Below are 72,089 nucleotides of genomic sequence, written 5' to 3'. Positions count from 1 at the left end.
AGAAACCCAATAAAGAGCAGTTACCTTTCCTCCTTTAATGGTGGAAACAGGATATTCAGAGACAGCTTCTGACCTCTGCCAAACTTGGAGTTCATAACCAGTAGGCTCTTTAGGCATCCAGCATAATTTCTTGGGGAAGGGATGAAACATTCTTATTCCTGGGAATGCTCTGAGGTAAAATCTGAAAAGGATAAGGTCTTTCATCAGCCACATGGCTCTCCTCAGGAGCTGCCTAGCAGCTTTCTGATCTCATGTTTTTGTCATGCCCAAACTACTTACCTTTTCCTCCACATCCTGGTAAGAAACAGTCATGTGCTTCTGCTGCTGGCTGACAGAGATGTCAAGAATAGCAGATTTTCCTTTTGGGTACTTCTCTTTGAGCTCCTTCAAGTCTTGGGGTCATTGGCAGAAGGCTGGCCTGGCTCTGAGACTGGTGGTGCCAGCTAAGCAGAGCCTGAATACAACTCTGCCTTTATCCTTTCGGCAGAGAAAGAATTTTGTTACACCTAAAATCATATTTGAAAAAAAAAAAGAATAAAAAACTGCTATTACAAACACTTGGTAGGGTGAGCAGGGGGAGGGAAGACTGAAGGCAACATAAACAAGAGCACTTTGTAAAGTCAACAAATTCTACAGGGGCCTGGAGTGGGAGACTCTGGGGGGACCATCAAATGGGCAGTAGTTGAGTGGTTGAATGTCCTCATAATATCACAAGAGGTGCAAAACTGTGCACAAAATCCTCAGCTATAGTTTTAAGAGTGAGAAAGTTGCTATAAAAAACAGCCTCTCAGGTCATACTGTAATTTTCCAGGGGGAAAAGAAAGTGTACTGTTCCTCCCATGGGAGAAAGAGACACATTCACAGCCAAAGGAGAGGCAGGCTCTGAGCTCTGGGGTTACAAAAGCTGTAGCAGCCAAGATTTCAACCCAGTAAGAATTCTGCTTAAACAGAGAGGCAAAACTCAGGACCTCTGTTCTGCAAACTGAGTGACTTCTTCTACTAAACTAGCAGAGAGGAGCAAAACATCCAGATAGGGATTGGAAATATACATGGAGTGTGTGTGTGTGTGTGTGTGTGTAGCACTGGCCAAGAGAAAGTAAAAAAGTTTAAAAAATTAAAATAGTCACCTCTAAGATTCATGATCCTACACAGAGAAAAATATGAACACCTTGATGCACAGAATATTAGCATTTTGCACATGCAAGAATCTGAGCTTTAAAATAAAACACAGAGGGCCTCAGCAACTTGCCCAAGGTCAAAATCTAAAATGCATGTAAGGCTCTTTGATTGTGATTTGCTTTCTAATGTAGAGAAAACTCCCATGCTGAGGGATGTGCAGCATACAAGAGCTCCTTCTACCTAGTTTACTATTCATATAAAACTTAAAGAATCTGATCTCAGTGGATATTTGTTCACATCACAAAGCTACCATGTATTTTGAAGTAATCTGTTGGAGTCCAAAGACTCTGTAGAGGAAAGACCCAGAAACCCAGAACTGAAACAGAAGACATGTTACAAATCAGGATCAAAGGATATGCTGACAGATGCATTCAGGAACCTGAATTAATGTTTCCATGCTCTGTGAATAGTTTGAATCCAGGCAATGTCCTGTTAATATTCATATGTAAAGTATCTATCAAAAAGTTAATAATGGAATTATTACAGTAATAAACCTCTACTCTCTTGGGAAACTTTTACAATTGGTAAGGATTCTCTTTTTTTTGTTTCTGCCTTAGGAATCTTCTCCATTTCACCACATCTGCTTCTATTACCAAATTTCTTAAAACCTAGTAGTTTGATAGCTACTCAAACACATTATATTATTATATAATTATATTATATATATATTATCTATATATTATGTATATATATCTGTGTATATATTATACATGATATTATTATATTATTATATTGTATATATTATCTATTTTATCTGTTTTATATACAATATTAAATATTAATTATATAAGTATATATCATGTTAATAAAATAAATATTAATTATATATTATCTATTATCCATTATATCATGTATCTTAAGGTATATTAACTATATAATATAATGTATATTATATTAATAAATTACATATTAATACATACAATGTATAGAATGTGTATATATAATATATATAATATATTATATGTAAAATATATTATTATATATAATATGTAATATATATTATATATTATATAATATTATATGTTATATATTATATGTTATATGTTATATGCTATGTATTATATATTATATATTTATTGTATACAATCTACTGTGATGCACTCAGGCCAGCAAGGGCCTCACTGCTACAAAGCCTCCTGCAAATACCTGAGCCAAACCTGGAAAAGGCCTTAGACACTCTTATTTTTAGCTATATAGTTATATATAGCTAAATATATAAACTATAAAATAAAAATAAAATAAAATAATAAAAATATAAAATAAAAGCTATAAATATATAAACTATATTTTAGCTATATAGTTGATTCCAATTGTGCAGTCACTGGAACAAGATTCAAAATTACAAATATTGCGAAGTACTTCGCTGATGGTCAGCAACCTCACTGCTGAACCAGTGCCCCTCTGTAGGATGTGTCCTTAAACTTGCAGAGGGTTCATACATGTTACCTATTTCCTGAGAACACAAAACCACAGGATCTTGTCTCTGATTTGTCTGCCAGTGAAGCAAACCCTGCTTTCTGCTGCATATTTGCCACCCAAATTAACAAGCTGCCACTCAAGGTAAATAATGCTCTGGTGTGAGGAATACAAACATTTTTCCATGATACCTTAATGCTCAGCTGTCTGGTAATTGTGGTGTTCTGAGCAGTGCAGAAAGCCTTTATCTATACATACACACCTACCTACATATCCAAGTGTATTTTTATTTCCAGGAGAGAAGCATCACCCTAAATGAGCAAGCTGATCTATAACAGGCACTGATTCCACTGATTACCAATGCAAAGCCTCAGAACAAAGGATCTGTTTGGAAAGATTATGATTTGTAGACTTAAGATCTTAGCAGTGGTTTCAGTGTGTTGAAGAACCTTACAGAGTGAGAACAAAATGTCTTATGAAAGTTTAAATTATGTAAAATACTGAGATGTATTATATGAGGCATTTTAAATAAGGGCAGAATAAAGGCTAAATACTTCTGAACTGTCTCAGAAAAATTAATCCTTCTAAACTCATGCACCATTACCAGACTCCCATATTAAAATGCCTCCTGCCTTTAGGCTGATGTGGTTATAATTATTCACTTGTTTTAATTCATATTTTATGTACTGTATGTATTTTTATGCAGCACCAATTGTGGCGGCGTCCAACAATTAAAAGCAGGCATAAATTAATCTCTCATTTACAGGGGAAACATCTTCAATTAATGAACTAAAGGACCTTCTACAATTTTTAATTAAAGTTCTGAATAAGCCCATACGTATATAAATCTTAGGAAATGTGAACTTTTCAGGAGGATCTTTTTAACAATGCCTTGGAGGCCATTTCATCCCTGTTGTAAAAACAAGAGCCTAAGCTTTCTATCTCCTTAACTACTCCTGGGTGCCCCAGGACCAGGCAATATCCTCCCAGCCCCATTTCAGCAATACTGAGTGTATTGACTTCTAGCCTCAGAAGAGTTATGTGCCATTTTCAGCTCTCACTCCCTGACTGACCCTGGGAAAGAAAACTGTGTGGTTTCTTTGTGTCACAGAGGTGCCACCATGCTGAGCTGGGGAGTCAGGGGGAACTGACTGTGTGGAAACTGTAATGTTTTTTCTATAAATGTTATTACAATCACCAGGCAGCACTTTCCTTGGCAGCCCTCATTCTCTAACACAGTTCCCATCTTGGATCCAAAGCAGCTATTTTGGATACAGGTCCAAATAAAAAATGAGTATTTGGGGCAAAACCCCCAGGCTTCTTTCTGGGGTGGGATGACTATAAGAGCACCCTTCATTTTAATTAGGTTTTTGCAGTTCCTGAATAAGAAACAGGAATAGTGTGGTGACTATTGCCAAATAACCTAAAATGTCACTACACCCAGCAGCCCAGCAGGCTTTTTGTTGTAGCCACTAACACGATGGTAGCTGAAAGGAGACTCTAGAATATATAAATCTCCCAAGCAGTCCTGCTCCCAGAAGGCACTCAAACAAGAACATGTAATGAAAATGGTGAAGTTGAAACAACAGAATTCAGAGCTCATGGCAAACATGCCCCAAAGGAGAGAGAAAAAATTAGAAATAGAGATACATTTCTAATACATACATGTGACAGAAAACTCTTTCTTTTTTTTTAGACACTATCAGCCCCAAGGCATCCTTTTGATAAGAAAGCAAGAGATTGTGGCAAAGATCCAGCTCCCAAATAGTTGGGTACTAAATGGACAAGTGGTTGAAAATTAAAAATCCACATTGCTTTTAACTTGGTACTGACCACCACTTTTCTGCCATTTAGTAAGCACCTGCTGTACAGATAGAGACATCATCCTATGAATATTTGACTGGTGAATATCAGAATTATCAATATTTAATGTGAATACTGCTCCTGAGTACGTTGCACTGCATAGGCTGTATTACAGCCTAAAGTCCAATAATGTATCCATAACTTAGTTACAGTGGAAATCTGTGACCATAATAAAATAATATGTAATATTGTGTCTTAAGATTCAAATACACAGTAATAAAAGCATATGTATATAGTACTGATATTTTTGAAAAACATATTTTTAAATCTCCTTGTGGACTTTGGCAAAGCTGCCATGTTTCTTTAGATGCAGAATGGCATTTCTATTGTTATCTTTTGTAGGCTAGGAATATTCATGTTGAAATGATTGAGAGCACTACTCATCAATATTTGGATTTGAAAGACACATGAGAAGGCTATCTATACTAAACTCTTCCTCAAAGGATCTAAGACCACATTTAAAATTTTAGAAATAGAGCTAATGTTTGCAAACCTAAATATAGATTTAATCCTATACATCATGAAATATGTCCCTATTCTAAATCATGAGTAGGAAGTCTAATCAAAGATTAACCATCTTTCTTGGGATAGCCAATTAGAATATTTTGAATAATTAATTGGTACACTGCTCCTTGATTACTCCTGCACAAATGCATATATGTGTGTATTTCTATAAAGACAGTATTTGTACATAAAGGAGAAATGTATTCTTTTAATCATAACCATCCTAAAACTTAAGGGCAAAAATAAATTGCTCAGTAAAGATCCTTGTATGTCTCTCTCCAGTGAAATTCTGTGTCTCTGCTTCATCAAAAAGGAACCACTACATGTAGGCAGAAGACTCCTGGAAATTAAATTAATTGTGCCATGAAGAGGAAATAAAACCAAGCAGCTCCATAGCACGACAAAGTGAAATGATGATAAAGGCAGATTTTACAGTGCTTCCATCTGTCATGTACTTGTCATATGTCCATTGTCATATACTTGCCATCCTGAATTATATGACACCCTATAAATCTGATTTTTAGTTTAAAAGTTACACAGTGTTCTTCTAAAATTGTCTCAAACCAAGATAGGGACGTATGTGCAAGTATTTGTACAACCAGAGCTAAAGAGAAAGGTTATATTACAAACTTAAGCGCTGAGATACTGCCTAATGTCAGACATATTTCCATTTAGAATTCCTGACTATATAACAGTGTTTAATTCCATTTTCACTTTATTTTCTAGAACCTCTTAAAACCTTACTCCCTGTTATCTTTAGCCCGTTGTCCTGATAAGCTGAGTTCCCTAGGTCCCAGACCTGGTTTATCTGATCTAAGATACCCTGCCCAATTAACTCTCATCTGTTTTGCAGGAGGATTTATTAGCTGAAGCATAATGACACACTGAATGCAATGCCTGGCCAACTTAAAAATGAGGCACAAAAAACTTGTGTCTCACTCCAAAAGCTTGTATGGACACACACTTTTTTTTCCCCAAATCCTCACCACAATATTCTCTGCCTTGGGTTCCCACTCCCCAGCTCTTCCACACATTTGAAACTCCATTATCTTTCCTAGATTCTGTCTTAATTTCATGCATAATGAACTGAATAGAAGGCTGTGATTTAATTTCAGTGGACAAGCAATCAGAGCAGAGATATCAGTAAACTTCATTGTGAATTTCAATGGGAGGAAACTTCCACAGCCCCATGTTAGACATTGCTCTGGAAATTGGTTGGGGACAAAGCTGCTCACACAGCAATGTGGTAACATGGCAGGAAAAAATGGGATATTATCACTTAAAATAGGAACTTGGTATGTCCAGCAGCACAAGGAACAAGCAGCCCAAGGTAATGCTTCCATCTTGGTCTCCACTGTTGCTAACCTTATCAGGATTTCTAGATGGTTCTTTTTATTTTAACTTTAAATAAAATAGGCACAGATGCAGTGCTTAGTCTTGTACTTGGGACCTGATCTTGTGAAAAGCTGAAAATCCTGAACCAAAGCAGAGCCAAAGAGGTCAAAACCCATTGAAAGCTGTTACATAGCAGGCTTTTAATAACCCAAATAATTGTTTTTTCTTGTTTCTGTTCTACAGGAGTCACTGCATGAAAATTATGAAGGATGTTAAACAAAACTAGGTATTTTTTTAAGGTTTTTCATAGGGTGGTTTTCTTCACAGAAGTTACTAACTAGAGTTTGGCTGAATGTGTCAGGTTTATCAGATGTGTTGCTGTCTCCAGCAGGGAGGGTTAGATGCAAACCCTCATGAACAAGCCCTGTAGATACAGAGACAGGTTTCTCACCTCTGAAATGCTGCATACCCTGTGTTCATCGAGTCTTAAACCTTTTTTCATTCTTTCCTGAAAATCTCTGTAGACAGGTTCTAAATAAAGGAAACTACACTTCACTGGAGTGTGGGTCAGGTTCCTCCCTTCTGACTGATGACTGTTCTCATGCAAGGTAAACACTGTCTAGAGCCTAAAATTGCATACCTGGACTACAGATGAGAGGCACCTTTGAGTCTTAAAGAAGCCCTACGTGTTTTTGGAGGCATGATCTCTGTGGTGATCATGCACTATTGATACTTCCACTCATCTTTAAGCTTTCTGCCAGGAAAGGAAAACTTCAGATCACAGTTTGGACTCTGCAGTATGCCCAGGAATTTAGTATGAAAAACAGCAGCTGTTTTTTTCCTATTTTAGCTTCCCAGTTGGCAGATTTTTCAGTTTAGAGGCCCTACAACCTGGGCTTATGCCAACAGAAGTACAAACAGTTGATTACAGAATAAATTCCCCACCCTACAGATAACAAAAAAAGTCTATATTTCATCAGAAGGGATATTCACAGACAGAGGATGACAGAGACAGGTTCTCACACTGAGAACTCTTTTGGAGGAGCCCACGTGGCAAACTGTGTGTTGTCAACAGAGTCCCCAGCACCAGCATCACCCTGAGCAGTAATTCTCCTCAACTCTGGGGCTCCTGCCCCAGTTCCTGATGCTCTGGGCTCTCATCACCCCAAATCTGGTCCCTACATAAATCCTACATACTCAGGGCTGCTCTTTGGTGACAGATTTTGATTTCTGGGGACATTTTCAGTCATAAACCACATTTTTTCTAGCTGCTATAAGCTCTAACACTCATTAGAGACGAGAACCAACTCCCAAGATTCTTTCAGTCGCCTTCCTTGTGGTTCAGATCAGGACCCTGAAACACAAATATTTCTATTGTTATATTTCTTTTGCTGTTTTCAGTGAGAACCTGTTTTTTTCTATATAAAGTATTCATAAGAAAAATCTCAAACTGTATTTCTCAGTGACTCAATAAATAACTCATGTCATGTTCAGTGCTTTCGGGTGGTAATTAAAGATTAAAGACATTCAACAAAAATGCCATTGCTTAATTAAAACCAATAAAATTTATTCCACATTAAAATACTTGCCTGTTGCCTCTCAGACTTTATTCTAGGTATATGATAGGATTTTTTGCAGCTAATCTTACCTGAAGCAAGCAGGAAGCTCTTTTTCCCTGGATGAAAGCTTTAGAAAGAAACCATATTGTCTTCATCTTCACACTGTTAAGAATTTTATTGTGTATTTATTCTTCAAACATGTGGTCCCACATGCATTATTTAATTTCATTAGAGATAAAGGACAAATGGATACAGACTCTACTTTCATACTGCTTGCGCTTCTTTGTTGGAATTGTGGAGTTATAATCTGTTTATTATCCAATAGAGGAGAATAAACAGCATCAGCCTCTCCAAGTGGCTTTCAGGTCCCTCTATTGCAGTTTCTTGGTGTGTAAAACACAGGTGTACTCTTAATACCCTCAAAACAGAAAAAAAAATTACCTCCCTCCTCCATGTCATGACACAAAACAAAAGGCAAATTGTGCTTAAAAGCACCTACTCAAGTAAATATTTGTAAATCTTCCTTATTTTCTGAATGAACAGTACTTAGGCCTATACTGAGGTAAGAAGCAGCAAGGGAAAATGACAATTTTATAAAACAAAGCTTTATAAAATTACCTCGGTGGACCAAAATATTTTTACATAACAGATTGTACCTAATGTGGATTTTTTTCACCACTATGATTACATCATAAAATATTCTTCTAGCAGATCTCAAATGGATATAAATTCAATATAAATATATTAAATTCATATTAAATATATATTATATATTATATTATTTATTTAATTTATAAATTAAATAAATTATATTAAATAATACAATATATAAATATACTAAATTTATTTAAATATATTAAATAAAACAATAATACATACTATATTGATATTAAATAATTTAATTATAAATATTTAATTTATATTAAGTATATATTATATATTAAAATATATTCAAATATTATATAGAATATAAAATATTCAATATAAATTCTCCAGTAAAATGCTTAATTCCACTCTGAATCCAAGTCAGATCAGAGGCTTTCCCACTGTTTATCCTGTCCTTGTCTTCATTACTTTTATTTTCATAGTCAAGGAAGTTTAAGTAATTATAAGTTAGTCTTTTTATTCTGCATAACTATGATAGCAAATTCAATAATATCATAAATTTTCAGGTGTTATGTATATTTTAATTTCACCTAATGAAAGATGAAAGGATTATTAATACTAAATATTTTGGCTTACCATAGAACACTGTATTTAATTTTCCACTTTAAATGGTGGCATGTGCATTTACATTAACATGTCTTTGCTTCTTAGCATCTTAGTTTCCTCATAGACTTCACAATTTTGATACCTTTAAAAGCCTTTGATCTGCCTTGCACCTTAAAATATTTAAACTCTTTTTGATTTGATGTAATCATTCTTGTGGTGCTCTTTTAATGTCTTCATTGTATTCACTGCATTGCTATATCTATTTTTGCTTTCAAAGAGTCCTCTTTCAACAACAGATATTAATTTACCAATGCTATTTTTCTGGCATGACCATCTACAAAAATATGCATTCTTTATTTTTAATTTGAGTGGCTTTTAGATTATGCCAATTCCTAACACTTACCTTCATTCTATGACATCCACGATTGCTAAACACAATGAAAATGCATCCTCTGATATTTGGCACTTTTCAAGATTGCTCCAACATCAATAAAGGTTAAATAAAGGACAGCCTCATAGAGCAGTAGAGCAAAAATTTCTTGAGACATTAAGAAAATATTTTGCTGCTTTTTTACACTGTGGTGTTTTACACCATGTCTGGTTGACATGCAGATACTTGAGCCTTTTATGTTTTGCCAATTTTTTTCTGCCTCTTAAAAATCAACTGAGAACTTCGCAGTGCACTTCAGCTTCTTAATAATGTGAGTGAAAATAGTGCAGAGAACTGATGGCAGCAGGCTATCTGACCTCTATGTGTACTGCAAACTGCATGCTTAGACCTAAAAATTTCAGTGGCGTGATACTTTTCTACCAGACTGTTAATTATAGGTGGTTGTTGCAGTAAGGTAGAAAACTCATAAAGAAAATCTTGGTAAAATCAAGCCTGCTCTCCTGGAATCAGGGGCTGGCCTTGTCAAAGCCAGCATTTTGCAAGTTCCCATGTGAAAGCAATCCTGTTGTGAGCAATTCATTATCATAACAAGGTAATCCTGGGTAAAATAACAACTTGCACCTGGTTTTGCACCGTTAGATAGAAAAATGAAAATTATCTTTCACAAACAACTCCCTGAGAGTTTGAGTGACCAATCAGTACAGAATAACAACTTGTTACTAACCAATAAAAGTAATTGGCAAGAGACTACTAACCAATTGGAGTCACACAGGAGGTCTGTAAAACTGTATAAAAAGGAATTATGTGAAGAAAGGGGCTTTTTCCATTGTAAATGAAAATGGAGTCCTGTGTGATTTATTCCCATAGGTGGTGGTACATAGCCTTACAGGAACAGTATGATTCCCTGACTGCCTGATCCTCTGCAGCTTGTGACCATGTGGAATTTACTAGAGAACATTTCTAGGATGCTTGTTTCAAGCCTCCTGTGGGGTGATAAAAACTTCTTACCAGATGCTCAGGTGCTCAATTAGAGGAAGCATCCCCTGAGTGCCCAGAACTCTGCAATAATGAATATCTGCTTTCTACTACTCAAAACTGTCTTAGAAAGTTTCTATCTGACCAATTTTGGTATCAACATCCATCTGTGACACTGGGGTTTATCCAGAGGAAAGAAATCCCCAGCTTGTTCACTCATATAGAGTTACAGTCTATTGTTACGAGCAGATCAAAATGGATTTAGGACAACACAGAATCTGTTCTCATCCACTGGGTCATAATAGACCAGAACTATTTTCAGTCTCACTGAAAATGCTGTAACAGAAGCAGAACATATCTGTTCTAGGGATTTGATTATTAAGTACCTCCCTGTAGTTGATCAGAGTTCCTAGAAGCAAGTGACTGGATAAAAATTTCAGCTTTCATGTGAAAGAAATTGGAAGTTTTTCTCCACCATGACTATCAAAACCAGCAGGCAAATAAAACACCCTAAGCTCATAAATAGAGGCTCAAATAAGACATAACATGAATTAATCATTTTATAGGTGTCCATTTTCAAGAACTTTGCACTTTTGGGAGACGCTGAAGAAGTGATTTGTGGCAATAAAATCTTCCAGGACACCAAAACCCCTGCACTTTCACCTCCTTTTTGAAGTGATGATACAAGTCAAGATCAATGCATATTCCCCATGTTTTGCACTGTAGAAGTTCAGTTTCCAGTACCAGTCATTCATAATTCCCCAATGGACCACAGCACAACACAGAAACTTGGCTTTTCCCAGGCAAAGACATAATTTGCATGAGAGGGGTCACATTTAGATTTTTTTTCCCCCAAAAAGAGACGACATTTCTTTTGTGACTTTTTTTTTGTGACAATAAATAAATCAAATAAATGAAAATTGAGGGCTTTCTTGAGTAAACTATTTGTGCACCTTTCAGTCATGCAACCCTTCCCTCATATCTTTTTTAATATTAGTTTTATCATAAAAGAAATATTATGAAGGACATTAGAATCCTGTGCCTTGCTAAAAGTAAATGAAATTGGTAAAAATGCTTTGATAATATGTTTACATGCTCCCTTTCCATACAAAAAATAATCTTCACATTCTGTATGCCAGCCAACCAACACTCTTTTATAATTTCAAGGTCATTATTCCCATTTTGAAAGTACTCTCTGTGAAATAAAGAATATGGTGGAAGTTGTGCTGTACTTTTGCAGCACTGGGTAAAATGGATGTTTTCAAGGTTTAATTATTTGTGTGACTGTATCTCTGCGTTATCTGGTTAAATAATATTGAGAAAGGTTAACTACTGCATTAGTGCTGATTTTTAAATAAATGTCATTTTGGGAAGCTGAATAGAGGGGAGTAACGTCAAGATGAAATTACCAACAAAGAAATTGTCCTTTCACTGAAGTAAGCCCCACAGACATTGTAATGTAATTTCTTGTTAATGAAAGCATTAATAGAACTTTATCACAGAAGAACACTCTGAATTTTAAACTATCATAGATCGCTGTTCAAACAGGGTATGACAAAACCATTTTATATTGATTATATATTTCATTTGCACAGCTGGATGCACTAATGAAAGATTCTGAGTATATTTCCCAGTAACTCAGAAACAGTAATTAAAATAATTAAAATTCTTTCCACAGCATAAAAATTCGACAAGTATACATACTGTCATCTGCAGATCCATCATGAAAACCTCTGTGATGTAGTGGGGGTTTTACATGTACATGTCTGCTGAAATCAAAGGGCTGAGGCAGTGAAAATACATACAGTGAGAATATTCTTTGCCTCCCGTCTTGCTCATGCACCCAAGAGCTGAGCATGAAAGATGACCTAAAAGGCTTTTTACTAGACTTCCTGCATTATTATTAAGCAAAGAGCAGCCCAGGCTCACACTGCAAGGCAGCCCTAGCTCCATGCACTCATCCAAGAGGATTTCCTGTTGCAGTCCTGAAGTTTATACAGGTTCCTTGTGAGGAACCCAAGCACCACAACCAGCTTGCATAGAAACCTTAGACATTTTTTATAATTGCACATAAACACACTTGCATTTTTCCATATTTGCATGGACAGTAGTGTATGGTGACTCAAGTTCATTAGCAGCACCAGCCAGCAGCTCTGCTCCACTGTCCCCACCCCTCAGATCCAGGGAGAGGGCAGCTGGAGGCCACATCATATGGCTCAGCAGATCCCATCTGGCCCTTGGACTGCATATTACATGGCCCCAACTCCACTTTTTGATGTGCTGAACAATCTCTGGTTTCCTACTGGCGATGCAAACTGATAATGGGATTGCTTTGGTGCTCCCAATCTCAGCAGCCTTCTCACAAAGGCTATTTTCTGGCATTTGCAGTTGCCTGAAAGAGATGTAAACTCTGGAGGTGAAAACAGAATTGCTGTGTAAGTTACAAGACAAACAAAAGCTGCTGATTCAAGGGACAGTGTAAACTGGTCACAGTTGAACAGCAATTCTGTTCTCTTCTGATACATGTCATATCGAGTATTTATTTAAAATACTGTTCAGGTGGACAGGCTTAAAGAAAGTGGCATCATATTTTCACCTGAGACTTGAGAACAGCAGATAAACACTGCAAATGCCTTGCAAGCATTCAAACAGCACCCTGCACCATGTGACCTCTTTGTGTACACAGTGTGCCAAGAGATCTGCTTTACACCAGCCACAAAGCCAACGATCTGTTCAATGCACCATCAGGCAATGCAGCATCGCTTCTGCTTTCAGATGTTATGACAGTCCATACTTGCTTCTCTAATTCTCACCCAACACTTGAGCCATAGCATAATTTCTACTTGTCAGGCGTTGCGTAATTCTATTTTAAATTTTGCCAAAGTGTAGTCTTGAGAAAGTCCAAACAGCAGGGGCCAGATTTTAATGAGTGTCTCTGTTACCATCATTTCAGCAACACGATTCCCATTGCTGTAATCACAGGGGGCCTTTAACATGCCTTCAGGGATACACAGTTAAAGCCAAGAAAAATGTCACAATTATTAACTGATTACAAAGAAAGAAAAGTAAGGAAGCTGTTTTAGCATTGCTGGAAAAGTACTCTGCCAATTAGAGCATTAGAACACTGCTATATTTCTCTCTTCAGTACCAAGTGGTGGTGACATCTATATTTATAGAGGGGTTAAATGACAAGACACTGACCTTTGTTACAATTTGTAGCTGAGGATTCTCTTACAGTGTCCAAGGACTCCCAAGACTTTTTTCAGCTGTTGTGCATGCCCTGTCTTGTCTCCTTCCCCACATCAAACATGACATGTGGGGGGAATGTCACAGCCCCCTTCCTTAAGCTGTAGGTGCACCCCTATCCAGGGACATCCAGCAAGGCACCCCCAATTTTATCCTTTTCCTCCCTTCTGTCCTAAGCAGTTTACCATCTTTGCCAGCCATACCCAGCTGAGCTTGACCACCTAATTACACACACATGCAGCACTTGTCAGGCTTTGACTGGCAGTAACCAGGGGAATCTTTTTTTCCAGAAGCCCCTAATAAACACAATAGTAAGCCACAAACCAAAAACTTGGGAAAATTAAAATAAGCTACTTGTGAGCTCAGTGGGAGCTACATCACTAATTTAGTTTGTTGTAGGGTTTCTTTTGAGAGAGAGGCTGTCTTGTGTCCATATTTGGTGTCCCCTGATATTCCTTAGCAGGAGAACTCTCATTCCAAGCCCTGGTGGATACAAAAAACATGGAGCACTCAGGTCTGTCTCCAAGGGTTCCCAGTAAATCTCAGAAAGGAAACCAGTGTGAAATTCATGCTGAGAATGTGCAGCTTGGATGCAGGTTTAAGGGACATAACAACTAAAATAAAATCTAACCAACCCCATGCCTCTTAGTAAAGCAGATGGACGCACTGAGCAAATTCCCCTTTCCCCTATCCCTTACAGAATTATTAAATTACTCCAGAAAATTGTATTGAAGTGGGAGAACTAAGTAGAAATAGGAAGTTAAACACAGTAATAGATTCTTTCTCAATTTTGTTAATAGTTCCATAAAGAACAAAACTAATAGTCATGTCATGAAGTGGGGAACAGGATGTGGCTCAGGGAGGAGGAAAACAGTCACCTGAGTGAATCAACCAAATGTGCCTCAGGTTGAGTGGCTGCCCTAATCCAATGCAAGAGCACAGAGCCCTTTGGGGAGGAAGTACTGAAAAATGGAGCTCTCTGAGCACCCGTACAATTTAATTTTCAATGATCTCTGAGTGGTGTCTAAACCCAATACTTATTACTTTACTCCAGGAATTGAATTTGGTCCTGTTACTATTAACCAAATCAATCCATTTTTCCTAACACCAAGCATAATAATAGTTTAAAGTCTTTCACTGTTTCCCCAGTGAAACAACTGTTGAGAGCACTCAACTGACTTCCAAACTCTTGGAATATCAACCTGCAAATTTTGGTTATAAAACCACGGGGCTTTGCTGCAAGGCTACCCAACATTCTGGCCACTTTCCCTCTTTATTTATTTCCCCTTCTCTGCACGCACACTGCCAGTGTACTCCTTCCCTCTGAGCTGCCAGGAGGAGCCACTCCTTTCTTTTCTTCTTCCCATTGCACCTCAGGGTGCCACCATGTGCAGAAATGGCATTTGCACTGGAGGGTGGGCAAGGTTCAGAAAGCCAGAGAGACCTCAAGGGGGATCTAACAGTGGAAACCTGCAGCCTGGAAAATTTCCTGGGAGACATGACCTGTGGATTGCAGCAAATTGTTCCAAATCTTGCCCTCAGTAATTTGGACTTTATTTTCAGCATTCAAATAAAAAATGATGAATTTTTATGTATCTCTACCAATCATGATTCCAAAGGCCACTCACATATGAAAGGAAAATTTTAAAAAAATTAAGTTCACAGCTGTTATTTTTATGTAAATAAATATGGCATTTTACAGAAACACAAGCAATTTCCATACCTTCAACTCATTATTCCGTGTCAAAAGATTGTCTAGGACTTCTCTCTTAGCAATAGGTGTTAATTATTCTAAATTTTATGATTACGAAAACATTTCTGACTACCTCTAAATTTCAGTAAAAGTGTAGGAAAGTTTTATTTCAATTTGTAATGAAAATATCGCCATAATGAGCCTATGTCTTAAAAATATATGTCCACAGCAGTACAGAAATTTCTGACCTACAGGAATTTAGATAAGCATAAATAGTGGGAGGAGAGTAACCTCTTAAATCATTCGTCAGTTATCTGCCTCTAGTGTTGGTCAACCCTGCTTTGCAACTTTCAGGCAATAAAGTTCTTTGGAAGACTTTCCTAGATGAAACAGAATTAGAAAAACCAGGATTCAAAAGAAAAAAGAAATTTAAAAAATTCTTAATAGTAACAGGAAAACTACCTTAGGAGCAAATAGAAAGGAAATGGAGTCCGTGTGAATTTCCAGCAAGGAAGGACTCAGAGAACAGAAGTTACAGTAAGATACTGTAAAATCATAAACAGGAGTGAACTTTATGCACTCTAGGTCCTGAAGAAGAGTCGATATTGTACAATACAGTGCAAGAGAAAAGGAATTTCTGCACCATCTGGAAGGACAAGTTTTGCTCCCAGCCCCTGTGAGCACTGTGAGACTGATGTGTATTTTGGGCAACACACTTCCATCAGTCAGTCAGGGCCAGGAGATTTGGGGGAGAGAGAGGATTTTTCACCTATTTTGCACTATGTGTGAAAGAGAAGGACAATGACGTGGCATTAACTTCAGTTCCTCACATCACAGGTCATATACAAAAATATAATTCATCAATGTCGTTCTACAAAAGGCAGGACATTTTAGCAGAAAATGCTGCTCTATCTGATTACAGTGCTGGTTTAATTAATGTAAGATGTAGGCAGGACAGCATCAGGATAAGTAAACAAGCTGCTACACTTAACAAGAGTGTGTTTTGAAAGTGAAATATGCTTCTAGCGTGCAAATGATTTTTTGTTATTCTAAGAATAATGATGACACGTTCAAAAATAGTTTTCTGTGCGCAGTTTTGCTTTGCCTTCTTTATATAATTATCCTTACAAGTTCATCTAAGTTATTATTTAAGCAATTACATGGAGCACACCTTTCTGGAAGAGAGTAGCTTACAATCTAGGGCTGTGTAGATCAAATTAGATCTCAGCTGCATACATCATCCTGGAAATTTCAGCATTTGCACAACACATTTATTCAGGTGGAATTTAATTAAAGCGAGCAAATTAAAGCTGACTACTGACTCATTTCAGAGCATTGGAGCAGAGACACAGACAGTGACACTGGAAGAAATTTGCAACCATCTAGGACATTGTCATCTCTCAGTAGCCCTCAATTAGCAATTAATAATTTTGTGAAATTTAAATTTGATTTGCACTGCGCAAAAACCAATTTGAGAAGGGAGACCAGCTAAGCTATGCATTTCAACAAGGCTTGTCACTATCATATTTTCTGAAAAATCCTCTTTGCCCAGCATTTTCTCCTCAGCTTCTCCTGTGTTTGCTACTCTGGAATGTGATCTGGAGATTGTTTATCCAACATGTGAATTGTTTTAACTTAATGGCCAATCATGGTCCAGCTGTGTCAAGGCTCTGAGGAGTCACGAGTTTTTATTATTCATTCTTGTTAAGCCTTCTGTCTGTATCTTTTCTCTTTTTAAAGTATAGTTTTAGTATAGCATTCTTTAATATAATATAATCGATTCTTTAATATAATTATAATATCGTATCATGAAATAATAAATCAGCCTTCTGAGAACATGGAGTCAGATTCTCATCTCTCACCTCATCCTGGGGACCCCTGAAAATACCACAAAGGCTCTCAAAATGTGCAAGCACTTAAGTACACGCATTTCGAGCCCTACAAGCAAACTGTAAGCACACTGGATACAGTGATTAAATACATGTGCACCTAATCCAAACTCCCTTGATGCAATTTCAGACAATTTTGTCTTTGTATCCCCATGGAAAACAAAAATAATTAATTCCTTTAAATCTTAAAACAATTTATATATTTTGAAAACTGTCATTGTGCCTCTCTTTTATTTTCCTTTAGAAAAATCAACTCTACTTCCAGGAGTCTTCTCTCTCAGGTGGAGCACCTCCTTGTCTTCCCTCTGGAGCTGCTCAGCTCTGCCCCAGGTCTGGTTTTAGAAGCTGTGCAATTTCCACAGTGGCTCACAAATGCAAAACGATTGTCTTACAAGACTGAATGGCCAGAAGCCTTGCCATAAAAATGAAGGTTAAAAGAGCTTAGGCTCTGGCCCATGACAAGGTATCACCAAAATGCAGAAACTGCATTGATGCTGCAGTAACTGGAGAGAAGAAATAGCTTAAATATTCCACATCTTTCCTAGAGAAATAGATTATGCAAAATAACCTTGCTATGTTCCCATAGCTTTAAGCATTTAAACATTTTCAAAACAAAATCTGCCTCAAAAATACACATTTTGAAAGCAGAGGGAAACATAAATCACTATGATTGCTAAAACTAGTGAAAAATAATGGATGAAACTAAAAATAACTATCAAATAGCACAGAGAATTTCAACAGAGTAAAATGGTGCTCAGTAAATGTTCACAACATTTAAATAGCTGAGGATAATTTTTCCTTTACTGGAAAAAAAAAAAGCCCTCTATGGAAGCAGTTGCAGAAAGAAAAACTGGTAAGTAAATTTAAAACCAAAATCACGGCAGAAGGAAAGAATCAGAGTTGGCATCACCAAGAAAACGTGAAAAAAGAAATGTTCGGATTTGCTTTTGAAGATGAGGAGCACTTAACTAAGGCAGATAATAAACAGATAAGTCCCAACATGAATTTTTTGCTACATCCCAACAGATCCATCTTCGGTGTGGTTTTATCATCTCAAGTGCAAAACCACAGAGGCTGTTCATACAAACACAGAGCAAAAGCACAGACATCCTTTGTTTTACAGGGTGGAGGGCTGTGGATCTGCTCTGTGAGCTTGGGAAGCTGGGGTTCAGCCTGGAGAAGAGAAAGCTCTTCTATTAGGAGACTTGTTGCAGCCTTTCAATAATCAAAGGGAGCTTACCAGAAAGTTGGGGGAGACTTTTTAGCAAGGCCTGCTCCAAAAGGACAAGGAGAAACGATTTTAAGCTAAAAGCAGATGGATTCAGACTAGGTGTCAGAAGAAACTTTTCATTATGAGGGTGGTGAAACAGTGGCAACTCCTCATTCCCAGAGAGTTGGTGGATGCTGCATCCCTGGAAACATTTGAGGCCAGGTTGGATGGGGTTCTGAGCAACCTGGTCTGGTTGAAGATAACCCTGCTTGCTGCAGAAAGGCTGGACTAGATGGCCTTTGAAGGTCCCTTCCAGCCTAAACCATTCTGTGATTCTATTTCTATTCCTATACTTCACGAAGCCAAAATATACTCATTACATGAAGAAGAGCCTGGGGCTACCCAGACAAACTATAAACCAAATTCTTTCATTTCAGTTGTAATTTAATTGTGCAGAGACCAAATAAAGATAGAGTTGAAGAGGTGGGCAATATGCAAAATTTTCCATGTACCTTGCTGACTGGGAGGCAATAGAGCTATCACTTTCTTTTGCATGAATATTATTTGGTACCACCTTGGTCCTATTAGATTTATGAATTGCTCATAAGGAAGGTCTCATTTTCTTTAATGCATTTTCTATGTGTTAAGTTCTCCTACAACAGTTCAGAAAACTCATTTTCAGGCTATTTTTGGTGAAATGTTTGGTTTATGCGCTCTCGGATCTGATAGTGTGTCACAGACATCTTTTATGAAAAATCCTTTCTTTAGGATTTTTTCCTCCTGAGAAGCTGAGAGGCCTCAGGAACAAAATGTAAACATTGATTATCTGCTGCTGTGGAATGCAACAGGTGGATCTGTGATTGGCCCATCTTGGATATTTCTAATTAATGGCCAATCACAGCCCAGCTGGCTCAGACAGAGAGCTGAGCCACAAACCTTTGTTATCATTCCTGCCTATTCTATTCCTAGCCAGCCTTCTGATGAAATCCTTTCTTCTATTCTTTTAGTATAGTTTTAGTGTAATATATATGATAAAATAATAAATCAAGCCTTCTGAAACATGGAGTCAGATCCTCATCTCTTCCCTCATCCTATGACCCCTGTGAACACCGTCACAATAGTGGGTGCTTGCTGGACTGTTTCAATTATTATACTGGCTGACAATCCTTCTGCAAATAATAACAAATCCTCCTCCCATCACACCCCCTCACTGGCATGTCCTGGAGTAATACTTATATGCATAATTGCTCCATTTCAAACAATTGAAACATCTGAGACTTGTGAACATTTGTGCACTTCACCAGAAGATGTCAGGAGATTCATGGCATGTGATCAGCAGCTCACTATGGAGCACAACTATTTCAAATTTGACCCCTGCCCTCAGAAACCTACTTGTGCTTATGAATTTGATTTAAAAACCTTTTCCTCTTTTTGAACCAGCTATAGAAACTAGCTTGGAAACTATTTTTACTGCTGCATCAAAGTACAAAAAGCAGTCAGGGCAGATGCAGATGCTGTGGCCGTGATGTTTGGCTGGGATAAATCAACAGATTTCACACAAAGCTGGGCTCACTTTGACAACTGCAGAGATTTGGCCAGAGTTGTTGATCTGACAGATAACAGATCTGAAACTTAATTATTAGGCAGGGTCTCCGTCACTTTACTTTTAATATTAATGCCATAAGGGCATACAAAAAAAAGCTACAATTTTCTCAGATATCACTAAGCAGAAAAAGGGGCAGAATGGTGCCTGTGCTTAGCCATAAGAAGGAGAATGGAATGATATTTTGATTTGGCAACTGGATCAGAGTTAAGAGCACAAGAATACTTTGTAAATGAAACATACACATCAAATTATTTACTAAGAGATGAGTGCCTTAAGGCCATCAATAAATGTAGATTTAAGAGTTAAAACATTGGCAAATGGTCATCTCTAAAAACTGCATAGATTATGGAAACATAAGCCGTGCAAAAGCTACAAATCTAAACTACTGAACCCCTTCCTAGATTCTAGAAATGCCCCTTTTCAGCCATGTATTCTCCCCCACAAAAAAATATAATTTATTATATAGGTGAAAGTGGATTTATTTAATATTAAATAATGTGAAAATAATAGAATTCTAAATTTACAGGGCACTATGCAACTTTTTTACTTAAATGCTTAAAATTTAAAGTCCTAATTTTAGAAACATTTCACAGAGATTGTTACCAGGTACCTTACAGCACAGTTAACTGAGCTACAAGGAATAAATGATGCCTAATTGTAATTATTTGCAAAATTATCCCTAAAAGAGACAATGTGACAGGTTAGGAATTCAGTGTTAAACGTCACCTAATCAAACATTAAAAAAAATTTTGTAATTAATAATTCCAAGTAATGAAGGAGTTGATGATCTTTTTTCAAGATAAATTATATTCAACTTTCAAAAAAAAATATTAACTTTAGTTATGCAGCACAGTCCAAGTGACTGAGTGTCAAAATACCAATCAAGGCAAGCATTCAGGATTCAAACTCAGAAGAATTTAAATTAAAGGACATTGACATTATTTTGATAAAGGTTTTGTTATTTGGGCTGTTCAAGATATCTACCATTTTTCCCACTACTTGCTATGTCTATGCTGTTTTATTGAGTTTTTTTTTTTTTCCAATATCTACTCCAGTTATTATTTTTAGGGAAGGAGTACAGACACAGGTGTCTAACTGTCTAGACTTTCCATGGGTCAGATAAGGAATTTTTCCTTGTATCATACACATTAACATCCTTGAAAGATTAACAGATTTGTTAAAGAGTCCTCAAAAGGTGGTACAGTTTAATATTTAGTCAGTTATTCCCCAAAGTTTGCTCATTAGAAATGACATCATTAACACAGTGACTGGTAATCCTTTCATTTCTGTGGCCATTGACAAATTCAGATTTATCTACACATTTTTCAAAATCTACTACCATCCACATAGGATTTTTGGACGACAATACTTTTTTCAGTGGATTATCTTGGAAAAATTGAAAGTGATACAGCCAGACTATTATATTCCCTGTGTTTTGAGGTACAGCATGTAGAGATGCAGCAGGGAAACAATTTCTCCTTTCTTTGTTAAAAAGTCTACTTATTTTTTTCTATTGAAAAGCTGTGTGGTTATTTCCCTTCTTCTTCCCAGTCTAGTTCTGTCACTTTTGTGTTCTTCCCTGCAACAGTAGAAAGAAAATAGGAAAGTGTAACTGTAATTCCACAAAAACTGGCTGACAAGACCCTCTAGGAGGCCACATGCTTCTAAAATTTCTGAGAATGAGATTTCAAGTTCACGGTTTTCTCCTAATGCTTGTAAGAGATACAGCTTTGAGAGCCTGCAAAGCTCAAATCTTTTCTCATTACTTCTGTAGAACAAACTGTAGCTGCAGTACAAGACCTTCCAACTTTACAGACAAACACCTTATCCTTTTTCAAAGGATCAGTTCTATTGGAGTGAAGCAGCAGTAAATTGTGGCATTATCTCCTGGGATGGCCCTGCCAAGCTGCACTGCTAAGTGGCACTCTCCTGGCCAGCTGGAGAGACAGAATGCACACCTCAACATCTTCAGGAGCTGGAAAAATGGTTAAAGAACCCTGCAGAGATTATTTTACCTTGAAATACAACTGCCTTAGATCTTATTTCTCCAACTCTCTGAAGGCTCAATGGGGAAAAAAAGACACCCACTGAAAAGGAAAATTGATTACGTTGAATTTTCAACACTGAGCAGGTATTCCCAGCTGCTGAGAACTCCAGAAGTTGACATAGCTTGCATGCAAGAGAGAGGAATACTTTGGCAGCTCCTTATCAGGTGGCAGCAAATCTTCTGCCCTTTCACATCTGTATCTGGGAGGTAAGAGAGAGATTGATGTGGTCTACCAGAAAATATTAACTAGTAAATTATCAATGTGAGTCTGCTTTCTTTCTGCTGCTGCCAACAGCTTATGAGGAGTTCTTTTCTCCCCATAGAAATTTATGAAAATTTCTTTTCTCGAATATTTTTGATGGTTTAGATAGCAATAAACATAAATAATTTCATTGTTCAATATGATCAATACAACTTTTAAGTTGTTTTAGCACTGATTAAAAAAAAAAAAAGTTCTTTTATTTTTAGTTTCTAGTGAGGAGAAAAATCTCTATCGGTAGGTCCTGGGTCTTTAGCATAACATGGCTACCATTTTTATTAACAGCAAATCTAGAACAGGAAATTTGGCTGAACATTTCCATCACCAAGTATTGCATGATCTCAGGACGGTACCAGGTTAAAAGATGCAATAGCATTTACATTAAAAAGAAGCTGCTGTGCATTGATTTCATTGACATGTCAGTCATTGATTCTATTTTGTGACCCCAGACAATTAATTTACTCTGTTTTACTCATTGTCTCTGTTGTGAAATGAGTCATGAGTCCTTAATAACATTCAGGTGCTGGTTATTGTAAGACTCTGAAAAGGGGGACAGAAACTGATTTGTTTTCATCAAATAAATAAGAGAGGCTAATATTTTTATACATTTAAATGCATAGCTATTCTCAGGGCTCTGTACAAACAATCAAGGGGGGGGGGAAAAAGTCTTCTAATGTTCTGTCCTTCCAAAAGTATATTCAGCAGAGTCCATAGTATATTTAATTGAATAAATCACCAATCAGGAATATATTAAAAAAGCACATAATTGCACTAGAAATATTTCATTGTATGTTTTGCCATTTTTGCAGCAAACCTCTGAATTTATTCACCTTCTGTAATCATTGCTCCTCTGTTTATTCAGTCCATTACATTTTCAGACTTAGCAACTTTTTCACTCATTGTTAAAACTGTGATATCAGGTTTGTTTGCTTTAATTTCATGCCTCACAAAGCAAAATTTCACTGGCCTTGCTAACTAACATTTGGACAGAAAAGAAGAAAAAAAAAGAGGGAAACACAAGAATGTTTACTTGCAATTTGAAATTTGTAACCTCCAATCTTTGGCTATCTGATCTGAGCCCAAAGTCCACACTGTGGGGGGAGATCTGAAGTCCTGGTCAATAATCAAACACTCCTCGTTTATGTCTAAAGGAATGTACAGCATAAAATATGAAAAATAGTCTAAAACTTTACTTGGCATGGACACAGACAGGGCCTGCATTTATTGCTTGGAGATAGGTAGCTCAAAGACAGATATAGAATGATTTTCCTGCTCTCCGATCCAAAAGAATTTGGAATATAATAAATGTAACTTAATTAAATGTTCACAAGACCTGTGTCCTCTTGTCCCCTTGAAGGGTTTCTGGCCCTCTGACTTAGATCCTTGGGGATCCCAAACAATCTGTTCATTTTCAGGCAGCACAGTAATACCACTGTGGAAAAACATTCAAACAAGGGACAAGTGCACACTCTAAAGAGGAAAAGGTCTGTTAAGATTTTTTTCTGGATTCCTTTGCCCAGTGTGCCTACAAAGAAAGCCCTATAAAGTGCATTCCAAACCCAGCTCTTCCTCTGATGTTCATCTCTTTTGGCTATGTCAGTGCAGACACTTCAAGGGACACAACTGAGCAAGAGCAAGCCACGGTAAGGACACAAGGCAGGCCCAGCCTGTGGCTCCAGACACAGCTTCACAAAGATGCAGAAACACCACCAGGTTGTTTTCTGCAGCAGACTGCATCCTTGTCCCTGTAGATATGGCTAAAATTGGATAGGACAATTCCCAAACAGGAATATATCTCATAGATTGCAAGGAGTCATAAAGTGATGCTGCCATACACTGTATTGTCCAGAAGGCAGATTATAAAGCACAGGTTTCAGAAAGTACAGGTGCAGTGTGCTGTAAAAGCTGACAGTGACCCAGCTACACATAAGCAACATTAAAATCAACAGCAGTTTCAACACCATTTGGGATTACAGCTTTCAGTCAAACAGCTGAGGTCCCTCATATTGTGACAAACCTGTAGCTAAATTAAACTTCCAATTTATCCACAATAATTTGTAACATTACATATCTACAACATAACATATCCACCATCTACAACAAATGCTGATTTTACCTTATATTCACCATAGTCCTGCTTCCAGATTCACTGCCTTCCATACTTTCAGGTTCTTTGGAGTAAATGTATAGCAGGCTTAATTCTGCAGTTTCTCAATGAATATATTAATTTTGATCTCTTCCTTCTCTGGGAATCTATCAGTGAGGCACGGCAGTGTAAAAAAAAATGTAAATCCATTAATACCAAATTGTTGGTGAATACAACCTCAAAATGTTAAAAAAAGTAGTGGCTTGATCAACAAGCAAATGCCAGTTGAGAATTTTACAAGGAAAAATTCCAGTTCATTAACAAATAATATAGAGAAGTAACCAGCACCTTTTACTGAATGTAAAGGAGTGAATTCCAAATATCTGTTATTTATGTATTTATCTGGATTTTCACATTACCACATATAATGCAACATTATACCAGAACCCAGATATTTAAGGTCTATACAGACAAAAGATGGAGAACATAGGAACAACAAATGAACATTTTCCTTGCTTGTCCTGCCAGCCTTGGAGACACAAGTGGAGTCTAACACCCAGTGACTCCCAGGCTGCTGTTTAAGCCCAGAATATGGAATGATGGATCCAAATTTTCCTGTGGTAAGCCAGCAGGAGCCCACATCTTTTGTATATCACCAGCCTGCAGTCAAAATTACATTTCCTACTGGTCTGCAGAAGTGTGGATATTATTGCCATGTCTCTCAGAAATTGTGCAAACAATCCTTTGCACCCCACAGATGTGAGAGGGGTTCAACATTGCTTTGATTGTATCTTTGAAAAAAATTTTATGATTACCAAAAATGCAAACTGACAGCACAGGAAGCTTTGCATTCACACTGATTCTAGCACCCCTACACAAGAGCGTGCTCAAATAGTACAGCAAGAGCTTCCTTTGAGCAAATTCAATCTTTGCTGAACTCTCCTTCCTCTTCCTTTCAGAAGCCCGTAAAATTAACAATGAATGGAGACAACTAAACAAAATAAAAATATTATTTCAGTCTTATTAAAGGACAGGAAAACGCTCGCTCCACAAATACATCTCCTTATGGAGACAGACATATCCACCACAGACACCTACCTTCTGAAGCTGGCTCTGCATCTTTTGCCTTTTAGGTCTATGCAAAACTCATAATGCAGGGAAAGAAGTGGATGTCAGAGAGGAGTTTCATCTACATCTGTTCTTGCCCAGCACTGAGTCCAACAGAGACAATATGTCACCAATGTAGATTTGACAAGCTCTCTGGCTTTTCCGTTTCTGCCTGCAAGTGATTTGGACTATTATACAGGGTTAGAAAGCTGTAACTCAGTTTCCTCCAGCCACAGGATGCAAGGTTGCTTTGGATGGTGATTTACATTGAGATTAATCACAATCATGGCCATGGCAAATGGTTATCCTTCTGTGTTCCAGTAATTTAATTTTACTGCACTGAACAAATCGAAGACAACTGAGTTTGTACTCTTGGTGCACTTTGGAACTGTCCTTATTGCTGCTATTGCACATTGGCTGCTTGAGTCAAATGATTATTTGATTATTTTTTATGGTTTTGGGTTTTTTTGGTTAATTTTTTTAACATAGCTGGGTGCTAAGCCTTGTGTCATCATAATGAGTCAATTGTTCAAGTAAATTGTGAAATAAAAGCAGACAGTTTGGAGCAGGAGCCTGAACATCTGATGGGCCATGGGGTGCCTGGATCCAAAGCTGTGTTTTAACACGGGATGCACACGTGGGCAGCTGCACCATTTAGCTGTGGGTCCAGGTTCAGGCTGAACCACCCCAGGCTGGTTTGAATGCTTCCTTCCAAAGTCCAGTGGGTTTCAGCCTGCTGGTTTTCACTTGGGCCCATTTTTTAACAAAAGCAAATGCAAATGAGAAGCTACCCAGAAATAGCACTGCATAGCAATTTCCTATATAAATTTATAATGCAATGGAAACAGATGGTACATTCAGCACTGTCAGAGAAAGCCATTTGGGTTTTGGTGACTATTTCTTTTTTTTTTTAATTTTTGATGGTATATTTACTCTGTCTATTTTCATTGCTGAGTTGTTTCAACACCTGTATAAAGTAGAAATCCACCCTAAGTGAGAGCTGTGTAAACTAATCTTGGTAACAGATGCAGCTTTGTCAGTCCTGATGTGATTTTCTGACCAGTGGTGTAAATTGTACAGCACACCACTTTTTGAAGGCAATCAACAATGTCCACGTGGTTTCTACTTCCAGAAAGAGGGATTAATTTATGAGGGATCATTAGAAACCATTTCCAAAAGCATGAAAGCCTCCTTCAATTTTTATGAGGAAAGTTTTGTGTTAAAGATCAGGCAACAGATCGTTTATTTTGGTGCTGTATTTCACATGGTATTTGTATTCTACATTTTCTACAATATTTACAGGAAAGGCCAGTATGGTGATCTAAATTCAGGACACACAGCTCAGAGAAGATTAATTTAGACCAGGCTTGGGGCAACACATAGCTTATGCAATTTACTGTCACCATTTCCACTGAATCTTTGCTGATTAATTCAGCTGCAGAAAAATAAATAAATAAAATTGGCCACAGGTTTTTTTTAAGGGAGGAGCATGATGTTGTACAGCTCTCAAGTAACCCCCTCTAGTGTCTTCAGCCAGTAAGAAACTCTCCAGTTAAATGTTCTCATCAGAAATTGTTCATTCACGGAGAAACTCAACCACCAAAAGCCATCAAAAATCTCATGCCCAGAAGAAAATTTATGGCCATGATGGAAAAAAGCAATGCAAAAGCCCAGCTGTCTATTGTTGGCACACAAAGAAGCTGATTTCATTTTGAAGAATGAACCTCAGTTTTCCATTTTCCAGTGTCCCCCACTCACTGTTTTCTCTCACATTCTGCAAGTCTTAGTCTACCTTGCTAGAATAAGAGTTGCAGAATGTGGGAAGTGATTACCTCCCAGAACAAACTACTACTTGAATTCCAATCTCAGGAAAATAACAAAATTGCCAAGCTAGAAAGTATTTAATCTGCTTGGTCTTCTTTTCCCTACCCTCAAGTCCCACTGTATTGAATCTTTTGGAGAGAAAACTCACTCAGAATATTAGAACCATTTTCCTTCAAGCAGAGTTTCTCTTTGGACAAAATGGGTAAATAAATATGCATCTTCTCTGAGAGAGCACTGAACACCAGTTTTTACAGTATTTCTCAGTGTTCACTGTACTGCAAATATCTACACTGGATAGATGGATACCAGGTTTTTTATCATGAAACAGTTCCCCTGTATCTATCAAAGGTAAATTAAGACTAATGGGAAGTACTGAAACAGTTCTCACACCAGCTCAGACAAATAATAACTTTGGCAACTCAAAGAAAGGGTCATTGGCTTGTGAATGACATCCTGAAAGGCAAATACTGAAAACTAGGAGTGGTGGGGGAAAAAAAGAGGAAAAGAAGAGAAAGAGAACAAGAGCTCATGTTCTGTGCTCCTTAAAGATGAGAGGAAAATGACTGAGTTCAATGCAGGGCATGAAGGAGGGAAAATATCTGAATTAACAGTGTAGTTAAAAATCAACAAGTGTTCTTCTCTGGGATGTAAAACAAATTATTTAAATTTTATAGTACTCACATAAAATGAGAAGCAGACATTCTTGTTTTGTTTGATCTACTTGTAATGAGATGTCTCCACAGCAGGACCTGGGGGACCTGGCCCAGTCTGATCAGATCACAACTTCAGTCGTTCCATTCTAACAATAATTATCAATGAACTTTTTTTTCCCCTGTATTTATGATAGCACAGTCTTCTGGACTGCTGCTGTTAGTAATAACAGTGAAATTAAAAGCAATGCATTTCAGCTGGGTTGCTGTTGAGAGTCAGTATGGAGAGCTCCATAGCAGCCATGGGAAGACAGGAAATCCCACTGCAAATTGATTGCACAACCACTGTTTGAGACAAAAATAGAAAGCTAAGAAGTATTCACTTGCCAGTGCAGGATGTGCTTGCAATGAGATTTTCATTGAGAAACAAATTAGTACATTATGTTATTTTCATGCACGAAAAAAATGGATGACTGTAAAAAGACCTTGTTTACATACTGAAATCTGTTTATCTGATATTTACAGATAAACAAAATAGACAAGAATCTGGAATTTGTCACTGCAAATCATATGTTTTTCTTCATCCATTGAACATTGTTTTCTGTGAATTTGTTGATAACCTATTATTTCAATAATGAAAAAGAAGTAAAAACTTCCCTCAAATAAGCAAATTCCTTTCCTACTTACTATGCAAATAGAAACAAACTATATTTTCCATTTCTAATTAAACATCTACCTGTTCCTCAATCAGGTAAATTGCTAATAGCTTCTTGCTATATTATTTTTGGGACTGAGCAGAACTATTCTGGTTGCCATAATTAAGACTTCTAAAATTAATATTTAAATTTTTATAAATGCTGGACTACGACATCCTGAGAAATAATAAATACAGGTCTGATTGCAGAGCTGAAGGGAGCTGTAATGTGCATTTGACTTTCCTTTATCCTGCAGTCTGCACCCCTGTTCACCTGAATGCTATTAAGTTCTGAAGCTGATTACATGGGTTGGTTTGTGACTCAGCCAACCCTTTAGGCACCTAAAAATAATGTTCTGTTGCTTTTGTTAAGAGAAAAAAAAAAAAATGCCTGTACCACTTCAAGCAACCTGAGCCAGAGCTGAGAGTGAAAGCCCAGCCTGGTCCAACCAATTCAAAACCCTCACATCAAAACTAAAGCACTACTTTTTTCAGTGCTAAAGGCAGGGAACAGAAAATTTGTGATCTCACCAGCTGAACATTGAGCTGAGATGGATGTCAGTATCTTGTCGAGTCTGTCTGCAGTTCTGGTCTTCAGGCCTAAGACTCTCTAGGCTTTGATACCTGCAGGGAATCTGAAGTAAGGAACATAAGAAATGAGTAAAGTAATTGCTCAAAAATAGGAAATTAATCCCTCACAGGTCATTGTCTGCAGTGACATTGTGTTTGGGAATGGGAGAGAGAATTCAGCGTCCATATAAAACCCAGAATGACAAAATTCATAGAAAATCAAGGAGAAATACAAATTACTTCAAGGAACGTTATGAAAGAGTTCAGTTCAAGGCAGAGAGCAGCTATCCATTACCTTTCATGGCACTGTTTAAAGATCTTCAAGAAAAGACTGGACTTCTTCAGATGTTTTAAAGGACCAATGTTGTAACATTTCTTGGAAATCATGTTCTGAATCAGAGATTTGATTCCTGTACGTTCATCCAAACATTAAGAGCTGGTCAATATAAAGACTGGTAGAAAAGGGAGACAGAGGAAATAAAAAATTCTGCCATGGCATGAAAATGAAAAATGAACCAATTTAAGAGTCTGGTTTTTAAAACTTTGAACCTCACCCCTATAATGTGAAGCAACATAACCACCATTTGTTAGTAAAAATATGATTAAGACTTAGTGGAGAAAGGCTGCTTGTCCTGCAGTGACAAAGTTAATGGAAGGCCTGAATCGCCCTCCAGAAGCTCCTCTCTATTGATTTATACAAGAACCCAGGACAACTACACTGCTAATTAGGATTTTCAATTAAGTGCTCAAAATTTGGTGGGATTGGTGCCAACCAAAGCAATTACTCTCACTCTTTTGTACAAATAGAATGCTACATCATGTCTAGAAGATTCATCAGGGAAGGTACAGATCTTAAACTGAGAAAAAATGGGTGTTTACACCTTTCTGTGTTGTCTTCATTTAAAGACCTCTTGGGGAGCTAAAATGGTATTTGCAGTACCAAAATCAATACAACCAGGCAAGGACATTTGCAAATAGTCCCCAAATGAATCTGCCCTTTCCTTCATTAAAGAACTGTAGTCTCCTCCTGTATGAAAGCTCTTCTGTTGCTCTACCATTGCAACTCCTTAGCAGTAATTTTGCCACAGCTTTCCTAGAAGATGGGCCACAGAAGATGGATGATCATTAGGTCCCCTACCAGATATTTGTAAAATTTCACAAATCCTAATTTCATCTTCCTTCCAATTGCCCTTTCCATTTCCTATGCTTATATTCAAAAGGTAAAAATATAACATATAACAGCTATTAGTTTACATGTTGCTACAATCATTGCACAGCAGTTCCACACACAACTAATTAGGCATCAAGCATCAGTCTGAACTATAGCTCACCAATTTTTTTAGAGAGCATTTCAAAAGAACAGAGAATTCAGCCAGCTCTTACTTTATGTGATTTAGCTTGTCAATAAGAGAGGAGGTTATCAGATTTTCACCTTAATTATCCTAATTTTAAAATTCCTCTTTCAAATAAGAACAGTATTGCAGAATGGATTTCACGGTTTTAATTATTCCAAAATCATGCACTGCTTATAAAAATTAACAACTGCCTGTAATTATGGGTGCATAGGGGTTCCTCTGCTTAATGCAAAGTGCCCTGTTCAAAGTCAAGGTATTTTAGTGGGGGAAGGACATAAAATGTCACAGGATATGCTGGACAGAAGGCTTTGCTCTTCTGATAGGGAGTTACATAACTTTCTTTTCAAATTGCAGTTTAATTTATTTTACCGTCTTTAAAAAAAAACCAATTTATTCTAAAAACCATAAAGAAACATGTAAAGATATACAGCGCATTTTCCAGAAGTGCAAACAGGATTGTTTTAATGACAGTCTACCTTAAGATGTCCTGTTATTGCTGAGAAAATAATAACAGACTATGTGTGTGGTGAGGTGATTCTGATGACCACATTCTGTTATTTTCAGAATCAGGAATTACAAGCACCCATAATATTTACATCTGGTAAATAGGCATCTAATGAATTAATTACATTTTCAAACTGAGAAAGAGAAGATTATTCTGGAAGTGTTCAGCAACCTTTTTTTTTTTTTTTTTACTTCCCAACCAGGAACCTTTTTTGCTCTGAATATGACAGTGCTGGCATACAGAATGATCAATGAGTTTGAAGTATTTTCTTAAAACAAAATGTGAAAATCAGTCACCTGACTTTCAGTTTTCCACTAAATTAGGCAACAATTGTTGTCAAATATATGAATTATTTGTGAATTGAATTGTATTTGATCTTGACATGTCCATGTTTTTAGTGTTCATCTTTGTCTACGCAGATTCATCTTTCCTAGCTTCCATATACAGACCTATTCATCTTTCTTTCTTAAATAATAGCTATGGAACAACAGCATGTTTAAAATGTTTTGTCCTACAAGTTTTTTTTTCTTTTTTCTGTCAATTGACAGCTTGAAGACTGCCTGCTTGTGTGTGTGCACACCCATGTATATTCACATGCACGTGCACTGTGTGCAGACATATTCCTGTATTTCTCATAATGGGATGGAGATTTCCTCCTGCAGCTTTTGTTCAATAAAGAGAAACAAGGTATTTTGCAGTCAGGAATCAATGACTATTTGGAACCATTCAACCTGTACTCTGTCTTCTTGATTAGTGTGAATAGCAGCACTTCCAGTGAATGAAATTTTGGTTGCATTAAGTAGAACTGACAAAAGTCCATTAGAAAAAATACACTTTGCTATGTTTTCCTATAATGCTACTTCTTAAAAGAAAAAGTACCATATTTCTTTTGTCAATTGGCAGGCAGAAGCTGAAATTCATCCCAAATGTCTCTGTACTTGCTAAAAGAGTATTTCATTATAAAGATGCTGCTGCCATCTATTGGGTGACGTTACTAAAGAATTATGTCTTTTCTGGATTCAGCAAGGACAAATAAATTGTGTCATTCACCTTTTTTCCTGTGGACTTTTATTAGAAAGTAGGTTATAGCAACCTATATTTGGTTTGTAACATGTCTTATGTAAGGAGCTTGGTCCCGTCTTTGTCACCATTGCTGAATTTCATGAAGAGAGACATTTTGGAATAGCAGTGAACTAAAGTTCAATAATGTGGCACTGGAACAATGGAAAAATTAAAAAAATCAACAAAAAGCCCAGCATTTAATACTGCCTCACATCTCAGAAAGATCTTATACAGATGTTTCCATGCTCAGCATCACTAGTGGAACTGCATCACTTGCTGTGTTTGAACAAAAACCTAATTTCCATGTAACTGGCAGTCTTTTGCAATACAGATATTACTGTGATATACAGAGACTTCAGAGCTGTTTGGGTTTTTTTTTCTAAGCAACTTAGTGAGGCTTCAAAGAAGTACTTTGCCCCTCTAAGACTGATTTTATTTTTCCCATATAATCTTAATTGAAGATCTGAATCCTTCTGTGACATCCCTGCATGTATATCTTTGGTACATAAAACTCATTTTAATGAAGGATACAGGAATCAGAAGGATAAATACTAAAAACACATATTTGAGCTTTGAAAGTTGTAGTTCAGTCCATAGTGGGACCACATGGAGGTGAGCACCTATGGTAGAATAAATGCAATACATGGGTGAAGTGTCCCCCTGTGCTCTGCCAGTTCTGGCAGGACAGAGGCCTTGGAAGCATTGCTACAGAAAACAGACAAATAATATTGACAAGAGAAAACAACAGCAAAAGAATGAACAAGTCTCCTTCTCTGATTTCATCTATTGCCACATCTTTCTGACAATGAATAATTGTGTTTCTCCTCTCTGTTAGCTTTCAGAAGAGCAAGGGGGCATTTTACCTTTTGTGGCCCTGAAGAAATTAGCTGACTGCAGAAAGTATCACACACACTGTTGCTGCATACACCCCCAGTAACCTGCTTGACTTCTTATCCTTAAAATGGACTGATAAAAGGCCAGCAGCCAAAAACAGCAGGAAAAAAAAATTCCTCTCTATTTCTAAACAGAATATACATCACTTACAACACTGCAGCAACAGCAAGCTGGAACCTCACAATGCTGTGTACAGGCCCTGCTGAATTGCACTTTGCAACCCCTTGGATTTTTTTATTACCGAGTTTAAGCCCAGAAAAATTTCACTAACTGTGTGCTGAGGTCGAGAAAAGCCATCACAGACAGTACAAAAATCCTTGTCTGCCATTCTTGGAAAAGAACCATTTCTTCAGGCTAGTGTTCTCCTAGGTAAGTATAAATGCCTCCCATTACCATTAAGAGCACAGAAAGGACAACAGCTATTAAATATCAGACTAGAACTCAGGAGATCTTGCATCTAATTATACTTCTGCTAAAGCATTTCTACATGACCTTGGGCCAGACACACAAAAATCTCTCTCTGCTTCAGGCTACCACTGGTAAAGGGAGATAATGATATATTTGCCCCTTACAGCAGCGTTCTGAGGTTAAACTCAGGTTACTGTAATATTAACATTTGTTTTCCAGTATTGAAATATAAAAGCACTTAGAGGCTATTGCAGTAAGATTCGAGGGGATTCTTGCTTTTTTTGTTTGCTTACCTTTCCATTACCACATCATTTAAAGAAACCAAAAAAAAAACAAAAAACAAAAACCAGGTGTTATTTTGGAAACACTCACTGTTAAGCAGCAGCAGGGAGATTTGTGTGTGGAAGAGCACCCACAGAAAAAGAATGTGCAGCAGAAAGGGAAGAAAGATCCACTCCTGTGGAAGTAATCTTCCGTGGAATATTGCAGAACCTTCCAAAAGAAGGGCTGCTAATGTGAGCTCAGTGTATTCTAACAACCAGAATTTCTCCATAATTAAAGGGGAAACGTCTGCAGACAGCAACAGTGTGAAATTACAACCTCTGCTCTTCCAGCTCCAATTGCAAAGGAGACGTGAAAAACTGGCACCAGCATAATATCAATGCTGTGAAGTTGGAATTTTTTTGTGGTTTTTTGGTTTTTATAATTTTTATTTTGGGGTGGGTTTTCTTTTTGTTTTGGGTTTATTTGCTTGGGGTTTTTTTGAGTTTTTGGCTTTTTTTTTTTTTTTGGATGGACAGAAAGTGAATTTACAGAAAATACAATTTAGATTTGCTTTAATACTAATTTATACCAGCAGTAGAATTTGAGTTATATTGTACTGTGCTTTTGATATTTCTACTGCCCCAACCAAATGACCTTGATGTTTTCCATAAGGATTCTTATCCTTTCTGCATTATCTATAGCTCAGTAATACTTTGCAGTTCCCTGGAGAGGTACCAGCCAAGTTCTTACTTTAATAACCTCTTGGTCTTTGGTTTCACAGAACCTTATTTTTTCAATCCTAATCCTAACTTGGCAAAGTATCCACTGGTTATACAGAAAATATGCCATAAGAACATGTTAAAAAGAAAGGAAAAGCCAGCATTTTACTTTATCCAAGCTGGTTTTCCAACTAAACCAATGCCAAATATCTAGCAGCCATGGAATGTTTCTCTAGCAGCAAAAAAAAAAAAAGTAAAGAAGAGGTCAAACATTTTCTTCCCTTTAAACCCAAGCGCTGCAAAAGCAAGGAATGCTGTATGCTGAGATGGCCTTTTAGCTGCTCTAAAAAATGCTGCTTGCAGCTTAATGTCAAAAAAGCAAATTCTAGCTGTAAAAATGGTATTTTGAATGCTTTCTTTAGTGCTGTAGAGGCTGTATAGACACAGGGTCAAAGATGAGGTTGCAGATACCTCTTCAGTCTCATTTCTGCAGCAGTTAAATCTGGCTATGGATACCAAGTGACTTTGAAATGCTTTTTTTTCTGGATTGGAATCTTGGTTTTATTTGTCTTGGAATGTGTCTATTAATTTAACACATTCAATTAAAATTACTAGAAATGTAAACAACTCCTTATCTGTTAAGCTGGCATCATGCTACCATTCACCCCAGGAACTGAATGACAGCTTGTCAGGGCAATGAAAAACAGGTTTTTTTTCCATCTCTGACCTGAATGGAGCACATGAAGAAATAGGACACAGGAGTGTGATGAGCTAGAGGAATATGGTGTCGGGACAGTATTTTTGGCTTGGTTATCAAGAAAGGGAAAGGATTCACTTCTGGTTAAATAGCAATAATGAAAAATATGTGTGTGAATGTGTGAAATTCCTTCTCTCTGTTGTACAGTTATTCTTTGGTTCAGGGAATTAATTTAAATCACACTTTTCCTCTAGTGGCTACTTCAAATGTCTCCTTTTACATTACTCTGCTTCAGAGGTTTGAAGTCTGGTTTTCTAAAGATCTAAAGGCCAATAGCTAAAACGAAGTCAAAAACACTTGTATCCTGAATACATGAAAGCCAAAATACTGACTTAGCTAAAACAGTGAGTGCCAGGCTTGGTAGGCAGCTGTTTAGATCTGAAGACCTGACATCAACCACTTCCCTCCTTGGAGAAGCAGAGAACTTCTCATGAAAGGAGATTAAAAAGGGAGGATTCCTCCACAGCCTTATGTACAGTAGCTTATTTCTGACTGCTGGGACAAGCATCAGGGAGGAAATATGGAGCCAAAGTTATGCTTTCCCATGGATCACAGGGTGAAGGGCTGGATTTTGAATTGGGAACTCTAATGGCTCAGCAGGTGGACCATGATCAGATGTGGAAGGAGGCTGCTATATTGCATTTTGTACTCAAAGAAATGCAGTCTGTACCTCAAACAGAAAAGACGAGAGTCCTACCTGCCCAGAAAACCAGATGTAGCTGAAAGCTCATTAGCAGGACATGGAATGCCAAAAAAAAAAAATCAGATCCTGTTTGTCTCAGGTCAGATATTTAAAATTATTGGAAACATCACAGTTCCAGCCTCAATCACTTTGAGCCTCCTTGAAGGAAAAGAAAGCAATATAATAATGGATAAAAAAGAATTGTGCATGTATAATAATGGAACTCAGGATGACGAACCTTAACGATCCTGTCATCTCTGTCTTATGCAATGCACTACACAACATAACAAATTTGTGCAAAAAATGGCAAAGATTTAGTGGAACTAAGGAGCATACCACGTAGCTTTGACATCAGGAATGCTGCAGCTGGAGATCAGCCTTAATTCTTCACTATGATAATTCATAAATTTCAGTGGTTGAATGTATTCATGTAACAGAAAGTTTGGGAATAATTCTGAGAAGCGAGAGAAGGCTTTTAATAATTCACACTGACATAGATGCACTCGTGACATTTTTTTACCTTACCTTCTTAGTGTATTCCTCTTTATTTCACTTCATTTCTTCTCTCTTTCTTGCCTGTATTTTTCCAGGCCCCTCCTTTTCTTTCCAGGTTTCCAAACTTTTAAGTCTCAGTAATCTGTACTGAACACAAATAAAACAAAGGTTTAATAACTTCTAAAATAAACAACAATGACCTTCTTCCCTCAGTTCCTTTTCCCCAGGAAAAAAAGAGATTGAGAGGGTTCATCTAATGGTACCAACTCTTTTTATCTACTTTTTATTTCAGCCTGTAAAGCAGTACTATGGATGGAAGGAGATAACTTATATGACAGAGGGCTTCTGGTATAAAGGGTTTTTGCTGCCTTTTGTAGCAACCCCTCAGAGAAACAATAAGTGAAGCAAAGAGATAGATATTCTACAGCATTAAGTCTCTAAAGTGCAACCTAAAAAATTTACTTGTACAGTTGAATAGTACTGCCTCCTCCAAAAAAAGCAGAAACACAAGGCAGATTCTAGTTTATAATGTCACTGAAAATAGAAATTTTTTTGCAGCTTTTACATTTATGGGTTTTTATCCAAATGTCTCTGACTCCCAATTTCATTTTAGATGTGCACTGCATTTCTCACCTTTCTCCTTTTCCCTCCCTTGACAAGCACTAATTATTTGTATGCCACACACTCCTGAAGGGCAGGCACTTTTTCACAGGCGAACAGAGACAAATATTTAAAGCCAGGGTGAAAACAGGAAAACATTTATTAGCCCCCAAAGTCAAGGCTTTGCAGGGCAGAGTCAGTAGTGCAATCATGCCTATAATAGGCAGAGATCATGGCAAAAGGAGGAGCAGAGGACAGCAAGCTTCTTTCAACATCCCCAGCTCCACTCATCGAGCAGCTGCTTGGGAAACCCAGGAGAACAAATCTATAGCCATTCCTGTAGGTGCCAAATGCTCCCTAATAAACAGAAATAAGTCTAATGAAGGAGAAGCTTAGCTATAAACATTGGAAGATTTTCAGTCATATTTTCTGTCAGCTCAGTCTGATGTCACTTCAGAAAATTCTCTGATTCCACTGCATAGAGTAGTCCTCTCCGCAATTTAAGCTTCAGTTATCCTTTACAGAAACAGCTTGAGGCAGTGGAATTAACTAAACTAAGAATTAAACCACAAGAAATATAAAATAAAGTTAGAATAATAGTATTGAAATATAGATAATTGAAATAATTCATTTAATTTCAGATTAAAATGAAAAATCATTTTTCCTGTCTGCTTGTTGTGTTGGCACCTGAGACCCTGGTTTAACAACAAATAAAGAAGTGGTAAATCGTGATTGGATTCCAAGAAAACCCAAACATGTTTTATATTTGAGTCCTTATGAGTTAGTGAATTCAAGCAAAAGCTTCCCATCAATCAGGCCCTGATCCTGAAGGACTCATAATATTTGGGAACAAGCAGATGATCAGTGTGCTCCCAATTTGGTGGTTTGCTCTCCTCCTTTGGGTCCAGGTGTCCCTAAATCCAGGTGAGGCACCCAGCTGAAGATGCACAGTACCAAGATTGCCCACAGCTGATTCAAAAGCCACATTCCCTGAATGAGCTGAACCTCCACTAGAATAATAGCAAATATCTGCTGTTTATCTTATGTCTGTGTTCAGTTCATTTTTCCACATCAGCTCTCTAAACAAGTCCTGTATGGCCTACAAGAAATAAAGCTTTAGATAGCAATGCAACTGGATCTATAGATTTGCAGATTGTTTGAACCACAGCAACAGCTCCTTATGTTCACTACAATAACATTCAATTAGCTCTAATAAGTGTAAGTTTTAATGTTTAACCCAATGCCTCTCTAAGGATATGCTTGCAAGGAGGTGTAGCCATTAGCTGGTAAAACATAACACCATCTGATCAGGACAAATAATTTTCAAAACATAACTTCCATAAAAAGCTAGAATGAAAGATAAATTGACAGCACAACTGCTGCTATATTCTATTTCTAGCATTGTTAATGGGATATTATACCATAATTTATTTTAATGAGTAACAATTTAGAAACGGTTTCTCAAGTTGCATGTAATTTCTTTCAGTTATTAGTTATTAGTTGTTCATGCATAAATGTGTTTTAATATTGGCTTATCTGAGCTCTAATAGGTGATTAAAGCCTTTCAGTATATCAATTTTTTTTGAGTTGAGCATTGCAGAGACAATTCTAACACAAGGCACTCATAAGAAAGAGATGAGAGATAGTCCTTAAGTATTACAAAAAATTATGCAGAGCAATATGAGAAAGGTGTCAGAGAGAATCCTGATATGCTTAACACTGAGTTTTGCTTTATCTAACTGCAGGTACAGTTTAATGGCCTCTGTCTTAATGAAATATTTAAGTTAACCTGGCTGTAGAGTGACTAACTATACTAGATACTCTTTCACTCTGTTAGAATAAAGAAATATTATCATGAGAGGCTATGCTAACAAGCCTAGACATTGCTTGTATTGTTGAAGAATAAGTTCACATCTCAGAGGAGCATAAAGACCTGGAGAAACTGGCACCTCTTTAACTGAAAAGGCATTCTACTTATCTCACAGAAAGCAGCCTATTTTGTGCTAAGAATGGCTCAGAACAGCCTCTCTGCTATCAGCCACTCTGACACAACCCAGCATTTGTTGTGCCTGCTCTTACCCCAGCTGTGGGGGTCACAGGGGGGAAGGAAGCAAATGCTGAACAATTCTCTTCAGAAGGCAAACACCAACCTGACCTGACCTAGTGCATTGTAACCCCATCTCTGTGAATCTCGTGGGAATCAATGCCTCTTCTTACAAACTCACCCATGGAAATGGCTTTAACCAGGAGATAATGATTTATCTCAGTGCAGAGAATTTTCTTTCTTGAAACTTACAGTATCCTGTCAGGTTATATTTATGTTCTTTAGGACTCTATGCATCCAGAAACTTAAGAATAATGAATAAACCTTTGAGGATTATTTTGGTGGTTAAACTGTAGGTCATTAAATTTAGATTAAATTGCTTCAATAAATGTGGATACTTCTAACCACTGTGCCTATGTTGCTTGTGCTATATTTTAAAACATATTTCTTATTCCAGTTACGTTTGGCTGTCTCAAAAGAACATCTCACTATAATTATTAATTTCCTACTGCAACAGTAGGCTTGTAAGTAATGCACCATGATTTACAAACCACTCTTAATTACAAAGGGTCTTTGTGGCAGCTGGAAATAAATAAATGTCAATTAGGATCCCATTTCAGTGTCCTATAGACCTGAATTTCAGTAGAAACCAACAACTTTGCTTGCTTCAGCTATGCAGAGTAGCTTGGTACTTAGGTAATTTTTAACTATTAAAAGAATTGAAGAAAAAATAGGAAGCTATTTAATTTTACTGTTTCTAAACAAATTAAGTTTTGTCTGGGTACGACTGCTGTGATCAGCACAAAGGTTTCCTGCATGCCATTTCTCAGGATGTCAGGGATGCTCTTGTGAGGATTCTTCACTTGTTTTTCCATTGCAATGAAGCAATGCCTGTTTTGTGGAGATACAAGGTTGACTAAATCCTTCTTAAGGCAGCAGCACAGAGTACATGAGCAATGCAACAGAAGGAGCATTAGAGTCTGCATAACAAATTCATTGAAGCCCTTATTTTCCTGTACATTTAAAATCTTTTCTTTTCCTGCTGAAGATTATATTCATCCTGAAACATTACCCTTCAAGTGTTAAAATGACAAGTGCTGATGAAGGTAAAGCTGATCAGCTGCTAGACTCCCACTGCTGAACATTATAAAGTTTCTGTTGTTCAAACAGCTCAGTTAATTATCCAAATGTGAAGGAGATCAGAAGGGGACCTGCTGAGCTTTACAGCTGAATTCCAGGGATTTATCCATAATAGAGCTGTTATAAGAAAATTATGACAGACACAACGTGCAGGGACCTCTGCTTACCTCCCTTGAGGATTTGTGCAGGACCTTATAATCAAACAGAGTTAGGACTTTCCTCAGAATCAAAGGGAAGCTCCACTTTGCTAGGAAAAAGCAGTCCAATCAACTTCATGGTGTTTTATCTCACAAACCCAGAGAGGATTCTAGACTCATGCATTTTAATTGCCCACTGCAAAAAAAAAAAAAAAAAAAAGACTGGCATTCCTCTGGTGCCAGGGACTACTTGCTTAAATTTAGGGTCTCAAAATTATTATGCCTTGCCCACAGTTAAAAATGTAGTCCTTGCTGTTTCTGTGTGAGTTTTTCAGAAGCCATAATGTTCCTTTACAACAAACACTCATAGTGGGTCTTCATGTGACAAGAGTTTTGGCTTTTTAAGCTGTTGCAGTCAACATTCTGTGAACCTGGGACATCTCACAGCAAAATAATTGAGGGGGTTTCAGTGGTTACTAAGGAATGCAAAAGCATGAGCAGTACTGAGGTGAAGTGAGTAAAACATGGAATCTCTTCAAATCAGAAAAGGCAGAACTTGAACAAATCTGCAAAGCACTGGCTGATATTGCAGCAGCTAAAGCTCTGTGGCATCTTTATTTGATGGTCACAGTCACTTGGGCTAAACCAAAAGACTCTGAAAACCAAACTTTTTCTTACCCTCCCAGAAACCATAATTTGTGCACACACCACAGTGCTGCACCAGCACAATGCTACTTAGCAGTTTTTATTTTCTGCTGTTTGCAGTATTCACTCTCCAGTACAACTGCAAAGAATTTAATTCACCTGTGTGGGTGTGCCCTGGCTGGGGAAAATTGCATGGACTTGTGTTCAAGCTCTGAAAGAGAAAACTGAAGGCACTCAAGAAGGTTTTACTGAGGAGTTAATCTTTGAAAATGAACTGAATTAGTTTAGCCAAATTAAATACTTAATTTTCTGTGACAAACAGTGGGAAACATTAATACTATCATATCTTACACCAAAGTTCACCATTATAATGTGAGAAGTCAATCACCATTGCATCTAGACACTACCAATTAATAATCTCTAGACATTCTTAATTTTTCATCTCTCTTTGAAACATTCTTAAACTTTGCAGTATACCTTAGCACCTAACAGCTTCTATGAAATAATGTGCAGCAAAATGAGCACTTTGGGGTGTGATAATATCAGTGAAAATTATGCCCTGCAATTATTACCATAAAGTCATAAATAGGATGGTATAATAATGGAATGGTAATGGAAATCACATTGCCATAATTAAGAAAATCCACATTCTGTAGTGCCACAGGTTAATTTGCAAAATTAATTTGATCTGATAAATGGTCATCAAATTTTCATTATATTAACCAAAACCAGTGAAACATTTCCCAGATAGAACCATTTCCTTCCTTCCTCCATCCCTCCCTCCCTGTGTTTGCAGACTTAGACACTGAAAACTACATAATTTTTTTTTCTACCAAGTACTTCAGCATCAAGATTGGAAAATCCAAGAAGCTTTACAGATTTTACACTACAAGCCCCAGAAAAAAGATTTTAAGTGTTGTCCACAATTTGTGAATTGTCAACTAAAATGTCCTGTTATTGGGAATATCTCAGTTATTTTGTCAGTGTCTTATTGTAATTTATGTCTCTTTAAGCATCAGGTTACCTTAGGGAAACATGATTAGCTGTTTGTTCCCTGAGCCCTATACCTGAGCTGCCCCTCCTCTCATTTAGAATTGCCTTATCAAACTTCTTCAAGTTGCAAAAACATACATCTTGAGATATTTGTACAATTACGTCCTGCCAAACACTGAACAGGAAGCTGATGTAATTTTCAATATGAAACTCCTCAGATGTCACTGTAGGCTGAGGCCAAAGTTCCAGGCAGCATTCTGAAAAAGGAAAATGGCTCACAGCAGGAAGCTTTTGGTTTATGAAAGCAACAATTACACTCTATTGTTACTGGGAAACCATCTAGCTAAATAAAAATTAAATTTGTCTTAAATGCAAAGAACATGCTTTAAATATTTGGACTATAAAGTCACAGATGAAACCTCTCCAGATCAGTGTCTTGGCAGCCTATTAGATTTAGAGGATTAATTGCTTCTTCTATTCAACACTTAAATAAAAATCCCAAACCAAAGTACACCCACCCCCAAGTCTACTCTTGGTATGAAGGGGGATGTGTATGCATAGATGTCAGGACAATTGATTTTAATAAAATGCCATGTATTTTTCCCTAAACATGTTGTCTTATATATCAAGAGTTCTATTATCGTTATAATGCAAGGGTTCCATATTCTCAGGGCTTTGTAACTCCTCCATGTTTCTCACAGGCATCTCCTCAGAGCACTGACTGTTCCTGGTCCTCATAGCAGCCAACTGACTCCTAATCCTACCAATCCACTCTTTTATACCACTGCTCTTATTGGCTGCAGGTGTGGCTCCAGAGCCCACCAATCCACTCTTTTATAGCACTGCTCTTATTGGCTGCAGGTGTGGCTCCAGAGCCCACCAATCCACTCTTTTATAGCACTGCTCTTATTGGCTGCAGGTGTGGCTCCAGAGCCCACCAATCCACTCTTTTATACCACTGCTCTTATTGGCTACAGGTGTGGCCTGTTAACATCAGGCCTGCTCCTGATCTTTAGTAATTAGCTCAGCTGCAACTCCTTCAGGGGTAAGATTACTTTCTATACAGCCTTATATTATATCCCCCTACAATTCCCCTTTTTTCTCTTAATTACAGAGTTGCAGCATTTCCAGAAGTATATATTCAGATAAAATAACATTATGACACATTTATACATTTCACATAGAACTAAGAGTTATACAAGTGTTCAAACAGCATATTATAGTACAGATATATATATATACATTTCTAAATATTAGTTCAGTTCTATAGCTTTTCCCAGTTTACAAAGCACTTATCTTCAAAGTCTTTTACACTCATATTTAACAAACACCAATAGCTGTAATTGATATATTTTGCCAATAGTTTAGTACTCAAATCCCGTTTCCCCGAATCCACAGGGCAATATAGTTTAGTCCCGAAACAGGGTCACCTTTTGTTGTCTTATATACCAAGAGTTCTATCATCATTATAGTGCAGGGATTCCATATCACCAGAGTTTCATACCTCCTCCATGTTTCTCACAGGCAGCTCCTCTAAGCACTGACTGTTCCTGGTCCTTGCAGCAGCCATCTGACTCCAGCTGCCACCAATCCATTCTTTTATAGCACTGCTCTTATTGGCTACAGGTGTGGCTCCAGCTGCCACCAATCCACTCTTTTATAGCACTGCTCTTATTGGCTGCAGGTGTGGCTCCAGAGCCCACCAATCCACTCTTTTATACCACTGCTCTTATTGGCTACAGGTGTGGCTCCAGAGCCCACCAATCCACTCTTTTATACCACTGCTCTTATTGGCTACAGGTGTGGCCTGTTAACATCAGGCCTGCTCCTGATCTTTAGTAATTGATTCAGCTGCAACTCCTTAAGGGGTAAGATTACTTTCTATACAACCTTATATTATATCTCCCTACATAAGCCATTAACAGAAAAAATACATGTTACAGAAAATACTCATATTACTTTAAAATTTTTTTTCACTTCAAACACTTTGCAAGGAGGAAAAAGCCGCTTCCATAGAATTTCTTGATTTTCTGGAAATAAATCCTTGGTATTTGTAATGAATAGCCCAGCAATACAAGTGTTCATTCACTCGGAACAAGAGGCCCTAATTTCTATCATCACTACTGAAATAGAGCAGAATTTTCCATGAAAATGTTTTAACCACTGAGCTATTGGTTACACACAGATCAGAACACTAGGAAGTATTGTCTTAAAAGGTGGAACACAGGATATCTCTGCATAATAAGGCTGCTTTGTAGTTCTGAGAGAAAAAAGAAAATTTTGATTCCACTACCTGCAGTCTGGCAGATTGCACGTTCCCTAAGCAATGTCTCTTACTAAGATCACTGAAGACCACAGAGACAAAGCTAAAGAAAAAAAAATCACAGCAAATACTGCTTTTAATCTAGACAAGCCCTGACAAACATCAGCCTTCCCTGTCCTATGAAATTATGATACCATTTTATTTTAAGAGAACCCCCTCTTTACTTCAGTGTGATATGCATACCTTACTGCTTTACTCTTCTCAACCTGCTGATTTTACATGGCTCAAGATGAGTTTATTTCTGGGAGGACAAAATTAATCCTATTCTAACAGGGAGATCTGCAAAGTCATTAACATTTTCAGTGAATGCACCATTTTTCCCCTGTTTCTCTAGAAGTATCATTCTTTATTGTAATCTCTCCACTTCACGCTGCAATGTCTCATTTAAAGAATCAGTGTAAGTAAACAATGTCTCCTGAAGCAACAGACAAGGCTTTCATGAGAAATAATTGTTTGACTGGTATATTTCCCAAGAGAATTATCATTACAAAATTTATTTCCAAACTACACCATCCAGGAGAATAAAAAATCCAGCCATTTCTCATTAAACAAGGTCTCTTGAGGGCCAGCTCCCAGGGATGCTTCTGTGCTATCTAGATACTTTTTTACACTAAATTCCCAAACCCCAAATTGATTTTAATCAACTTTGTTTTTTCCTCAACTCATTCCACATGCATTCACTCTCTATTTTTATTTATTTATATTTTAAAGTCCAGTGATTTTGAGATATTGTCTTTCATATTTATACCCTCAAGGGCATTTGAAGTTCTGATGACATTGAGATCACTAGATTCTAGCTAACTCTCAACTTTTATCTTATTTATCATCCTTGTCTTGCTTTCCAGCAATATAAGGAGCAAGAACAAAATAGCCTTGTGCTTTTACTGAGTAGCCTGCAAAATCTTTCAGAATGGAGTCCTGTCCTCCAGGAAGAGGTACCCCTTATCAAGTCCATAATTTCCAGCCAGTCAATATAAACTAATTGAATTTCCAATGATTAATGATCTATCCTTTTCATAGGCTTTCCTTATCTTTCTTTCCTTTTTAAATCTTTCCTGGGAGGTCCATACCAATTTTCAGTGATTTTAAGGTTTTAATTTGCCTATCTTTCTTCTTCATCTAAACTGTCCCTACTCAGGTGTTCAAATTACACATGCCATTTATTTCTTTGGTCCAGAAAGCTCCTTTGTCCGTATTGCCATATGTCTTTGTGTCCTGCTCTGTCTATGCCTTTTATTATATGTATTTATCAAAGTGTTTCAACCTTTATTCTTGGGACATATTTACAAAATGGGTATTAAGAAAAATATATATTTTTGTACCTAATTAAAATCCTACTGGCAGATTTGTTTTATAAGAAAGCTGGCAGCTCTGCCTGCATGGCATAAGAAGTACTCTGAAAATTCATGCAGTCCTGAGGAAATGAGGCAGTTTTCCTGGATAGTTCCAGTCAAATCAGACATTTTGCTGTTCAGCAGAAGCTGCAGATATTCACCTCACCTGAAAAAAATGACCCTTAATTGCTTAATATTAGGCAGTCATATCTGAAAATCATCATTTCAAAGAGTCTGTGCTACAGTATCCATGTGTGCTTGACGGGATTAAGAATGTTTATGAGTCACCTGTAAAGTTATGTTTACAATTTTTACAGAACATTGAAGACTCTTTCTACCAGACAGAAATGCTATTTATTGAGCCAAACACCTACACAAATGCAGAAGTAGCTATTGCAACCAGGAATGATGAAACTGTAATCAGACATAGACTAAGCTGGGAAGCTCTGACCCTTCTGTGTTTACACTGTTTGATGCTAACTCTACTTTAGTGTTATGAAGCAGGATTAGGTCAAAGATAAAGATTTCTCACTGTCAAAACTCCATTTCATTCAGAAGGTCAAAAGATAATGGAAAACAGAAAACAAGTCTGTGCTGCTGTACGTGCATCAAGCAGCCTGGGGCAGTCAGGGCTGCTCAGCACTGTGACTTCTGCTTTGGTGCAGTATCTATGCTACCCTCAGTGATTTTAACTTGTAGAGCTCAAGCAGAGCAGAAACCTGAATTTCTGAGACTACAGACTTACCCCTTACAGAATTTTTCTGAATGTCATGAAAAGGTTTAGGGTTACTTACCTAAACCACTTATGTAGGCTGGCACAAGAATACCTTGATTTGCTTAGTGGAAGGCTTTGATTCTTTCTACATCCATCACCTTGGAAACAAAATGTGAATACGTGGTTGTTCCCTTTACAACTTGAGGAGTGCTGGATTTACAGCCTTGGCAGCTGATGTGCTGCTCACAGCCACTGACATGCACAGTTCAGCAGTAAAAGGTTGGAGCTTTCTTTTACTTCCTGCCAGGATGCCTCAGTCCTGATTGGGAAAGAAACTGCAGGTAGGGACACATACATAGCTCCCACCTTCCCACAATTTCTTCCTAATTAGAATAAACTAAACAAATTAAATAAATTAAATAAATTAAATAAATTAAATAAAATAAATCTGTCATTCTTCTTGTAGTTTTTGTGACTCAGGGAAAAGACTCCTAGTCCATACTTATTAAAATGGCTGAAACACAAGTTTAAAGAGTTTCAGTATAAAGATCTTTTTTTTTTTTTTTTAAATTAATATATTTTCTATATATTAAATGAACCAAAAGAAATCTTCTCATGCTGGCTAGTTATAGTGTCATTCATGGTCCTGCTTTCACCAGGCAATATGATGCTAATGGAGAACAACACCTACTAATTTTGCAGACCATCAAATTATATTATATTCAAACTGGCAACTAAAATTTAAGAAATGCTTAGCCTCAAAGTCAAAACTTACTTTCTTTTTAAGTAATAGCCTTAATTGCAGATAAGATTCAAAGGGAAGGTGTCTTCAGTGTTTGCTACTTTATATGCTGTGCAATAGACAGTGGAGAGATAAACACATCCATGGAGAAAGGGAAGGAGTCACCTCAATAATTATGTTGTGCTGTGTGGTTATTCTTGCTAAATCTCTTGAGATGCCTCACCTTAGAGCTTTTCCTGGAGGTTTGTCACTTCTTCCTTCTGTTGCTGTAGTAAGGCACACAAGGCACAGCCACATTCCTCCTTTGCCAGCCATGGATACACTTTCAATTTCAATTACTTTTGATTGCTAGATAAAATTTTAACTCTGTCTTGACTTTTAGGAGCAGTTGCAAAAGAGTGCAGAATAATAATCAGGATCCCCTTGAGCATAAACACAGACTTATTTGGGCACATGTACTCACTCAACTGCAGAACACTTGTTGCCAGCTTGGATTCTTTTTACTGATGCATATGTGAGGCTGGTTTAGTAACGGAAGAGGTTCTGATAATCCAAAAAAAAATGGAATAGACTAGATTTGAGTGACTTTAAAATATCTTCAGTTCCCTTAGCAGAACAAAAATCTGTTATATGTGAAAAATTACTCCAATATTACTCATGTAAGTACTCACTGAAGTACCCTGACCAACAGCCCCTTTTTCCAGAGTTCAGATATGGTTTTACTCCCCTTAAACCCATCAGAAAAATAAAATTAATCTAAAACTACTTGTTACTAAATGGGTTATATTTGCAGACATCAATCCATGCAGTTCTGGAGGCCTGGCAACAAGTTAATGAGGTTTGAGTATTCAGCAAGTGAGATAAAACTGACCCAGAGAAACAACAGAGCTGTCAGGCTGTCATTTCTAGCTGGCAGCATAATGAAACCTACAACAGAGGGCAGTTAAGAATAAATGCATAATAGTAATCTGGTTGGAAATAACACTCTAACAATCATTTTCCTTATTTAGGGATAACCCTTCTTAACTCAGTAAATTGTTTGTGTATTTATTTATTTGACAGATATGCAGCAAAGGCAGTAACCACACGGAATAAATGTGTACTTATTTAGCAATTTTCTTTTTCTTTTTGGCTAGGCACAGACACTATTTAATTTTAAAAACAATTCTCCAGGAGAATAATTAAATCCATGTAATTCAAGTATTACTGCAAAAATACCTCTCACAGGGTTGAGCAGCATTTAAATATATGGTGCTTGAATTCTGATGTCAGTGCTCCCAATTGTAAGATGACAAAAACTGAAAACATTACAGCTGAATTTTAAATACACTGTTTGGATATACTCAGGACACACAAAAATGTGGATGTTCATTATAAACACCTCCATCAGCAATTAATTTCTCCTCCACAATCTGAGTCAAGGAGAAGAACTGAACCTAATTTCTCCTATTCCCCAAAAAGAAAATTTGCCTCTGTTTCCTCAGATGTGCTCAGCACTCACTATCTGTATGCTCTAGGGTTTCTGATGCACCCAGCCTGTCTGCAACAGAGGAAAACAAATGGAAGCTGTTCCGGCATTCATCCAATAGTTTCTTGCTGTAAGCAGATATTACTGATTGCAGTTGCTCACCATGGAGTGTGAGTTACTCACACCCCTGACATCCCTGCCTCTGTGCCTTATACTGGATCACAAAGGCACTGATAGAGAGAACTTTGCATCAACTACTTCAACAGCAATCGTGTCAGATACCAGAAACAAAAATAACTGCAATATGGAGGCTAGGACATTCCACCAGGTAGGTGGAACATGATAAGTAAAAGCTCCTGAAAAGAGAACTCATAGATACCCTAACCTATAGAATACTGAGGGAAATGAGGAAAAAATACCATTTTCATTCTATGGCAGTTTTTTGAACGTAGTGCTTCATTTCTCGGTCTTTTTTTGCAATCATTGAAACACTTCCATGTTTCAGAACTATTATTTCAGCATTTCATTCTCATTCCAGCACTTCTGAAAGTGCATTTTTGAGGAACAAGTAATGTAAAAGGAAAATATAATATAGCTCTAACTTTGGAGTGATCTGATTGCTTTGTATCTCTCCATCATCTGGTCAGCACCTACAAAATATTTCCCAAGTTATATAGTTTGGTGTGCATTGCAAACAGATAGAAAATGTATTCCTTCTCAAATTTAAAACAGAAGTGAAACTGAAAAAATAACCTGAAATATTGTGGAAATGGCCTCCTTCTCCAAAGATGTTTAAAATCAACCAACAAAAAAACCTTCCACTGTTTTCCAACTTGAAAAGGGTTTACATAATAAGGCAACATAAAACTGACATGTGTTCTCTTTTCTGTCTTAGAAATCTATTGTTTAAGAATTGTTTGTCAATTGGAAATTTAAGTTTAACCTTGCTGAAGCTATATCTACACTATAAATGTTTAGAAATATAGGGAACTCCTTAATTCTAGGCCAGAACATGTGGGTGATACTCCAATACAAATTCTAGGAACATAAGCATTTTAATTGGCTTTTCCTTGTTATTGCCTCCTCTTTTGCATATTCTGTGTGTGACTGTTTTCCTCTGTCATCTATTAATTAATTTTTAATTAATTTTTTCAAGTTTTATTACGTCTTTTCTATGCTGCATTATGTGTTATATTCTCCTTTTAAATAAATTTGGAATTACATTTTCGCTCAAGATCAGGAAATAGTAAATTTTCATGTCTGGAACTAGGCAAGAACAGCTGTACATCACTCTCATAAATACGGCATGTCTAAGAGAATAGAAAATGTTCCAGGATGTATTTATTTTTTCCTTTCTGTTGAACAATATTGGTAATCCAACATGAAAAATCATGCCATTTAGGATTTCCACAGCAGATGATGATACAATTTCAGGGTGGAATAAAGATACTTTTTAAGTCTATAACTATTTCCTCCTCATTGACCCAAATATGTTAATGTCACTTAACACTCTGGGTCAGTGATCTTCAGGAGGCATCATGGAAGGAGTTAAAAAAGTGAGGAACTGTTCTTCTGCTATAATCTTGGTACAAAAAGGAGAACTCATTTTCCTTTAAAGGCCTTTTACCCTGTTTTGACAAAATCATTCTCAGAACACTATTGTCAATTCTATTTTAAAAATATCTTACTGCTGGAAAGGTAAAGGAAAAAAAAGTAATTGCATTGATCTGAGTGCTGGAAATTTGCATGAGTTATGAATGACAGCCTGAGAAATCCCAATCAATTAGAAAAGGGAACTTTGGAGATCATTTAATTGAAGTAGAGAAAGTGGAAACTTCAATAACGTCAACGGGAAAGTTACCGCTTTCAGCTCAGTACACATGATAAGACTTTGAGAGTCCTAAGTACCTAATACCATTTCAGGAATTTAGTAGAGGGTAAAGATTAAAGCTTACTGTCTCCACAGGGTGCTGAGCTCTTGATTCATGTTTTTTATAACATCAAGTCTGGATTATTGTAATACCCTGTTTGTATGCCTCTTTGATACAGTGGTTTGTCGCTCACAAGCTTCAACATGCACAGCTTAAAACAACTCAGATCCTCAGTGGAATTGAACTGTATCAACATCCCACCAGACTTGATTGCCTCTTTTTCAGATTTAAAATGATTTTTAAATGTGTGTGTTACACACTTTTTTCACCTTTTTTTTTCAGACTAACCTAATGATTTCTCATTTTCTCTGCTTGCTGCATATTATGGTGACAACTGCACTATTGGCTACAGACTCTGAGAGCAGCTGTGCCCTCAACATAACAAGAAATACAGTGAGATAAAGCATTCAGACTAGGATAGTTATTAGAAACTCTGCAGAACAGATTTCTTAATGCATGTTTTTGTTGTTCTCTTTCATTTTTCAGAGTCTGTCTGGCTGTGGAGAAGCAACACTGAAAACTTGAGAAGTAGAAGACAATTCAGTCTTTTTTAAATATACTTTTCACATGTGAAAAGTGTCATTGGAAAATGGGAGATAATATTTTATCAATCTATACTAATTAGCTATTCCAGTTATATATTCTAATGAATCAAAGCAGTAATACAAATGATTTCTGAGAAGTCATGGAAATGGGAAAAGGCAGTAAGTGATTGGAGAAAAATAGTACCAGTGGATAATAGTGATAGCCTAAAGGCAAAAGAAGAGGGTGTCATGAATGGTGCACCACCATGGAGAGTAAATATCTTAAATTGTCATTCACTGTATCTATTTGAATAAAGAAATATTTAAAGTAGAAAAACTAATAATCAAATATTTAGGCTTAATTTCAAGAGAATTCAGTACTCCAAAGACAACTGTAAATTCCATTGCAGCCTTCTAGTCAAGTAAATTAGATGTTACTTGAATATGCAGGGAGTACCAATACAAAACCTACTGCAACTCCAGCTCTGGAAAGAAATGTGCACAACACACACGTGTACAAGAACTGAGTGAAATATTACATGAAATTTTCACTCTTTTAAACAATTAATTACAATATTCCAAGGAATTGAAAGATTTAAAATTGAACCCTAGGAGACCATCGTGTAAGGGATTTTTAGCTCTCTTCTAGGTAGGTAAGAGAAATACGTAGATAAGAAAAACTGCCCTGTCACAGAATGCAATGTCAATTATCTGTAAGTATCTGAAGGTATAAACAACACTTGCACACAGAAATTATTCAGGCTGGTATACAGGAATGTAGTTATGATTTTGCAGAAAATGGAGGGAAAGGAATTACTCTAAGCATTACAAAAGTCTCACAAAATGACAAAAGTCTTGCCTGTTGCAACAGGCAAAACACCAGAAGCTGCAATGTCTCAAACCACCTTGTAGTTATTGTAAGAATCCATTGGATTAATGGATAATCCAATTTGGCTAAATAGAAATAAACACAAATCTATCTTACCCTGATGTCACCCCAAGTAATTACAGGTGCAGGGATATGGCCCAATATTATGTTCATAATTTCAAAGCCTTTTCAAGTATGAGTGTTTAGCTTTCTTTTTGCCTCAGACAGTTTTGCATTTTCTATGCCTTTATCCTGATTGCATAATTCCTTAGTTACACTGATAAAGCATATTCATAATAAACAAAATGCATTTTAGGAATTCAGCCTTGGGTTCTTTCTTCCCAGATTAGTTTCTCCTCTAAAGCACTATTTCAGTATAACAATCTCAGATTTACATCAGGTTTGCTGAATTTTCAGATTCACTGACTACAGTGTGTAGACAAGAATCTTCCCCATTCTGATTTTCTTGGACACTCCCTTTTTTCTACTCATTATTCCTTGTTTTTATAACATCACAGATTTCCTCAGAAGTTTTTGGTTTTTTTTTTCCTTTTCTCTCTCTTATTTGTTTGTTTGTTTGTTTTATTTATTTATTTACTTAATTGTTTGTCTAGGTCAACTGCTTTCTTTGCTATGGCACTGAATACATTTCAAAGTGGGTTTCATTGGTGTGTCTGCTGGATCTGCTGCTTACACCATTTATTACCTGCCTGCACTGCACTGGAGAACTCTCTGAGTTATGGTGATAAGGACAGCAGAAGAGAGCAGCCCTTTGCTCTGATAAGGACAGGAGAACAGAACAGCCTCGGAGAAGTAGATAAAGGGTGTAGTTTAGGCAAACTGAAGTCATGAAAAATGCAAGCAGGGCGCCAGCTCAGCTCTGCAAGGCTGACAAAGCAGAAGTCAGGCAAAGCAATGATACTGCACCAACCCAAAAGCAGGGGTCAAGGAACAGCCTCCTGAAAAGGACACTGGACTTAGACAAACACAAAAGAACGACGAGACTTGTATCAATTAAAAACAAAACGAAAGCATAAACTAGGTATTTCACAGAATTATTTAGGAATTTGGTTTTTTTATTTTTCACATAACATGACTTCTCAAAGTGAAGAAAGGGGTGAAAGCATCATGAGCTCTGCCTTCCTGCTTTCTCTTTTTGAATCCCTTCTAAAGAAAACAGGAGGCTTAGTATTGAAAATCCCAAGAAAGGAAGGAATTTCCAGGAAAAATTGTGTAAGATGCCCAAAGCCCAGAGAGAGGCACACATGTCCCTGCCCTCACCATTTCCTACTGGATGCTTACACTGTTTTTCAGCTGATTTTCTGCCTTGCATGGTTCTATCACTCATCTTCCTCACAGTGCTCAGCATGACAGGGTCTGCTCACAGAACAGATGCCTAAACAAGGGAGATGAAACACTTGCACTAAAGATCCTTTGGGGTTCTGGGTGTTCCATTCAGTGTTACTCTATGCCACTGAGTTCAGGATTTACTTGTGACAGCAGGATAATTTACTAATCTCTGACTTTGAAGTCAGTTCCCTGTTTTTGTATCATTTCAGCTGCCAGCACTCTAAATGATGCAAATATTAGAATGAACTGTTATAGTAAAAGAAATCCAGGAAGACAAAACATTCCTCAGGCTTCTGGTAATTTATTTTTGCACTTGTGAGGGGGCATGGAATGAAAAGAGAGGAGCTAAGCCTGCCATTCACAATCCATTGCTTACTCAACCAGCAAACCCAGAGAGGTGAACAGCTAAGTTATTGGACAGATGTGAGGCCAGCTAGATCCTTATAGCAGATATTTAAGCATATTTTCTTACAGCATATCTTATTTCCTTTCTTCAAATAGTCACTGTTCCACACTAACTGCTGTAATCAACCTGAGAGCCTGGAAATCCACAGACATAAACAAAACCCCCCAGGCTAGGTAACACCACCACATCCCTCTTAAATTCACCATGGTCATGAAATTGAGCTCCTTAATTATCCTCTTTTTTACACTCCAACTGATCATTTCCATCCGCATGTAAAGTGTAGAGATTTGTCCACAAGTGTTTCTACTTTTGTAGAACTCAGATTAATTTTTCCTCCCTAATTTAAAAAGAACAGAAGCAGATGGAGTCCAAGGTAATTTTCCCTTTGGGAATGGCAGATATGTAAAATGGGATCTCTGGCATTTGATCCTGTAAATGCTCCCAGATGGAAAATGCCTTCCTAACATTTTTTTAAACTTAAATGTCATGATGAAAAAGAGAGAATGCAAAGACTGTAATAATATTACAGAGAGAGCTGAAACTGATTGACACCAGCCATAATAATATTTAGAAAATGAGAGAAAAAAACTGTATTTATGCGTATGAATTGAAAAAAAAAATCATTAAGTATTAAGCCAATTTACTTAAATTACAATATTCAACAGTTACCAGTCACTTATAATAAAGATAAATCAGACTATAAATTACTTACCTTTAAAGTGGGTAGAGTCTTACTCTCATTCAGAACTTCCCTTAGATATAATAATTGTTCACTGAGGTCAGGTTTAAAAATGAGTGTTGTCTGATAAGGGAGTTAACATTTTAATGCTAAAGAACAAATTTTAAAACTTTTATTTTATTTCAATTTAGAGATTTTTTTTAATTTTATTTTAGTTAAGGTAACATTCTGATAGACACCTTTGGTCTAGTTTAGTATTCATTCCATAGAAAACCCAAATATTTTTGCTCTAATGCACAATTGCTATTTACAGAGAAAGAATTCAAGCTATGATGCATTAAGGACATTTTTTTCTCTTGCATTTTGTTGCCAGAAATCACACCTGAAGCACGCCATCAAAATTATGTGATATTGATGCTACTCAAGGAACAGATAACAAAACACCCTAATGTCAAAAGTAATTTCATTTTTCCACCAAGAAGAATGAGGCCATCTCTAAACATATTAAAATATTATTCACTTTGACAATCAAACTAGTTCTGAGACATGAACTATTGCTATATTAGAGAAGGGAAGCAATCAGTATTTTTCATCTTCTTAGAATCTCTATAATACAAAAAATCCATCATTGTCTAATGGAATCATTAAGTACCTGGAAGGCAAATGTCTTTTCTTACTTCCAGTGTGAAATCTAGTTTGAAACAAGCACTTACAGTTAACTCACTTCTCTAACATCCAGGAAAGTTTGACCAGTAACGAATGAATATTATCTGTATCTTTTTTTGAAATCACATAAATTCTTCATTACTATTCCATGGTGTACCATTAAAGAGCCCTAAAGGGATATATATATATATATGTGGGGCTGCACTAATACTCAACAGTTCTACAAATGATAATATTTCCAAAGATTTTAACTTAAAGCAGTTAGTTTTTCAAAGTTTTACTCACTTGCTATAATATTTTTTCTGCTAATCTATTAAACTTATCAGAGTTTGTTACACTAATGGCAACATTTGTGCTGTATATGCCAGCTGCATTCTATAGAGGCATTTTTACATGTTCTTAATGTCAGTTTTAAATCAAGCAATATGGCTGTTATGGATAGAATATCATGCATTTCATTATGAAAAGCTTATTTTAACTGCATGGTAATCATACCTTGTGGATTTAATGAAACACATGCTAATAAAAAAAAAAAAAAGAAAAAAAAAAGGAATGTTGAGTAAACCTTTAAAATTAATTTCATGTGTACAAATCAAGAGTTTGAATACTCCAGCTGGGACTGGCCAACCTTTCCCTGACAATTTATAAATTGCTGCTGCTCTGGACCAGCTTTAGCAGTCCAGGGACCATCACAGAGACCATTCCAGTTTCATGTCTCATGTAGAGTGTCTAATCCCTCCAACTTTATGAATCAAGAAGCTGCATCATTGTGATGGAATTCCTCTTTGCTTGAGAAAGAGAATTGCTCCTGATGCAGGGACAGGTACTTATTCTTTACTTACTTAAGACTCAATCAGCACAGCCATTCCATACTGTTTGCTTCCTTCTCCATTCTACACAGGGTTCACCCATATTGTGCCTCCTAAAATCCACTGCTGTGCCACACTCCTAGTGGAGCCAAGCTGCCAAAGGGACAAGCAAGCCTCAAAAATGCAAAATGAGAAATTTTATCACACTATTTTCACAAGGAACAAAATGAGACTAAAAACCCTTAGTCCTCTCCCGCTGTAGTTCTCTGAACCTGCATAGGATGGGGGAAACTACTATCCTAATTAAAATTATAGTAATTGTTACCATTGAAGTCTACTGTCAGTTTTACCAACAATATTAATTACTTAAACCAGTGTGACTATCTCAATCATAATTGTAGGCACGTGATTAGCAGGGTTTGGAAGACGAAATATATTGGGATTAGCTGACAGTTGGCTTTACTGTGATGCTGGAGATAAAATACAGAAACCATAGCACACATACATCTCCAGACTTGTCCACCACAGAGAAATATCTTACTTCAAGGTCTCTTAGCTGTACATTTTATCTCCATGGCATCATCTTCCCATCACCATTACTAAAGCAGCCAATTCATTGCCATTAGAAATATATTTCATAATACATAAAGAGCTCTCTGAGCATCACAAATCCATCTGACTATCAAATCACAGTCTTGAAACAGCTTTCTTTTCCTGCCAACTCAAGCTGGTTTGGAAAGGACATAGAGATGTGCTTCAACATCTTACTAAAAGCCACTGAGCTATCTAGACACCTTTTTCTTTAGGTAGACTTTTAAAGGCTTTATTACATCATTATATTTTAAAACATATTTAAATAAACCATTTAAATGGTGTGTTGAATCATAGTTTTCTGTAATTTTAAATTGCTATGTTCTTTGTTTGATGCCTATCTTTTTGCAAATGTGCTCTGGTTAGTGGGACTTTACAAAATGCAAAATTAATGATCAGTTTTCTTATCTAAGACTAGTAGCTAACATCCCTTTTCTGTGTGAAAATACAAATATGAAAGCAAAGCATTCAGACAAAACTCAGTTTCTATGGTAATATCATGAAGCGTGGTAGCAAATGTTATTTTAGAGCATTCTTCTATTTCCTATTCAAATGGTTAGTACAAAGTATTTTCCAGTATATTTAGTCAATAGCAGATCAATGTTTTGTTTCTCTCCTGCCAGGCATACTACAGACAAGGAGGAGTCATCCTGCTGAACTGTATTGCTGTGAGAGATGGGATTAAAATAATCAATATGACTTTTAACACATGTTTTTCATTTTGAAGGAAACTGTAAAATTCCAATTCTTGGATTGTCTCCTGCACTAGCAGGATGTTGTAATTATTATTTCCCACAGCAACTAACTGTAGCAACGCAGGGATTAGCACACTAAATCAGATGTGGGGTTGATCCTGTCTGACAACCTTTTTCAGACTGCCTGATCATACAAACCCTACCAAAACACACAAAAAAAGTCCTATTTCTTCAGCAGAAAGAGGCTGGTTAGAGAGCCTCTAACTTTCATGCTGCTAGTGGAAAAGCTGAGTATGGTTGAAATGCCAGAACTATGCTGGGTGACCCACCATGAGGCTGCAACTCCTGCTTGTAGTTACTGACTTCAGAGATTTCAATTCCCAGATGGAATCAAGTGTTCAAATCACATGGGTTCTTCTGGAGCTGTAACTTAAACAGCAAACATTGCCATGGAGGTCTTCCTTGCTCATCAGATCACTTTGGTTTCCATGAAACATTATACCTTATATCTCAGCAAAGGCTCAGAGGGTCCTAGACCTCCCAAATTAATCAACTCATGCTGTTTTATGGGTGTGTGCCACAAGAAATTTGGCACTACAGTTTTGCACTAGATCTCTTTAATGGAGTGCATGCCCACAGTCCCACTGGCTAAATTATCCCACAAGGCTAAATTATCATCGTTTCATCTGTGGAAAAAAACACCTAGTGTGTATTTCCTAAGGCAGAATCTATTCCTTCTAGTTCTCCCACTGTCTACAAAGGCAGTATATTGGAGTTGGATGGAGACAGTATTGCTTCATCCAGTATTATCCCACTTCACTGGCAGCACTGCTGCACAAGCCAGTGTCTAACTGCCCATCTGCTCTTAACTCTTTCAAAGAAAGGGGCTCCCATTTATGAGGGCAAACAGGCATTAATTCTCACACTGCTAAAATATGCATGAGTGTCACTGTCATATTTTCTAAAAAATCCCTTCACCAGGATTTCTTCTCCTGGGAGGCTGAGAAGCCTCAGAGAAAAAGGAGAACAATAATTATCTCATTTGCTTCTCCTGTGTTTTGCTGCTTTGGAATGTGGTTTGGACATTGTTTACCAACTGGTCACTGTTTGATTGGTTTCATGTGAATTGTTTTGACTTAATGACCAATCACAGCCAAGCTTTGTTGGGACTCTGGCAGGAGTCACAAGTTTTTCATTATTATTCTCTTTTTGCCTTCTGTCTGTATCCTTTCTCTATTCTTTAATATAGTTTTTAGTATTCTTTTATATAACATATTATCATAAAATAATAAATTAGGCTTCTAAGAACATGGAGTCAGATTCCTTCATTCCTCCTCTCTCTGGGGAACCCTAAAAATACCACATATGAGTAATATATTCAATCATATACTCAGAGAAAGAGATTAGGAAAGCAGCAAGGAGGAATTTAAAATAATACATATCTATATAGTATCACCTTGATTATACCAAGTACTCATTATATTTTAACATCTTAATTACTAAGTACAAAAGCAAATTTTCAAAGCAGGTCTCATGAGTCCAGAGCAAGACTAGAAAACTTCCTGCTCAGAAACCTAGAACAAATTATTCTTGCCAAAATAGGACAAATAAATAAAAAAAAATCCCAAAACAGTTTAATTTTTCAATAATGTTCTGTTGTGCATGGCTGTTCTTATATTACTAATCCATTCTCCTCTCTCCCAAATTTTGAATTTCAGCTACTACTACAGGTGTCACTTAGAGGGAGCCTGAATAAAATCTTACTGAACAAGAAGCATGCTCATTCAGTAATATGTCCTCTTGCTTTCTATATAGGCCTCTAAAGTTTAAATTTCTTCTTAAGTCATTGGTGATTTGGGGTTTTCTGAATTTGAAATTCAAAAACTTGCTGTAGTTTTAAAGTATTTTGCGTATAATTGGGCATCTCTTCAGAGAAAGAAAGCAGTCAAGGATGATTTACTGAAATTATTTGTGTCAGGGGCCAAACAGCATGAAATTTCAATCAAACTGTTTCTGCCAAGGAAAAAAAAAGAGGAAAAAATAAAACATGCTTATCCTGGCTTTTCTGATACTCTTCACATTACAGAGAAATGCAATAAATTTAAATTTATATAAACACATAGGAATTTATTTGCACACAAATTAGTAGTTGGATACAGACTCACTCATGGGAATGGAGAGATCAAAGTTAATGTTCTTAATTTGAACATTAAGAATTTCAAAAATTTGAACATTAAGAAATTCTTAATTTGAACATTAAGAATTTCAAGAATTTGGGAGAGGCTGGGAGAGGTCAGTGTTCCACCGTGAGTGATCACATGCCCCTGAACCACATGATGAGCAATAGCAGCACCTCTGTCTCCTTTGGCTACCCAAGACTTCCAAATTTCCTCTGTATAGCTAAAAATGACTGGAATAGAAATGTAATCATCTTTTCAGGATTTGTGAACCTTTTTTTCTCTGCTTACTTTCTAGGAAGACACTACTAAATCTATTTTGCATCCAATTTCAGTCTTGGCAAGGTAAATGTGGAGTTTCTGGCATGTTTGGAAGAGTGTCACCATCATATTTTCTGAAAAATCCCCTTGCCCAGGATTTCTTCTCCTGGGAAGCTGAGAAGCTTCAGAGAAAAAGGAAAACAATATTATCTGATTTGCTTCTCCTGTGTTTTGCTGCTTTGGAATGTGGTTTGGAGAGTGTTTATCCAACAGGTGGTTGTTTGATTGGTTTCATGAGAATTGTTTTGATTTAATGACCAACCACCATCTAGCTGTGTCAGGGCTCTAGAAAGAGTCACAAGTTTTCATTATCATTCTTTGTAGCCTTCTGTCTGCATCCTTTCTCTATTCTTTAGTGTAGTTTAGTATAGCATTCTTTTATATAATATAATATCATAAAATGATAAATTTGCCTTCTAAGAACATGGAGTCAGATTCATTCTTTCCTCCTCCTGCCGGGGGGGACCTCAGAAAATACCTCAGGAAGAGAGCAAAAATAATTTAATAATGCCCCATGTGATCCATAAGTAAGGTTGGTAATATCTATCAGAAAAAATGGTAAAGTGCCTCTTGTTTTCAAGTTATTCTTCAGCAATTGATCTAAAAATGTCTAAAAATAATGTCCCAGGTTTCAGAGACTGGCCCTGTAACTGTTATCCGTATAAAGCTTGATTTTACAAATTACAGAGGACTCAAGGCTTCAAAAAAAAGTCACATGCTGAATTTACATCGTAGAGCTAGCATTCATGCAGTCACAGAATATCCTGAGTTTGAAGGGGCCCACAGGGATCATCAAAGTCAGTCCCTGGCCCTGCACAGAACAGCCCCAAAATCCCACCATGTGCCTGAGAGCATTGCCTAAATGCTTCTTGAACTCTGGCAGGTAAGAATAACTGAATAAAATTATACTACTGACAAATACAAGTTTGTTTCTTCTCTGATCTCAGGCCAAAAAAAAAATCCAGCAACTCTTAGAGCTAAAAAAAATCCCATGGAATTAAAGCAATTGGATTAAACAATTCATGCTGGGATGTGATGTTTAATTTGCAAAAAAAAATAGTGTAATTGCTTTCCCTCAAGTATGCTACCAACTCACTTCATTTTCATCTTGTTGTAGAAATCCACCAGTAATTATTCCTGAAAGACTTACAGAATCACAGTTAGGGAAAAGACAAAAAAAAGAGATATCCAGATAAAATTCGACAGCATTTCAGACTGTCAGCTTTTCCGGTGAAGGGACCAACATTCAAAAATTACGAGACAAACTTTTATTTTCTGTAAGAATATTTTCATTGCTCTGCTGGCCCATGTCAGTGTCTTATGGTGTCCTTAAAAACACAGGAGTCAGCTGTTCATCACAGCTTTTTTATCTATTTAATCCTCCTAGGTTTCTTAGTAACTGAAATGATTTGAAGGTTTTCTCTAAATTTCTAAAATTTAAGGGATGAAACTTGCCTGTGATTAAATATCTGTTGTTTTACTTGTGAGGAAAATCCGTCACAGGGACAGACAGTCCATAAAAAATGCAAAGTATCAAAGTGTTTCATTCTACAGCATTTTTTTTTCTTAGCCTCCTATTTACATTCTCTAAATTGTTTCTGCTTTTATTTGTAATATGGAGGGGAGCTCTGTCAGCTCTTGGCACTGTCAGAACAAGTCTCAGACTTTAGCAATCCAGAATAGCAAGTTTCATTTTCTCATTCTCTTCAGAAAAGTTACTATACACACAATCAGTCACATAGTTCTTTCTTTTATTGAAAGCTGACATTCTACTCAAACCATTTAACTTTGTAAAATGAGATATTAGCACCAGTTCTGAGGAGATCTCATTTTTTTTTCCATTTATACATGCACATATACACACAGATGGAACTAAGAATAGGAAACTAGCTTTACTTAAATATTCAGTGTATACTATGGGATAGAAATGGGAATTGTGGGATAGAAAGGCATCAAAAAATGACAATATTCTTTTATAGAGATTTTGAGAAGCTTACCATAAAGAAACTGAATTTTTGTTTTAAGTTGTACCTGTATCTTTACTTAGCTCCTGTGGTTTTCCCATGAACATGGCTGGAGAATTTCAACAAAGTTGATTTGTCTTTTTCGAGAATGCATGACAAAAGAGACATATACCTAGTTTGGGCAGCTATATCCTATATTCTATTGGACAGGATGCTATTTAGTAGTGCTGTATAATACATAGAACTGCAGAAATTACACTGAATTAAGTGACAGTTTGAATAAAAAAGAATAGATTAGCTCATCTCCTAGGATGTGACCACGTACTTCTTTTAATGGGCCTCACAAATACAGAAGTTCAGCTCTCAGGAGGAAAAGCTGAAACATTCCACCAGCCAAGCAATTTAAATTCTAACCATTTAGCAGAAGACACAAAGGTCAGATATGCACCAGTATCTCTAGGCACACAGATACCTTATCTCCATCTCTGAAGGAAAAAAAATATTAAAGGCAGATGGTACATGAGACTCAGAATATAGATGCAGGCACTTCTGCTGGAAATAGCATCAGGTGAAATCTCACCCATGGGATGAAAAATCCTCCCAAACTCAAGTTCTAAAAGATTCTGTGGATTAAAGGAGAATACTCAACATCAGTCCCAAGGCATGATTATTCTTATTGAAGGTTCTTTTTATTCTTACTTACCCACTGTGTGAACTGTTATTCTCACATGGATATTTTGGGATAACACAACCAATGGAAGTATGACTAAAAACAAGTCAATAGTGGGGGAGAAAAGATGCTGAGAATTCATGAGAAAGAGTGACTCTGACTGTGGATGCCTGGATAATTGGGATTCCAGTGTCTTTTCCTTTAAAAAAATCCACAGTGTTATCTTACTTTGAATAATGGAAACCAAATGAAGGCTGCACAGTTAATTTGTTTTATTTTAGCCTCCCTCCAAAGCTTTGTTTCTCCAATTTGTTCAGTTCACACTACTGGCTAGAGCTGATCTGCCTCATAAATGAACCTCTTTGGAGATATAACTCTATTTATAAATAGAAAACAAATCAAGCAGGCAGGCAGACAGAGCAGTCTCTGTGAACACTGAGCTGAAACAAAGTTTTTTATCTAGGAAAGAAAAAATAACTCTTATAAATTCTTTGTTAAGATGCCTGGAGTTCAAAATGCAATTGCTAAATTAGGGGTGTGTGGCTACCAACCCTGGCAGGGATTTAGCTTAGCAATGACTGGGAAATCATCAGGGGCAGAACACAAAGTCAGGAGAATGAGGTAGCACATAACAAGCTATGTTGAACAGCAAAGCCATTTGCATAAACAAAATAAAAATCAGGATTCTGTTGCTCATTCATACCCTGCTAGATTCAAACATGCAGTTGAAAGACAATAGTTTCATTCTCAGTCCCATGAGAGATTCTTTCAGCCCCAAATTATTCCCAATCAGTGCAATATTTCTAAAATAGATGGAAAGATGGTTAGGGTTTTTTTTTTTCCCTCTATTCTTCTCTTTTAACATAAGTTTTAGCAGCAATTGATTCATTGCCCAGTTAAATCAACTCTAGGTACATCAGAATCTCTTCATGAATATTCACAGAGCTTAATAGAAAAGCTGCCCAAAAATCAGATTTGAATGAAAAAACCAGGACATCTGTCACACAGACAGGTAACCCTGAAGAAATGTTTTGTTGGAAGAAAATGAAAGAGAAAAGTTAGCCGCAAAAATGATACTTGCCTGGACTTTTAGTCTAAGCAGCAGGGAAAGTGAGTCAAAATATCTCTCAAAAATGATATATATTGTTGAATTTTCCCATGTCAATACTGTCATCCTTTCAGCAAAAAATTTGTGATGAATGCTGCTTATTGAGGGAAGGAAGTATTCTTTGCAAAATTTGGTGGCCTTTCAAACCCTTTTAGAAAGTCTAAGGGATGTTTCGCAAATTTTAGTAAGAATTCTTACCTATTTGCATCAACTCCTGCTGTTGACAAGTCTTCTTCTCTATGAAAAGGCAGTGGGAGAGGATTTCCTGAGAGCTGGGACAGGCTGCAGAGTGTGCTGCTCTCCTGTGTGCATTGAGCAACTCAATGGGAGAGGGAGAGCTCCTGCTGAAAGCTGTAATCACTCCAAGGACCCAGACACCTCTTTTTGTTTCATTTGCACTCCATTGCCATGCTGTAGCACTGGGAAATGAAGAGATAAATTATTCTTTACAGAAACAGGCAACTACATCTTCTCCTACACACATGAAAACTTATGGAAACTCCAGCACTGAAAAATCCAGTGGGATGTCCATGCCTTGCATGTGCTCTTCAAGACCTGGTAGAAATGCACAGATTATTGCCCACACACCTATCAGCCCACTACAGGGTTTTTCCTGATTTCCAGATTCTATACTGGACCAGAGCCCACCATTTTGCTTATATGGACAATACCAGGATTTTCCAAATAGAGAAAAAAAAATAAAAATCTGTCTTTTCTTCTTGTTGATGTGTCAATAGTACCAAAGCACTGAGTTTCTCAGTTCCCTTCTCCCTGCACAGCTCAGTGTGAGCATGCTTTATAAAGATATGCACTTTTTAATAAGCCATATGAGAAATCTGGGGTTGAACAGGCTACTGCAATTTTGGGTTTGCTCAAGTTTGGAATACTTGTGGGTCTACAGTACTTATGGCATGTCAAAGTAATTAATGTTACTTTAACATTGATTAAGATCTTTTAGAATTAGAGAAATAATACCAATTTTCAAAGAGCCAGATTTTGAGCATTTGGTGAAAATGGATCAAAACTTTGGACAGAAAATATTTTGTACTTTTAAATGCTCACTTTCTATTTAACTATTAATTAATCTATTAAAAAGAAAACAAAACAAGTGCAAAGAAGACATTTCAGTTGTTCTTTCATGATCTGTATTAGTACATATCTTCCTTGAACCTGAGCTATCATGTCTGGCTCCTACCCAGTGGAGCTTATAACTTTTTTGATCTGTAACTATTTGGTTTGATGCCTTCTGGACCAAGTCCCCTCTGGACAAATCTGACCTTAAAAGAATTGCTATTGACTCAGACATCATTAATTCAGCTGTCAACTTTAGTAGTAGTTTGACTGAAGTTAAAGTTAAATCATCCTTTCCCTAACCTAGTTTGCTGGAATCCACTCATTCTAATTGAGTTATCCATTTAATAAGAGACCTTTCACCAAGTTTTTCTTAATACAGAAAGAATATATCAAACATTAAAATCCTTATGTGTTATAACATAAATTTATACCTACAGTTTAAAAACACTAAGACTTTTCTTTTTCATACTTGGCTTCATTGTGAAGGCTCAATACAATCAGATTTGACATTTTCAAGTAGGTATTTCTCACTTATTTAATGGCAAAACTCTGAACAGAATGTATATGAGAAGATACACTCTGTCATGTTCACAGAACTCCCAAAAATCTGCTTCAGCTCCTCATAAAGACACCCTGGCAGTGATTTGCTAGGGAATCAAGGCTATTTTCTTCTCCCCCTGTTTTAGAACTAGCTAGTATTAAGGAAACCACCAAGTCATCTTTCACTGTGGTAATTAATACAGGTTGAACTTGCAACTCTCCCAATTCAGCTTGAATGCATAAAATGATAAACTGAAAAAAAAAATGTGCTGAAAGGCTCATTGACAAATTCTTTAAAGGGTATAGGGAGAAGAGGGAGTTTTATTCTGCCTGTAAGATATCCTGATTATGCTTGAAAAAGACTGTGCAGATTGGCACAGTAGACAACCACCAGGTACCATGTCATGGTCCCATCCAAACAACAACCTGGGCAGCAACATTTCTCCTGCCAGAAGCAGGAGAATTCATTATCTCTGCCAGTCATTTTTGAAAAGCATGGAAAATTGCTAATATTTTCAAATTAAACGCTCTACGGTAAATATTTTAAAAAATATTTTAGAAGTTATTTCTATTGCTGTTTCAGTTAGGCAGTGAACTGCTATTATATCAGAACAATGGCATTCATGAAGATTATTATATTTTATAATGTATTATAAATTATTATAATTTTATACTTATAAAATCAGAAATTTTTGTTATACTATTATTATATTTAATATATATTATGATATTATAATATATATTATATACTATATATTATATATAATGATAATATGTAATAATAATGTATATAATATTATAATATTATGTCAGAAATCATTAAACACCACATATTGAAAGTTTTTCTGATCTTAATGCCATGCTTCTGAAACAAAGGTTACAGTTCATATTTATGGTCCTATTCTAGCAGTGATTCTGGGGTGGGGGAAAAAATCTTTCTAAATGTCCATTTCAGATTGACTTCTTAGAAGAATGTCCAGCTGAAAGGATTAATAGGGTCTTTATCAGTGTTTAACATGTGGATATCTGGAAAAAAAATAAAGTGAAGATATTATTGAAGATGTTTACTGAAAAAGTATATCCAAGTCTATTCTGCACATGATTAAAACCATGCTGCGAAACAGCAAGGATAATTTAAAGACTGGAAAATCTGCCTTATAGAAAGAGATTTAATAGTTTCAATCTATTTAGCTCATCAAAGTCAAGCTTAAGGGATCTGTGAGAACAGACAGGGGGAGAGTGTATCTTTCACCGGAGGGTGTTTCCACATAGCAGGCTAAGATGCAACTATATTCCTTGACTGAGAGTTAAAGCTCACAAAATGGAAATTAGAAATAAGGTCTGTTTTAAACAGCAAGAATTATTAACCAGTGAGGAAACTTAACTAGGGATGCTCTGGATTCCCTGATATTTGAAATGTTTAAAACAAAATTGAGTATTCTGTTTTATTTCTTAAGAGACATGATGTGCAGGCTTGATGTTGAGCCAAAAGGTTATGAGCCAGTCTTTCTTGCACACAGCTCCACATTTGAGTTCTTCCCTTTCTGGAATGGTCAGTAACAAAACTTTGTGTCTGAGTTCTTCAGCACAGGCCAAGAAAGCTCTGATTCATCTGCAAAGTCCCACTATGGTCATATCCATTAAATGCCCCCACGGGGCCAACCAAGGGGTTGACTCATTTTCTGGTCAATAATAACAATTAAAAAGGCACTTTTATGCTGATGTTTTCTGATCTACTCAATGAGATGAATCTCCAGAAAATACCCATTTTTTTGTTGTCAGTTATTGCTATATTGCTATATTTTGTTGCTACAGCTATAATCCTGTTGAGAAAAAAGGAAAAACAGCATGTATGTGGAGCAAAGGATTTATTATTTGCTCATTTAATGTTTTAACAGGCTATAATTGAAAATTATGTAACTGAGATCTAAAGAGTTGAACCTTTAGGTGTTTTTAGGACTCATACCATTAGTTTTAGTTCTGAATTAAATTAAAATTAAATTAATTAAAACAAGAAAGTTGCCAGTTTTCCTTGTGTAATTTTCTTATAGGTCTTGGTTATTTAGTTAAATACAAAAAAAAAAAACCAAAAAAAAAACCTTCTCTCTCTATTTTTAAGGCAAACATACCATCTAAGCAAGCAATCACATAACATTCCACCTGATTTCCCCTAACAGAGATTATTACAAATCAGCAAACTGCTGCTGGCTCTTAGAGCACAAGGCATCAACCCCTTATCCAGAAAGCTGCTCACTTCTCAGTGCTACAGCTTTTGATAAAACTTATTCTTGAACCCAATTAGTACTCACTATGTGTCCTGGACCCCGAGGATTCATTAACCTCATCGTTTTCATCACAGTTGTTATAATGTAAATGCTATAATTCATATGGAAAAATCAGCCTTTAAAGTGCCATGGCTGCATTATTGCCTTTTGAAGCTTCATCAGCACTTCAGTGCAAAGCTGGTGTCATTACTCTGAATGACAGGGAACTTCCTATCTGGTTGAGGAATCTGAATGGAATGGAGCTGCCTGGGACTTCTACCAAAGGAAAATGTTAATTGACATTTATGTTCAAATATGGATTACTTTAAACATTTCCCAGAGTATAGCCTACATGTAAATCAAGGGGCTAAATATGTTCTCTAAAACTTTTGGTTGTTATCTAAGCTTTTTCTCTCTACAAGTAACTATGATGAACCTTCAAGAGTTGTTTTCAGAGCCCTCCTTCCTGTTCAAGTGAAGTAACTTCAATGTCTCTGACCAGCTGCTTCATATAAGCCCTGTATTTAGTCACACTTTAATCTTATGCTTCTTTAGAGCACATTTAACAAAATAGCAAAGTGTAGGAAATAGTTTTCTTGGAAATGCTTTCTTTTGATGTTATACAGAAAGAAACTGTGGGGTAGTTTTCAAGTGCACATTATAATATTTACACAATTCAGACAATATTTAGACATGCAATTTGGCCTGTTGGCGAATGAAGGCCTTCAGAATTTTGGATTTTATTCTGTAAAAAACTCAATGGGGAAAAAAAAAAAGCATTGGGAAATCTTAAAATGAATACAACAAACACTGAATTTTTTTCTAATGCTTCATCAAAGGCTTATGTAGCTGAAAGGCCACCCAGCACAAGAGTTGCAGTTCACATTAGTGAATAAGATAAATAGGGGGGGGGAAATGAACACAGGCAGAAAATCAAGAGCACAGGGGGTAGGTAAACTCAGAAGTAAATCTTTCATCAACACAGTGTGTGGGAAACAACTGTGGGGAAAGAATGGGCAGGGAGTCTGGGGAAAGCAGTGACAAAACCAGTATTTTCTGTGTTCTAGCTGCTCTGCTACTAATCACCTGTTTTGTTTGTACCCAAACCCCCACCATTCACCAATTCCCCAAAGTTGTTTTCTCCTGTTATTTTACTGGACACTTTACAAGCAAGAAGCAGCTACAAGTTTGTACCTTCAGGTAGGACACGTGTGGAATACATTTTGTATCCCTCGTTTGTCATCCCACTTGCATTTACAAAACAGGGTTTAGCAGGGAGTATCCTTTTGAGGGTAGATTTTATCCTCAAGCAAGAAAAGCAAATTTATGCACAGCTTCTGTTAAAAGCAGGGATTAGGATTGCCAGCTGCTGTGGACAGGGATAGAGCATCCTAACACCTGGATACAAACACCATGGTAGTGGTCTGGATGTAGAGAAAAAATGAAAGGATGCTTCTGCTGCAGCTCACCAGAACACATCTCTAGATGTAAAATTACCTTCAACTCAATAATACAATTAATGAAACAAAAGTTGGACACACACACACATATATATAGAGACAATAAATCAGCTGCTGCTTTTTTTCCTTTTGAATTGTTTTCTAGTATTTTTCTAGTTATCAGTCCTGAATCTGCAGAGCCTGGCAAGTTTAACTTTCTTAAGTTTGTCTTATTTAATCCTGATAGCAATGTTTTTGTGTAATATTTAGACTGTTCCTCAGAAAAAATCGGTAGACAGGTTTTTTTCATGAATACCATTGTTCAAAGACATATATATGTGTGCAGACCATTTAGCATTTCTTTATTTCTTTATATGATATAGTGATTTTTCCTAGAGAGGTGGTGTGAGGGACTGAAATGTTATGGTTAATGGATTAAACATTGTTATGAAGGACTTTTTGCCTGTTATGACCAATTTTGTTCCTATTAGGTTTTTTAAATCTCAAAGTAAAATGCTGAGAAATCACTTAAAATTTCTGCAAAGAGTAGTAGACTCCTTCAGTCTCCCTGAGATTAATTTCCATCTGAATTGGGGGAGACATCATTTTATTTTGGACCAGCCACACAGAGCAGAGATAATAACTGATGTGTGTAGGACCAAAGGGACTTAATCTCAAAGTGCAATTTCTTGGTAAACTCTTGTAGAGAAACCACAGGACCACTAAAACAGTACAAAGAAGAACAATGATACATATAAAAATCTAGGGAAAGGTCTTAAATATAACCCTGAAACCCAGCATTCCAAACTCATTGATTCTTTTTTGAAGACAATGGAATGGCAGACCTTGCACAATGGCAGGCATTGGGCAGCATTTAACACTAATATTTCACAATATGTGAAATATTTATTGACAAACTATTCTACTCAATGATGGAAATGCACTAACAAGATTGTAAGAAATGATCTTTCCAAAATTATAATATAATATAATATAATATAATATAATAATAATTTTTTCAATAGTTTTCATAGGGACTTTTTCCCTCTCTCTTACATCCAGTGCCAGAACCATAACTAAAGAATTGGTACACTGAAAGTATATAATTAAAACCTCTATTATGTACCAGAATTTTACTTCCAAGTTATAGGATTATTGCAATTTTTCTCATAATTAAGCATTATATGTTAATTCTGCTTTCTTCCTTTGAGTCATTAGGATATAAATATAGACACTGACTCAATCTGCAATTCTCTGTGAAAGATTAAGTTTTTAAATTTCAATGGACAAAACATTTATTAAAAAATAAATATGCTTCATGAAATTACCACTGATAAATGAAATTACCATTATTTCCATTAATAAATGCACATACATCTAAAGTAGAAGCGATTTTAAGACTAAACTGGACAAGATGGAAAAATGAAATTTTAGATTATTAAAAGCATTTTTACTGATATAAATGTTATATTTTTCTTTAAAATATATGCCTTTAGTTTAGAGGTTATTTTCTTCTTCATTTTGAATCATTTTTAAAAAATGGTTAACCATTTCCTGGCTGACATTTCTTATGTTTTGCACCAATCCAAAAGATTGGGTGACATAATCTCAATATTGATTAATACAGAGTGGCAGTATTCTCAAGAAGTCTGCTGAATTGGTAGAAATTTGTTTTTCTACAAAGTAAAAGAATTCAAATTTTCAACTGCCAAAAAAAAAAAAAACAAACAAAAGCACAGGAATCTCACTTCTTCATCTCCTATCCATTCTTTGTGCTGTTACTGACTGAAATTAGATATATAGATAGATACAGATATAGATGATATAGATATATATATATAGATGATATAGATATAGATTATATATATAGAGATGATATAGATATATAGATATAGATGATATAGATATAGATATCCATTTTTCTAATCCTAAAACAGGCAAAGACCACACCTTCTAACCAGTGATGTAGGTAATTCTCACAACCTCACAGGTGCAAATGAAAGGCTGCTGGGTGAGAGATGGCATGTTTGTTTTCCCTTTTGTACAGTATTCCCCTACAAGAGGGGACAAAGAAGCCCCTGGCAGGAGGGGGATGTTGTCCCCACCTCTTGAATTCTCACCCAGTCTTTAGGATTTGACAGCCACACCAAAGAGCGGCATTCACCTCTCAGGCAGGGAGCCCACAAAAAGATCAAGGTGCACAGAGCCATGGGGTGTTTGACTTGGACATTTTTTTTTTGTTTCAGTCTATATTTTGGAGAAACAGGACAGATTTGAAAGAGAATTCAGAATTAAGTAGCATAATCTTTCTCCTAGAGCCTGCCAAATGTCAGAGCCTCTTCTGCCTTATGCTGACAGCCTTTGTAAATTGTTCTGAGTGATATTTGCTAATCCGTAGGGAATTTCTCACATCTTCCTTTGCTTATGAATCAGATGGTGAGCTCTTTGGCAGCTGACCAGGAAGATAGTGCCTTTTCCCTGCTGCCTTATCAATCAAGGAAGTTTCTTACTGCTCTGTGCTGCAGACACATTCCTTCACACACTAAATTATCTCTGATGGGCCGATTGCAGCGAGGTTAGCACGCTGAAACCATTTGACTGGAGTGCATAAAACTCTTTATTGCTACACAGACACAGCTGCACCAGCAATTCATATCTTTGAGTGGCCCAAAGGAGTTTTCTGTATGGCCTTTTCAGTAGTTAATATATGTTCTGTAACAGCTTCTCTGGCAAGTTTCTTCCAACAGTGCCCCACAGGTTATATAGACCACTAAACCCACTAAATATCCTGGTGACATAGAAAGATGTCACACAAAGGAAACAATGAGCAATTCTGTGCTCCACATAGCCTCAGCTCTGCTCTGCAAACCCTCCATCCAACTCAGTTCAGGAAATATTGGCAAATCCCACTGAAATATCATAGCAGAGCAAGAAAACACTTATTCTCTTTCTACCTCAGGCAAGACACACATAAAAATCACCTGGTTTGTCTGGTTTGTTCTCAGCAGTAGCAGTTATCAGTGATGTCCCAGCTCCCCCTGTAGCCTTCTCTAGCCCCTTTCTCTCTCTACAGCTCTTTATTTTGAGCTCTTTTATTTAATAATTAACTTCATTGCATTTTTTCCCCAAATAACGCTGCTTTAAACTGTGTACCCTTGTCGCAGACATCTTTTATGGAAAATCCTTTCCTTAGGATTTTTCTTCCTGAGAAGCTGAGAGGCCTCAGGAACAAAATGTAAACATTGATTATCTGCTGCTGTGGAATGCAACAGGTGGATCTGTGATTGGCCCATGTTGGATGTTTCTAATTAATGGCCAATCACAGCCCAGCTGGCTCAGACAGAGAGTCTGAGCCACAAACCTTTGTTATCATTCTTTGCTATTCTATTCCTAGCCAGCCTTCTGATGAAATCCTT

The sequence above is a fragment of the Molothrus aeneus genome, chromosome 4 (assembly GCF_037042795.1).
Source record: "Molothrus aeneus isolate 106 chromosome 4, BPBGC_Maene_1.0, whole genome shotgun sequence".
NCBI lineage: Eukaryota > Metazoa > Chordata > Aves > Passeriformes > Icteridae > Molothrus > Molothrus aeneus.
This window is presented reverse-complemented; position numbering follows the sequence as displayed.